The sequence below is a fragment of the Gopherus evgoodei genome, chromosome 3 (genome assembly GCF_007399415.2).
Source record: "Gopherus evgoodei ecotype Sinaloan lineage chromosome 3, rGopEvg1_v1.p, whole genome shotgun sequence".
NCBI classification, from domain to species: domain Eukaryota; kingdom Metazoa; phylum Chordata; order Testudines; family Testudinidae; genus Gopherus; species Gopherus evgoodei.
The window spans coordinates 152,530,387-152,602,475 of NC_044324.1; the positions used below are offsets into that span (position 1 = coordinate 152,530,387).

At 44.1% G+C, this 72,089-nt stretch overlaps 1 protein-coding gene across 1 annotated transcript; it reads left to right on the forward strand.

The window, feature by feature from the left end:
• Positions 1-18,697: 18,697 nt before the first annotated feature.
• EFCAB2 (EF-hand calcium binding domain 2) lies at positions 18,698-60,061 on the forward strand. The gene is made up of 7 exons (XM_030554276.1): positions 18,698-18,769; positions 37,711-37,795; positions 48,404-48,476; positions 55,059-55,138; positions 56,106-56,148; positions 56,257-56,323; positions 59,101-60,061. Exons 1-7 carry the CDS (start codon positions 18,739-18,741, stop codon positions 59,214-59,216), a joined length of 495 nt encoding a protein of 164 aa, XP_030410136.1. The 5' UTR covers positions 18,698-18,738; the 3' UTR covers positions 59,217-60,061.
• The last annotated feature ends 12,028 nt before the right edge of the window (positions 60,062-72,089 follow it).

Genomic DNA, 72,089 nt, shown 5'->3' on the forward strand with positions numbered 1-72,089 from the left:
CTGGGAGGATACGGACGGCTGTCTCGAGGGCCACGGTGGGGCCGACCCCGGATGGTAAGGGTCTGCGCGGGCCGGCACGGAGGATCGTCTCGGTGCCGGGGACCGGTGCCGGGAGTCATATCGGTGCCGGGACCGGGATCGGGACCGGGATCTATCACGGTGCCGGGATCCTGATCGGTACCGGGTGCCGCTTCGGTACCGGGACCTGCCACCAGCTCGGTGCCGGGAGGTCGACCGGGACCTACCACCAGCTCGGTGCCGGGAGGTCGATCGGGACCTACCACCAGCTCGGCGCCGGGAGGTCGACCGAGACCGGGACCTGCCACCAGCTCGGTGCCGGGAGGTCGACCGGTGCGGCGAGTAGCGTCGGGACCTGCTCCTGGAGTCGCGGTGCCGGTGTCGCCGACTGGAGCCTGACCGCGACCGTCTCGATGCCGACCGTTGCCGCGAGTGCGACCGGTACCGCTGAGGGGAGCGGTGCCGGGACTGCGAGCGGCGTCGGGATCTGGAGCGCCCAAGACGTCGGGACCTGGATGGCGAACGACTGTCTCTGGGCGGCGCCGACAGCATGGGCTTGCCTCTGGACACAACCCGCACCGGAGGTACCGGGGGTGGCAGCCGAGTGGGCTCCGTCAGGGCAATAAGGTCCCGAGCCGAGGCGAAGGTCTCCGGTGTGGATGGGACCACTACCTCAACCCCAGATCTCATGGGGGAGCTCGGCGGCACCGGACTCAACGGACCCGCCGGGCCCGGAGTCAACGGTGCTGACGGTGCCGGCGGCGCCGCGGCCGATGTCGAGGCCGGGCGCTCAAGCCGGGTCAGCCTGGCCGGAGTATCAGACTTCGACGGCCTTGGCTCTGATTCCGGTGCCGGAGAAGGTCGGTGCCGGGGAGTCTTCTCGGTGCCGGAGCGATCCGGTGCCGGTGCCGATACCACGGCCTGCGAAGCCGACGGGTCAAGTGCCGCCTCCATTAGGAGAGTTCGGAGCCTCTGATCCCTCTCCTTTTTTGTCCTCGGCTTAAAAGCCTTACAGATGCGGCACTTGTCGGATCTGTGCGATTCCCCGAGGCACTTCAGGCACGCTTCGTGGGGATCGCTGGTAGGCATGGGCTTCTTGCAGGCCGCACACTGCTTGAAGCCCGGCGAAACAGGCATGAGCCTGGCGCCGGGTGCCGGGAAGGGCTAAGCCCCCGGCGAAGAACTACTTAACAACTATTTAACTAAACTATCTACTTAACAAACTAATTAACAACTATAATGGAACTAGAGATGAACGATAGATAAACGATAGAGAACAAGGAGAGCTAGGGACGTGGAGGACAGCTAAGCCGCGCTCCACAGTTCCAACGACCGACACGGCGGTAAGAAGGAACTGAGGAGCGGGCGGGCCGGCAGGGGTATATATAGAGCGCCATGGCGGCGCCACTCTAGGGGGCGACCTGCCGGCCCACTGGAGTTGCTAGGGTAAAAAAGTTTCCGACGAACGTGCACGCGCGGCGTGCACACCTACCTGGAATGGATGTGAGCAATCACTCGAAGAAGAATTGTTCATTTTCCTCCTCTCACCCCCACCCCACCACCCTTGACTCCTAGAAGGTAGATTTTGACAGTGTATCTGGAGACAGAGGATTTCAAATGTTGATTGGCCTCTGAAAATAAAAACTCTTTACTTAAGATATTTATTTTTTTGAAATTGACTGGTTCCACATATTTTACATATATGAAGACAGAGATGGTCTCTCAAAGAGCTGGAACGCAAACTATTGGAGGGGCAATAATTTTAAAAATGAACTGGGTTCTAATTTGGATTGTGAATCATCAACAGAATCATTAAATAGGTGACTTTATATTACAGAGTCAATTCTATCCTCAGTTACACCTGACAAAAGGAAAAAGCAATGAGGTTTCAATAATGTAACTAATGGCAGAATTTGGCCTGTAGACTGTGAATTAAAAGTGATGATGCATGAGCCCAAAAGAACCCAGCTTGACTTTCAGATCCTAGATTGAGTTTGCAGAATTGGCAGCTAGAAACACATCCATTTACTTGTGAACTGAGCTTTTCTTGGTATGGTGTCACTGAGACAACAAACCTGCCATTTCCATTATACCTATTTTACAGAGTCATTTTTCCACAGCCGATCTGTTCTTTAAGCACTTGAGCCTATTGGCATAAAGGCCCCAACTCAGGACAGCATCTTTGATGTTCTCCTCAGGGCACCCAGAACCATAAGCCACTGGGCTATCTCTCTGCCTCAGCAAGAATTAGCTTTGCTGGGGCTTAAACTGTGTGTCAGCTCCCTGCCATACCCGTCTGTCTGTCTCACCAACCAGTTCCTCGAGACACCGCCCATCTAAACCTGGCCTTACAGGTAACAATCAGTGAACTCTTCTTCCCGAGTTCCCCAGAGACATCTCTCTGTAGTGTCCAGTCCCTCTCACCGGACTCACAAAATTATGTTCACTGACTCCAAAGAGACAATACTCGCACCAACCTATTGGTTTAGCTGAGGACTTACCCTTTACTTCAAAGTTACAGCACTGAGATATTCTTAGTTCATAGTAAAACCAAGTTTGTTAATAAAGAGCATAGATTTAAGTGATACTAAGCAAGAGAAAAAGGCAGGATTACAATAAAGCATGTTTTCTAGTGTCCAAGACCCACTTTATCAAGCCACAATCTTTGCCTAAACAGCTTTCTCACTTACGTCAAGTTACCAGCATCTCTAGCCCTTCTGTCAGGAGGATCCAGCATTCTGAGAACTAGAGGGTGCTGTCTTCTTTATCCCCTAAGTAATGGATAACTAAAATATCTTTTTGATCCCCTTATTTTTGCCAGAGTCCATTGCCTTTGTCTTAAGAGCTAGGAAAACCTCCTGCGGGTTCAGACTCTAGTATGTCCCTCAGTGTACTCACCAAGTTGTTACCTCTGCTGCTTGTTAACTTGTTGCTTTGCTTGCCTTATATATAAAAATGTACTTTCATTGGGTCAAGGTTTATACGCCATAGACAGACAGGTAAATCCATATTCCTTTACCCAAGACAGGCTTATTTATCAACTCTCTCCACAACATATTTCAGCAACATATTTCCAGCACACATACATAACTCTTTATACACAACCCATAAACACACCAAGCAAGGATATTCTTGACCAGCGTGTCACCAGTTCTTATACCCTATGTGAAAGCTGGCTGGACCCCCCTTAATAGATTACAAGCGGCCAGTAGGTGGGAGGGGTGAGTACTGCTCATGGATACAGTAGCCTGAACTTTTTCACTATCTCTTTTCCTCTGCCTCCAAGCAGGAAGATCCTGCTCCAAACCAGTCAGTACTACCCAGATAAGGGGAACATGAGATTTTACACTTACCAATCAAGTATTAACACGCAAGGGTCTTTGTCTGAATGTGTATAAAAGGTTTGTGAAATTTGTGTAAGAGTCTTTTGTACCAAGGTACAGGCTCTCCTTTTTCTGCAGAATAAAGCATTTTTCCTTATCCCTGTCAGGCTGTTAATTGGCTCTCAGCTAGGCAGACCCGATATTTCGGTAACACTATAAGACACTGTTTGACTAAATATTCTGACAAAACAGTGTGTTGAATGTGCCCTTTGCCACCTGGCATAAAGGGAATCTCAGGGTTACAGCTTTCCAGGGCAGGACATAAGTATGTGCTTAAGGCCTATAGGGCTTAAGCACATGCTTAAATATTTCCCAAAATGGAACCCAGAGTAGGCAAAGGCCATTTGCTAAGTTTAGTGGCTCCTGTCTATACTTTCCTAGAATTTGTATATTAATATGAAGGTAAAGTATCTATACTCATTGTAGTATTACTAGAGGGGATTCACCATGACCATGTACAATTGTACAAATTTGTCTTGTTTATAATAATGATTTTAATGCAGGCACTCTATCATACTGTAACCCTTCTGCCCCTCTCAGTTGGCAGCAACAAGGGCTGGGTTCAATATCCAGGGGTTCCGTTTTAATAACCCAATGCCAAACCAGGTCGAGCCCCCACCCAGTGACCTGGGAAAATCTTACACACACCCCTAGGCGCCTCAAAGAGGCAATGCTTCCCCTCTCGCAAGCACAGAGTCTCGGTGTAGCAGAAAAGGTTTAATTACATGAGATAAACAACAAACACTAAATTGGGAAAACACCTTAACTAGAGTTCCTAGACCAAACCATGAGCAAAGACCCACCCCAGGAAATTGGGCTGTGTCCGTTTTCCTGGGCTTTTGAGTCCAGCAACCCCCAAATCACCCACAGTCCCAAAAGTCCCACAATCCAAAAGTCTCTGTCCTGGGTCAGTGCAGCCCCAAAGTTCGAGTGTCTATCTGCAGAGGTCCCTCCCCCCCAGCCTGGGTAGAAAGGGGCACCTTATGTGGTCCGGGGCCAACTGCCCTGCCTCTTCGTGGGTTCTGCTTCCGCCTTCTTCACGAATTGCTCCGCTTTACCAGCCGCTCCACTCTGCTCCTCCAGCCATCCTCACAAACTGCTCCACTCCACCAGCTGCTCTGCTCCACCAGCTGTCCCTGCAAACTGCTCAGCTCTGCTCGCTCTGTTGGCCGCTCCACCCGTCCCACAGCTACTCCGCTCTGCTAGCCGTTCTGCTCCATCAGCTGTCCCGTGATCCGCTCTAGCCGTCCCCACAAACTGCTCCACTCCACAAGCTGCTCTGTTCCACAGTGTAGCTTCAGGCTCCCCCACTAGTTAGCACAGTACTCAGTAATTTCAGCTCTTTAGTGATTTCAGCTCTTAGTGATTTCAGCTCATAGTAGGGGAGCCCCAGTGCTAGCGTACCATTAGCCCAAAGTGAGTTCAGCTCAGCTCAGTAACCTGTATCTGGATTCTTAAAGGAATAAAAAAATCAACTCTGACATTCCACAGTGGAGAGAGGAGAGGGTGGAACTGGTGCTTCTGGCTCCACAAGGAGACTGCACCACCAGACACAGATACCTGTCCCCAGCCTCTCTCAATTCACTGGGTTTTGGAACCCATGTCCCTTGTCTAGCAAGTACCACCCAACTGAGGGTGAGTCATTTGTCACAAAGCAGTCCCACCGCTCGGCAGCCTGGGATAGGATAGGCGTGCCTATGCAAATACACTCTCTGAAATTCTTTCCACCAGATGTCAGGGTAGAGCTTATCCTGACTCTGCTTACAATACCATTATTGGTCTTTGCTCCAATTGAACAGTGTGTTCCTACCTTTCATGTTACTGCTAACCAGAATTCCTAAATCCATTTCATAGTTAGTAATTTTCAATATTTTATCCAGCAATGTACAGGTTGCCTTATTTTTAGATGCAGAATAAATATATTTGTTCATGTTAAAATTAACCATCCGTTACATAGATCCTAAAACTTTAGGTCAATTAGGGAATAACTTTATTTCCAATTTTTATGCTATGAACAGTTTTCTCCATACTGTGGCCACACCCTAATTAATGGAGGGGGAGACTGGAAAGAGCATGGAGAAAGGTGCCAGAAATTCAGTGACTGAACTATGCCAATAGTAGTTATACTTGTGTTAATTTCTCCTGCTGAGATATTTCCTGTTGGTGCTGGTTATTCTGAAGGGTAGCAATGAAGCTCTCATTATAGTCTGAAACAGCATAGTAGGGTGGCTTTTCTGGGTGTTTTTAATATACCTATTACTATGTATTTATGTTATAGAAGGCAAGGTCAAAGAAATGTACTTTGCACTTGGAGTAGAAGGTGATGAGGTTTGTGATGGTCCTTAGTTCCTCAGGGAGATCATTCCACTATATTCTTGGACCGGCCCCTGCAAAAGTTCTGTCTCCCACATAGATGAGTTTTAGCCTTGTTATGGAGCACTCCATTGTACCAGAGGACATGATCTTCATCGTGGACCTTTTAGACCGTATGTTAGAAATCCTGGACCCAGGCCATAGAGAACTTTATCAAGTTTAAGGTCTCATCCCTTTTCAGTCTACTGGAAGCCAGTGTAGAGACCAGAAGACAGGTTTGATGTGCTTATGGTAGCCTGTATTGCTGAGAAGAACCTCTGCAGCATTCTGTACTACTTGGAATATCCTAAGTGCTGAGGGCTTCATGCACAGATATATTAAATTGTTTTAGTCCAGTTGAAAGATGACAAAGGCATGAATAACTAAGGGCAGATCATTGTCCACTAGGATGAGACAGACTCTCTTAGCCAAAAGTTACAGAAAAAGCTACTTATGGAGGCTGCCATGTGGGAGCTTAGCATCAGTGAGGAATCCACAAGGCCACAGAAGGTATGTCTACACGTCAATAAAATACCTGCAGCACAGCTGTGGCTGGCCTGGGTCAGCTGGCTTGGACTGCAGGGCTATACAATTGCAATGTAGATGTTCAGGCTTGGGCAGGAGCACAGCCTTTGGGACCCTCCCCCCTTGCAGGGTCTCAGAACTCAGCTCCTAGCACAAACATCTCCACTGCAATTTTATAACCCCACAGCTGGAGCCCCATGAGCTCAAGTCAGCTGATCTGAGCCAGCCACAGTCTTATATGGCAGCGTGTCTGTACTTCAGACTACTACATACCATTGGGAAGATATCTACTTAACATTTTGTTCAGCATTCAAAATACAGTACTAGAGTCTGTATGGAAAGTACTGCCCAGAATATGTGCAATAGGGCCCTGGAATGCGGGAACCTCACAGAGGGCTGTTTGTGATGCAATCTCTTGGGCACAAATGGATAGAGTTAAGAGTATAACGTCAAACTTCAGTGGATTCAGTTCTTATATCAACAATGTAAACTTCTTCCATTGCTTTCTCTGCCATTATTTCCTTAAGAATTTGAAACTATTTTTTCCTTAAAAAAGCTTTAAAGGGTACGTTCTTTTCAGAACTCTTAAAAATGTTATGTATAGCAGCTGACATTCCAAGCTGTTCAGTTAGTTGCTCCGGGTTTCCTTTAGCATTTGTCTGTGCCAAAACATGATTAGTAATTTCAACCCACTCATACTCTTGAGTGAGATGTTTGTGCATTAAGTTAAAAGGGACATAGTCACATAGTTTTGGTCCCAACACTTGATTATCACTATAATTGTTACAATTTTTCTACATGTCATTTTTCAAGGCATATTGCCAGGAGACTAAAGAAAAAAAATCACTATTTTAAGACACATCCAGCACTGTGTTCTGCTCTTGTAGTCAGCTGAGAGAGTGAAGCCTTGAACATTCAGGAGAAAAACAGGTGCTGAGATTAGGCCACAAGTTACTTGTAAGCAGAAGGAAACTCTAGACTGGAACAGAAAACACACGCAAAAGAAATTTCAGTTTTACCATACCTTTCACCCAAGCAGCTGAGAGTCCATTCACAGTATGGGACTAAATGCTGTTGCTGTGCTAAACAGTAAGCGAAAAAAGACTCTGCAGCCACATTAAAGGAAGCAGAGCTAATGCTTGTGGAAAGAAGGGATCTTTTAGCTCTTCAGTGTAATGCTCTCCTGAATGAGCTATTCTGGCCATTAGTGAAGACTTCTCTTGGGCATTGCATATTGGAATGTTGATATATTTGGAACATGAAGGGTAGTCAGGTTTTTCTCTTGCTTGCTTAATTTGCTTTTACATATTCTTGCAGCCCTTATGTTTGTGAGAAATGAAAACAGGCCTGCAAGAAAGAGCTGACCTCAAAGGCCTAGTCTGCTGAGGAGGCCATGGCACAAGCCTCTGGGGAATCATTGACTTGCTGGGATGATATCAAGGCACAGGTCTGGGTGAAGTCATTGCCTCACCTCCTTATTCTTGCAAGCACTTATTCAAGGTTATAGGCTACTGTGAGAAACAGAAGATCCTTGATGAGGAGCATAATGTTTCTGCCCAGTTTCAAACCAAGGATTTCACATTCTAGGGGAGTGGGTTGGATACAAAAAAAATCTAAATAAAAGAGTAGAATAAGATTTTTAAAAGGCATGTGTTAGGTGATGAGTGAGGAACCTCCGGCCCAGATCTAGCCTGCTGCTTCATTTCATCTGGCCCACAGCAAGTCTCTGTGCCATGGGCCAAAAACCCGAAGTCTCAGCACCTGCCTCCCACCACACACACCACCACTATCACCAGGCTGGAGCTGCAAGCACCAGCATGTCGCTGTGGCCCCTCGACAGAGGAGTGATCAGGGAAGTTCTGCAAGCTGCCCCCACCCACAGCGCCAGCTCAGCAGCTCCCATTGACCAGGAACCATGGCCAATGGGAGCTGCAGGGTGGTGCGGGGGCAGGGATAGCGCACACCACACAGAACTGCCTGGCCCCTCCACCTATGGGCCAGACATGCCAGCCACTTCCAGGAGCAGCACAGAGCCAGGGAGCCTGCCTTAGCCCAGCTGTGCCACTGACCAGGAGCTGCCTGAGGTAAGCGCTGGGTAAGAGCCTGCACCCCAAACACCCTCCCACACCTCAACTCCTTTCTGGAGCCCACACCCCAACCCCCTGCCACAGCCCTAAGCCTGCTCCCACACTTCAAACCCCTTGTCCCCAGTCCAAAGCCCGCTCCGTACCCCAAACCCCTCATCACCAGCCCTACCCCAGAGCCTGCACCCCCAGCCAGAGCCCTCAGCCCCTCCTGAACCCCAACCCAGACCCCACTCCCCACCACCCTCATTTCTAGCCCCACCCCAGAGCCTAGGAGAAGCTCTGAGCCACCACACCCTCCCCCACACAGGGCTGGAGCTGCAAGCAGCTGCTTGCCCCACTGCAGGGGAAGCCCCGAGCCTCTGTGCCCCCCGCCCCCAAGGACTGTATGTGACCTCCAACTAATTTTTTATATGGGTCAATGGCCTGGATAGAAATTTCCCCACCCCTGTGCTAGGTGAATGTGATAAACACTCTGTGACAGATACTGTGCTGAATTCAGAGGCTCCAATGAGTTTTTTATTAAATTAGGCAGCCAGAGGAAAACAAAATGCCAATGCCAGGGAAAGAGGAGTAATAGAAAAAAAATGAAATTGTACAGCTGGGAATGGGGAAAGGAGGCAATGGGAAAGACCCTGTGTTAGTTTTGAATTATGATTTCTCACCATTCCTTAGTTTCAAGCGTAACTGCTTGCAGTGGGGTGCACTCACCTCTCACAAGCTCCACCTGGTCAAGTGTGAGCAGGCCTGCACTTTCTCTCCCTGTAGCCCTCCTTGGGCTTAGGTCCTTAATTAGTCCCATAGTCTATCACTGGTCTCAGCACCATACTTCCTGGCCCTCTCTGGGTGTTTCAGGCCCCAGCTCTCCTGCTGAGAGGCTAAAAGGTTTAGTTCCCCTTCTGGGGTGCCTCAAAGTCCAGGCCACTTCCCCCAGTGAGTAATAGGGTGAGGGAGACCCAGGCTCACCCTCTACTCCAGGTCCCAGGCCAGGGACCCTGTAGATAGCAGCCATCCATCATGTTCCTTCATCTAAGCCACACCACCACTCTAATTTCCTGGACCACTTCCTCGTGGCTCCACATCATCTTCACCCGTACCTCATGCCCTAATGGAGTCTGAGCAACCAGCACAGAACTCTTTCTCAGGGTATGTCTATACTACCCCCCAGATCAGCGGGTAGTGTTCAATGTATCGGGAATCGATTTATCACGTCTGGACGTGATAAATCAATCCACTAATCGACACCCATACTCCATCTCAGCAGGAGGAGTAAGCGCAGTCAACGGGGGCGCCGTGGAAATCGACTCGCTACTGTGAGGATGGCCAGGTAAGTCGAACTAAGATACTTCGATTCAGCTACACAAATAACATAGCTGAAGTTACATATCTTAGTTCAAACACTCCCCCACCCCTACCCCAGGCCTCACTCCCCTGGCTTCTGGCAGCACTGCCCTGTCCAAGGTCCTGCAATTTTCTCAGCCAGCCATACACACCATCCATGCTCCTCCAGCTCTAGCAAGGAACTGATCTCACACTGGCCCTGCAGCTTGTCTTATACTAGCCTGCTGGGCCCTGATTGTCTGCTCCCTGAAGCCTCTCTGATTGGCTGTGTCCCACACAGCCGCTCTAGGCAGTTTGGAAGACCTCTCTTCTGCCCTTTTCTGGGGTGGGTGGGGCCCTCCAGCAGGGGGCCTCTGAACCTAGTCTATCCCATCATGGAGCTACACTGCAGAAACCCTCCTAGTCATTTCCCCAGTGTGAACTGAGAGTTCTCTTTTGGTGGGGAGGTGGAACCACTAATAGTTAAGGTGGAGGCAAGCTTTGATGGAGGTCAGAGTGCAATGTTTGTTTGGGATTCTTCCTCCTTCTCCTGTCCCAAGAGTCCCTTTTTGTCTCTGTCCTGCCACCCTCCCCAAACCACCTCCCCCAAAACTTTCATCAGCTTCAGCTGGAATGGGTTCATATTCCTAATGAGGTCAATACTTTCTTTTTTAGTAATACTTAATATTTCTGTGCATTGGTAGCATAGATCAGATAGACCATAACATTTCCTGCTGCATTACAGAGGCTGTGGATGAGCTCCTAGGGAAACAGATCCTAAAGACAAAACTTTGGATTTTGTTGTGACGCTAGCAGACCAAGTGCCACCTCGTGCCAAGGCCCCAGGCCTCCCTGAACAATGACAAATGCATAGCTGGAAACCACTCTGGCTTTCCTGTGTGTTTAGTATAGCTAAAATAGGTATTATACTTGTAACAATGTGTTTAGACTTTATGAAATGCTTGTAAATTGCTGCAAGCATTAATCTCACTTATGGTATCTGTAACCCATATTGTAAGGTAATACTTAAGTGTCTGTTTTGTAACTATAAAAATGTTTACTCTGAAACTGTAAATCCAGTCAGGAAAGAAACATCACCAAGTGTGAAATACTGGTTTGCACTCATGAGGATGGGTTATCTCCAGCTGTCATAAACAGATAGCTAAGTGTTAATGTCTCTTTCACCTATAAAGGGTTAACAAACAGTGACCTGCAAACACCTGACCAGAGGACCAATCAGGAGACAAGATACTTTCAAATCTCATGGAGGGAAGCCTTTGTTTGTGGGTTTTGGGTTTGGCTTTGTTCTCTCTGGGTCCTGGATGGGACTAGAGGTGCAACCAGGTTTCTGCCAATCTCCCTGCTACAGTCTCTTATCTATTCAGAATTGTAAGTAAGAAAAGGCGGTCATAGTCTTTTAATTTGTTTTTTTTTTCCATTTGCATATGTGTACTTGCTGGAAGTAGCTTAAATTGTGTTTCTGCTGGAGAAAGTTTCTTTCTATTGTTTATAGTTAAAAGACCCTGTAACTTTTTACCATCTAAAATGCAGAGATAAACCTTTTACTTTTTTCTTTCTTTTTTATTAAAAGTTTTGCTTTTAAGACCTGTGTGATTTTTTTTCTCCTAGTTAAGGTTCAAGGGAATTGGTGGGGAGAAAGGAAGGATAAATTTTCTCTTTGTGTTAGATTCATGCAGCTTGAATCTGTACGGCCTCTGGGTGAGGGGGAAGGTAACTCTCCTCTCGGTGTGGTGATTCAAGAAGTTGAATCAGGCGAACTCCTAGTGTTCCCAGGGCGGGAAGGAGCTGGGAGGAAGAAGGGAGGGGGAAGGGAATGGTTTATTTCCCTTTGTTGTGAGACTCAAGGAATTTGAGTCTTGGGACCACCACGGAAGGCTTTTGGGGGAGACCAGAGTCTATCAGGCACTCTACTCTAAGTCCTGATTGGTGGCAGCCTATCAGATCTAAGCTGGTAATTAAGCTTAGGGGAATTAATGCTAGTACCCATATTTTGGACGCTAAGGTCCAGAATTGGGAATTACACTTGACACCAGCCCATCAGGAGGGCCTGTTGAATCCAAATGGGCCATTGTAAGCTATCAGAGAACAAGAACTTTGTTGATTACTCCCAGCATAACCATGAAAGGAGTTGTCCAGAAGCACTCATCACATCAACTTGGACTCTATGGAGATGGGGATAAAAATCTCTGACCAGAAGGAATTAAAGTCTTTTAATGCTGTTTGGACTCTAAAGGCAAAGATTCCTAAACATAAGCAAGAGATCCCCAGGATTAACCTGGGTTAGCCCGAAAGGATTTATAGAGCTGACTTATTTCAGCAGCTCTATTGCCATCTGAAACCTAAGGCTGCAGCTCATTTGTGTGTGCGTTTACCTGTTTTAACCTTGCAAATAACACTCATTTCTTTTTCTTAATTAATAAATCCTTAGTTTACTATAGGATTGACAACAAGTGTTATTTTTCAGAGTGTTTCAGAATGCTCCAGGGTATTGTCTGTGACTCCATGTTAAGGCTTTTGTGATGCCATATAAAAAAGGAGATGACTGTTTGCACTAATATAGTCACCACTGTCATAAAATTGCAATAAATCTTGTACAAAGTGTGCCTTGTAAGATATCATTGGAAGAGTAGTGATCTGTTGAACAATGTTGCTTGTTGAAATACATGTATTATCACTGGGTATAAAGTCATGAAACTTTGCTATGTGTTTGTGTCTCAAATATGTTGTGCTCCTGGGTAACACCTACAAAACAGATTTACATTGAGACTAGCCAGCCATGTGTTGATGGGCCATTAAGGAGAATCAGCTCTTCCAGTGGGCCCCTCCTAAAGATGCCTCAGTGAGCACAGAGACAATGGATGCCTCATGACTCAGCAAGGCACTGGAACATGTGATTCATGACTCCATGTTTGAGACAGTATTTTTCCAGGTACATGGAGGTATAAATTGGAGACTGTGACATCATCTCTGCCTCATTCCTGCCTCTCATCTCTGGCCTGTGATTTCTAACAAAGGCAGCTTGACATTTGTATTGTGCCTGAGGAGTTTACACTTGTTGTTTTGTTGGTGAAATCTACATACAGAACCAGGGCCGGGTCCAGGATTTTTGCTGCCCCAAGCAGCAAAAAGAAAAAAAAATGCCATGATCGTGACCTGCAGCTCTGCCGCTGCTGCTTCAGTCTTCGACGGCTGGTCCTTCCCTCCGAGAGGGACTGAGGGACCCACCTCTGAATTACCGCAGAAGAACTGGACGTGCCACCCCTCACCATTGGCTGCTCCAAGCAGCTGCTTGCTGGGCTGATGCGTGGAGTCAGCCCTGTTCAGAACTCACAATAAGTCTGGGCTTTGTGCCCTTCTTCTTAACAGTCTTCCCTGTTGTTGGTATTCTTGCTTGTGAGCCACTCCATACAAAGACACACATGGAGAATATTATCAATTGTGTGATCAATGAAGAGAGAACAAAAGATGGATGAAACTGCAAGAGAGCAATATTCCCATATGACATGAGAAATAGATGCACTGATTAAAGTGGCAAAAGAAGATTGGCTTGGACAACAGTGGATTGATATACAGAATCCTTTGTAGCAAATGCCATTAGGAAAGCCTACCAAAACATCAAAACTCTTGAAAGATTTCCCTGGCAGGAAAAAAATAACATTTCACCCGACATTTGGGATAAGTATTGCTGACAACTGTATAATATGATCAAAATGAACTCTAAGTTGGAAGTGAAAGAGGCAGAGGGGATCTACTTGAGAAGCTTGACTTATCCTGATGAACCTCCTCCTCCAATCTACAAAGTTGAAGATGTGATGTGGACACTGAAAAGCAATAAGGTCCCTGAAGTGGATAACATACAAGCAGAACTAATTCAAAGTGATTGAAAGGCACTCATCTGAGTATACCATACGCTTGTCAACGTGATTTGGGAGTCTGGTAAATGGTCCAAGACTTGGACACAATCCCTGATGGTTCCTATTCCTAAAAAGGGGGACCAAGCTATCTCATTATTGACACATCAGAGCAAAATATTATTGCACATCATCCTGAAGAGAATTGCACACAAGATAAAGAATTTTCTGGCTAAAGAACAAGCTGGGTTTGTACCCAAAAGAGGTACAGTGGAGCAAATATTCAATCTGTATGTGCTGTGTGAGAAAGTGATGAAGATGATGGGAATGTGGCCCATGCCTCTTGATTTTGCTACAACATTTGACAGCATGTGGCGCATATCTCTTCAGGCAATCCTGCAGCTGAATGGAGTTGGTGAAAATGTAATAAGTCTGATACAATATCTTTGTGGAAATGCAATGGCTTCAGGGTGTGAGCAAAGTAGTTGGTTTGACTTGTGGATAGGTGTCAGACAGGGCTGCATGCTATCACTGACCCTTTTCAACTGTTATCTTGAAGAAATTTTAAGAAGAACCCCTGATGGAAACCTACAGGAGGGTGTACCCGTTGGTGAATGAAAAATTAGTCATTTGTGCTTCACTGATGACATTCATCAGATGGGATCATTGCAAGAAGAGGTGCAAAATCAGCTAAAAAGAGTAATGGTGGAAGGGGAGAAATTAGGTCTTAAGATATCACACAAAAAGACAAAGACAATGGTGGCAGCTAAGTCTGCTGAAAAGGCAAAAATATTCCTACCCAAATCTGAGGAGGCACTGAAGTGCATTGAGCACTTCAAACACCTAGGTAGTGTGGTAAACATCACTTAGAGATCTGATATAGAACTGGAATCACAACTGTTGTTCTAGCCGCACTCAGCCACATTTGGAGAAGCAAAGGAATTACCATTAAGCATAAAATGAAATTGCTGCCGTCTCTTGTCTTCAGCATCTTGCTACACGTTTGTGAGATATGTCTACACTACCACTTTTGTCGGTATAACTTTTGTTGCTCAGGGTTGTGAAGAAAACACACAGAGGAGCGACATAAGTTACACCAACGGAAGCACCGTGTAGACAGTGCTATGACACCAGGAGAGTTTCTCCCACTGACCTAGCTACTGCCACTCATTGGGGGAGGTTTAATTATATCATTGGAAGAGCTCTCTCCTGTTGGAATAGAGCGGCTACATGAGAGATCTGATAGTGGTGCAGCTGTATCAGTACACCTGTGCCGCTGTAAGCTCTGGTGTAGACATGACCTTAGGAAACAGGACACTGGAGACAGAAAGTCTCTTAAACTGAAATTCTACAGGCAATTGCTGTACATTAGCTATACATTGTACCCCTGAGTAACGAGAAAGTAATTGCCCAAATTTACAGCATAACTGGAGCGATACCTGATATCACTAAGATGATCAAAGAAAATTTGAGTTTGCAGGACATGTGGGTGGAATGAACTGAGGAAGATTGCTGAAGCAAGTTTGCAGGGACTGGTGCCAGGTGCCAGGGGCAGGAGGGTATTCATGGCAAACATGGTTCGATGATGTGGCTAACTGGGCGGGATGCATTATGGTGTTTTTCTCAAAGGTGTGTGAAGACCAGGAAATGTGGAGGAAAATTGCTGGCCAAAGACTCCCATATGTTGTGTTTACTTTTAATTGTGATGTGATTCTGTGGTGCTTTGCAATAAGAGAGATTGTATGTATGTATGTAATATTCAAAGTAATTTGCCCAAATGTTTCCAGTCCATTCATAACCATTCAAAAGCATCTACTTTACTCAGAGAGCATAAGATGTTGTACCAGTAGGCTAATTATATGTTGTCTTGGGACTCATATCAGGCTCATTTTTTTAATTCTACATTATGTTTGAGTAAAAGAAAAAGACAAAAATAACTGGTGCAAGGGGTACAAGGTATGGTCATTTCAGCAAATAACATGTTATAGTATTAGAAAAACATAATTTGTTTTATCAAGCAACGAGGTCTGGCTTCTGTTCAATGTTATAGCTGAACTGGCTGTTCTAAATTTTTATTATTTTGCATGAACTCTGAACACTCCATAGCTGTATGTTTGTTTAGAAAAAAATAATCACCCACCTCTGCTTTGCTACACTTCAGCATCAGAAAAAGAAGCAGTTACTTAGGGCAAAGACAACGGTCTAGTTCTGGGACTTTCGTAATGAATGTGCTTAATGTGAAATCCTACATGAATACTGTGGACGTATCTCAGTGAATCCTTGACTTAAACATTAACATTCCTAAATAATCTTGTTTTCTCATGTAAAAAAAATAATACTCTAAAATAAAAATGACACACCACTCTCAGTGCAGCTTAATTTTATTCTTTTATCTATATTTTATATTTTTCAACTTTTACAGTTGATTTTGAGTTTGAAAAAACATGAATTGCATACATGTTTAAGTTCTCAGCCAAAATTCCAACCTGGATTTCCCCTCAATGTCAGTGGATATATAGAATATTTTAGCTATCTCCATTTTTCTTTTTTTAAGAATAAAATATCTTTTAATTGTTTGATGCATAGATGGAGATTTCTTTCATTGCTACTAAATGCTATTTTTTTAAAAAACTGATACCGTGAAAGGGAAAGATTGTATAAATCACAGCACAATATTATTAATTTGGAAACATTTTAAGGGGAGAAGGGGCTTTTGATAGAAAACTCATATATTAGGAACTTATGCTACAGACAGAATGAAAGGGGATTGCTTACTACTGAAATCTATGGGACTATGTGGCAATAAGAACTATACTTCATAGTGTTTGCAAGACCGGGCCCAGGGACTTTTCTTCTGATCATCGTTGGTGCTGATTCTGCTTTTAAATCAGCATAACTTGTAAAGAGTGTATGAGGGTAAACATAAATTTATCAGTATACTGATGGCAACAATATCATAACACTAAACATAAAACCCCCAAAATTCTACAAATAAAATCCAGTATCTGGGTGTAGCCAGCCATTTGAAACTTTTGCACAGAAGATAGTGTGCTGCCTTCTCTGCACATTGTCTATTGGCCTGTAATCTCCCGAAGAAGATAAAACATAGTGGTCAGATTCCAAGAAACCCCCATTTAAAATATTTTATTCATTTTTATATTGTTTGTTTGTAGTTGCAGTGTTTGTGAAGAGTCATAAGCATTGGAGCTAGGGAGAAACACAGGGAAGTGAGTTTATTTATTTTTGTTGAAATTAATGGGAGCTGTGGTTTTCAGTGGTTACTAAATTAGACCCAAAAGGAGATTCCTCCTTGGTTGCTGCATAGACATGGAACCACAGGCACTGCAACGTAAACAACAGTGACCTATTTTTGCTTTGCTGGGTATGTGGACCTTTAACTGCACCCCAAAACTGTGCTGAAAGTTTGTATGATGGGTTAAGACAATGGCTCTCAATCTTTCCAGACTACTGTACCCCTTTCAGGAGTCTGATTTGTCTTGCATATGCCCAAGTTTCACCTCACTCAATAACTACTTGCTTATAAAATCAGATATAAAAATTCAGAAGTGTCACGGCACACTATTATTGAAAATTTGCTTACTTTCTCATTTTTACCATATAATTATAAAATAAATCAAATGGAATATAAATTTTGCACTTACATTTCAGGTTTTAGTATATTGAGCAGCATAAACAAATCATTGGGTGAAAACTTAGTGTGTACTGACTTTGCTAGGGCTTTTTCTGTAGCCCAGGGGTTCTCAAACTGGGGGTCGTGACCCCTCAGTGGGTCACGAGGTTATTATGTGGGGGGTCGCGAGCTGTCAGCTTCCATTCCAAACCCCGCTTTGCGTCCAGTATTTATAATAGTGTTAAATATATATAAAAAATGTTTTCAATTCATAAGGGGGGGGGGCGCACTCAGAGGCTTGCTATGTGAAAGGGGTGACCAGTTCAAAAGTTTGAGAATCACTGCTGTAGTCTGTTGTAAAACTAGGCAAAGATCTAGCTGAATTGATGTACCCCCTGAAAGACCTCTGGATACCCCCACGGGCAGGGCCAGTGCAACCATTTAGGTGACCTAGGCGGTCACCTATGGCACTAGGTGTTGGGGGTGGGGGCACCATTTTCTTCAGCAGCGACTGCAGCGACCAGATCTTCGGTTGCCCTGGTCACCACTGGCATTTAGGTGGAAGGAGCTGGGGCAGGGCCGCCTGCAGCAAGTAAGGGGGGGGTTGCATGCAAGGGAACTCCCCGCCCCAGCTCACCCCTGTCCTGCCTCCTCCTCGAGCATGCCCTGGCTGCTTCACTTCTCCCGCCTCCCAGGCTTGTGGTGCCTAAGCTGATTGGCACTGCAAACCTGGGAGGCGGGAGAAGTGAAGCAGCCACGGAGTGCTCGGGGAGGAGGCGGAGCAGGGATGAGCTGGGGTTGCCTCAGGGCGGAGGGTGCGGGGGTGGGGAGGTGTCACAAGGCAGGGGCATCTTGGGGGGGAGGGAGGAGCTGCCGCAGGGCCGGGGGCACAGGAGGGGGGGAGGGCACATGGTGGAAGTTTCTCCTAGGGCGCAAAACATTCTTGCACTGGCCCTGCCCACGGGTACATGTACCCCTGACTGAAAACCACTGGGTAAGGCACAAGGTGAACAGTGGGGGGTTCTCTGGGGTCCCCGCAGCTCTGTTACTTCTGCTCCCTTGGCCTGTTCCCCCAGCTGTAAAGCGGGCTGCCCTGTACCTTGCTCGGCAAAGCCCCCCGAGTGCTACGGCCACACAGTCAGGCTGCGCTCAGCAGGTTGAGCAGGCGATGGGGGGTTAGCGCGGGGCAGGGCCCTGGCTGAGCGCTGCTCACTGCGGGTTGACAGCACACATGCCCGGAAGCGCGTTCGGCCTCCGTCCCCCCGACACACACGGGTCTGGGGGCTGCAGCGTGTGGGCGCCTCCCCAGGACGGGGGAGCCGGGCGAGGGGCGAGTGGAGCCGCCCGAGGACAGGTCTTGTCAGTAGCGGGCCCCGACGGAGCCTCCGCATCCACCCCTCAAGATGAGGCGCTGCCGGGCCGGGCCGGGCCGGGGTTTGGCCGGGGGCGGAGGCGCTGGCGGGGTTTGGCTGGAGCTGGGAGCGCGCGGGCGGGGCCAGGCTGGCAGGAGAAGTCGGCGCCCCGCGTTGCCATGGTTACGGCTGGGGGCCGACATGGCGGAGGAGAAGGAGGGAGCCGCCGCGGGTAAGAAACCGCAGGGGCAGAGAGCGGCCCCGGCAGCGGCTCAGCCCCCACCCCCCGCCTGCGCTAGAAACACCGCCCGGCTCCTCGAAAGCCCAGAGACCCCGCCTGAGCCGGAACCGGAGGCGAGGGGCCCGGTGACAGGGTGGGGCGGGGGAGGGATAAAGATCCTGCGGGGACGCTGGGAGATGGTACAGGGAGAGGTGCACAGGGGACACTGGGAGATGGTGCAGCTCAGACAGGGAGATGGTGCGCAAGGGACACTGGGAGATGGTACAGGGAGAGGTGCACAGGGGACACTGGGAGATGGTGCAGGGCAGACAGGGAGAGGTGCACAGGGGACACTGGGAGATGGTACGTGGAGAGGTGCACAGGGGACACTGGGAGATGGTGCAGCTCAGACAGGGAGATGGTGCGCAAGGGACACTGGGAGATGGTACAGGGAGAGGTGCACAGGGGACACTGGGAGATGGTGCAGGGCAGACAGGGAGAGGTGCACAGGGGACACTGGGAGATGGTGCGCAAGGGACACTGGGAGATGGTACGTGGAGAGGTGCACAGGGGACACTGGGAGATGGTGCAGGGCAGACAGGGAGATGGTGCGCAAGGGACACTGGGAGATGGTACAGGGAGAGGTGCACAGGGGACACTGGGAGATGGTGCAGCGCAGACAGGGAGAGGTGCACAGGGGACACTGGGAGATGGTGCGCAAGGGACACTGGGAGATGGTACGTGGAGAGGTGCACAGGGGACACTGGGAGATGGTGCAGGGCAGACAGGGAGAGGTGCACAGGGGACACTGGGAGATGGTACGTGGAGAGGTGCACAGGGGACACTGGGAGATGGTACGTGGAGAGGTGCACAGGGGACACTGGGAGATGGTGCAGGGCAGACAGGGAGAGGTGCACAGGGGACACTGGGAGATGGTACGTGGAGAGGTGCACAGGGGACACTGGGCGATGGTACAAGGAGAGGTGCACAGGGGACACTGGGAGATGGTACAAGGAGAGGTGCACAGGGGACACTGGGAGATGGTGCAGGGAGAGGTGCACAGGGGACACTGGGAGATGGTGCAGCTCAGACAGGGAGATGGTGCGCAAGGGACACTGGGAGATGGTACAGGGAGAGGTGCACAGGGGACACTGGGAGATGGTGCAGCGCAGACAGGGAGAGGTGCACAGGGGACACTGGGAGATGGTACGTGGAGAGGTGCACAGGGGACACTGGGAGATGGTGCAGGGCAGACAGGGAGAGGTGCACAGGGGACACTGGGAGATGGTACGTGGAGAGGTGCACAGGGGACACTGGGAGATGGTGCAGGGCAGACAGGGAGATGGTGCGCAAGGGACACTGGGAGATGGTACAGGGAGAGGTGCACAGGGGACACTGGGAGATGGTGCAGCGCAGACAGGGAGAGGTGCACAGGGGACACTGGGAGATGGTACGTGGAGAGGTGCACAGGGGACACTGGGAGATGGTGCAGGGCAGACAGGGAGATGGTGCGCAAGGGACACTGGGAGATGGTACAGGGAGAGGTGCACAGGGGACACTGGGAGATGGTGCAGGGCAGACAGGGAGAGGTGCACAGGGGACACTGGGAGATGGTACGTGGAGAGGTGCACAGGGGACACTGGGAGATGGTGCAGGGCAGACAGGGAGAGGTGCACAGGGGACACTGGGAGATGGTGCGCAAGGGACACTGGGAGATGGTACGTGGAGAGGTGCACAGGGGACACTGGGAGATGGTGCAGGGCAGACAGGGAGATGGTGCGCAAGGGACACTGGGAGATGGTACAGGGAGAGGTGCACAGGGGACACTGGGAGATGGTGCAGCGCAGACAGGGAGAGGTGCACAGGGGACACTGGGAGATGGTGCGCAAGGGACACTGGGAGATGGTACGTGGAGAGGTGCACAGGGGACACTGGGAGATGGTGCAGGGCAGACAGGGAGAGGTGCACAGGGGACACTGGGAGATGGTACGTGGAGAGGTGCACAGGGGACACTGGGAGATGGTACGTGGAGAGGTGCACAGGGGACACTGGGAGATGGTGCAGGGCAGACAGGGAGAGGTGCACAGGGGACACTGGGAGATGGTACGTGGAGAGGTGCACAGGGGACACTGGGCGATGGTACAAGGAGAGGTGCACAGGGGACACTGGGAGATGGTACAAGGAGAGGTGCACAGGGGACACTGGGAGATGGTGCAGGGAGAGGTGCACAGGGGACACTGGGAGATGGTGCAGCTCAGACAGGGAGATGGTGCGCAAGGGACACTGGGAGATGGTACAGGGAGAGGTGCACAGGGGACACTGGGAGATGGTGCAGCGCAGACAGGGAGAGGTGCACAGGGGACACTGGGAGATGGTACGTGGAGAGGTGCACAGGGGACACTGGGAGATGGTGCAGGGCAGACAGGGAGAGGTGCACAGGGGACACTGGGAGATGGTACGTGGAGAGGTGCACAGGGGACACTGGGAGATGGTGCAGGGCAGACAGGGAGATGGTGCGCAAGGGACACTGGGAGATGGTACAGGGAGAGGTGCACAGGGGACACTGGGAGATGGTGCAGCGCAGACAGGGAGAGGTGCACAGGGGACACTGGGAGATGGTACGTGGAGAGGTGCACAGGGGACACTGGGAGATGGTGCAGGGCAGACAGGGAGAGGTGCACAGGGGACACTGGGAGATGGTACGTGGAGAGGTGCACAGGGGACACTGGGAGATGGTGCAGGGCAGACAGGGAGAGGTGCACAGGGGACACTGGGAGATGGTACGTGGAGAGGTGCACAGGGGACACTGGGAGATGGTACAAGGAGAGGTGCACAGGGGACACTGGGAGATGGTGCAGGGAGAGGTGCACAGGGGACACTGGGAGATGGTGCAGCTCAGACAGGGAGATGGTGCGCAAGGGACACTGGGAGATGGTACAGGGAGAGGTGCACAGGGGACACTGGGAGATGGTGCAGCGCAGACAGGGAGAGGTGCACAGGGGACACTGGGAGATGGTGCGCAAGGGACACTGGGAGATGGTACGTGAAGAGGTGCACAGGGGACACTGGGAGATGGTGCAGGGCAGACAGGGAGAGGTGCACAGGGGACACTGGGAGATGGTACGTGGAGAGGTTCACAGGGGACACTGGGAGATGGTGCAGGGCAGACAGGGAGAGGTGCACAGGGGACACTGGGAGATGGTACGTGGAGAGGTGCACAGGGGACACTGGGAGATGGTGCAGGGCAGACAGGGAGAGGTGCACAGGGGACACTGGGAGATGGTGCGCAAGGGACACTGGGAGATGGTACAGGGAGAGGTGCACAGGGGACACTGGGAGATGGTACGTGGAGAGGTGCACAGGGGACACTGGGAGATGGTGCAGCGCAGACAGGGAGAGGTGCACAGGGGACACTGGGAGATGGTACGTGGAGAGGTGCACAGGGGACACTGGGAGATGGTGCAGCGCAGACAGGGAGAGGTGCACAGGGGACACTGGGAGATGGTGCACAGGGGACACTGGGAGATGGTACGTGGAGAGGTGCACAGGGGACACTGGGAGATGGTGCACCGCAGACAGGGAGAGGTGCACAGGGGACACTGGGAGATGGTACGTGGAGAGGTGCACAGGGGACACTGGGAGATTGTGCAGGGCAGACAGGGAGAGGTGCACAGGGGACACTGGGAGATGGTACGTGGAGAGGTGCACAGGGGACACTGGGAGATGGTGCAGCGCAGACAGGGAGAGGTGCACAGGGGACACTGGGAGATGGTACGTGGAGAGGTGCACAGGGGACACTGGGAGATGGTGCAGGGCAGACAGGGAGAGGTGCACAGGGGACACTGGGAGATGGTACGTGGAGAGGTGCACAGGGGACACTGGGAGATGGTGCAGGGAGAGGTGCACAGGGGACACTGGGAGATGGTACGTGGAGAGGTGCACAGGGGATACTGGGAGATGGTGCAGGGCAGGGAGAGGTGCACAGGGGATACTGGGAGATGGTACGTGGAGAGGTGCACAGAGGACACTGGGAGATGGTACGTGGAGAGGTGCACAGGGGATACTGGGAGATGGTGCAGGGCAGGGAGAGGTGCACAGGGGATACTGGGAGCGGTGCAGGGCAGGCAGGGAGATGGTGCACAGGGGACACTGGAAGATGGTGTAAGGCAGGAAGACCAAACCTGCCCAGACCAACACAGGGAAGGAGCATCCTGGTAGGTTTGTTTCTTCACATTCTTTGCTGAGGTCAAGAGTGTCACACACCCCCTTTTTATCCAGCCACTGTGCTTTTGTTTCCTGGTATGATGCATCATATTACAGTTATCATTACTAACTTCAGGGAGTTCACAGTCCAGAATTAAAAGCTAATATCAGCTCACATGTGAACCAAGGATGAAACCTGTCTTTATAGTTTTAATTTTTGGATATATTGTCTTGCTCAGTTTGTCATTGTTTTTATTTAGCAAATCAGGAGTTTCACAATCTTGCCCTTTGCAGGGCTTTGTTACCATAATAAATACCATAATAAATAAATATATATACCATAATAAATATATATAATTAAGGTGATATATATATCACCTTAATTCATAAAATGATTTAACAAACTACATACAGTACCGTACATGATGAAAATAATCTATCATTGAAGTGTATTGGTCTGAGGTGAAGGGGATTACATTTGGCCAAGTACTCTAGGGCAAGCCTTACAAAAAGTGTCATGGGATTGTTAATGACCATGGAGAATAGACAGAGGTTTTGTTTTACCACAGCAGAAAGGCACTTACAGTAAACTGTATGCAACTCAGTTTATCTACCTTGGATGAACAAACAACCAAGCCCCTCCTGGGATCTGACTTTTCCAGAGAATCTAAGTAGTTGGAATCAGATGTTTCAACCAGTTAGCTGTTCTGTCTGTACAATTTGTTATACTTAATTTTCAAATATAGCTAGTCATCACTGCAAAGAAAAAGTCATCAATGTGATATTTAATGAAGTGATAATGTTCATGGTATTTCAGTATAGGAGGCATTAACAAAGGCTATGTTTAATGGACCACAAGTTTGATTTATAACAAGAATATTCAAACATCATGAATGCTAACCTCATTATATCCCAAGATAAAAGAGCAATAACATTTGATTTCCCATGATTCTCAATATTTTTATTTATTTTAACCTTATTCCTCCTTTTACCCCCTACTAACAGTTGTTATTCATAATTTGCAAATTCTAAACATTGTATTTGAAATAATCAGATTTCAGAAGTGAACAATGTAACGTTTGTTAATTAAGAAAAATGGTATGATCAATAGAGCAGTTCTACAGAAATATTTGTTGTTAATAGCTGTGATGAGAAATTGGAAATTATTGTTATATGTATTTCTAAGGAACCCATCACTGTCATATGTAGGCACCATACATAAATTAAGAAAAAACAACAACCTTCCTTCAGAATAAAGAACTGATTTTTTTTCTCCCTCCATTCAGTTTTATGGGGCTAATAAATGAGTACTTAAATCTATATAGTTCACTTGGTCCTGTAGTCAGGGCCACTTCATACATAAATCTTAGGGGAATGCCTACCAAAAGGGAGAAGTCTTGCATCATGATCTGAAAGTAGTAAGACTTGGTCTCATCCTGATTTCTGCGTATAACAGATTCCACAGCTGAGAGCCTTCTACTTACTGAGCATTCACCAGTAAATTAGAATCTGGGTTGTATCAACCAGTGTTCATGTTGAAGCCGCTACTATGGTGACTTGAAGAGGGCCCTTGAAGTAGCTTGACCCTCATTTAGACACATAGGACTTTAAAGATAAGGACCAGGACTTTTAATAATAACTGGAATTTGCCAGTGTCGCACACAGAGTATTGTGATGTACTTTCATTGGTCTGCCCAGCGGACTAGCTGCTGCATGTTGAAGCATGTGTAGTTCAGGTAATTTGGTAGAGCGAGAGGCAGTAATTCAGTCTCAAAATAGTTCCACATCTTCTAATATAACAATACTTAGTTCTTATGTAGTGGTTTTCATCCATACTTAGCCTCTTCTGTAAAAGCACTTTAAGTTGTTTGATTATTATTCCTATTTTACAGGTAAGGAAACTGAGGCACAGACCAGCTAAGCAGCTTTGCCCAAAGTGACACAGCATATCATTGGCAGAACTGGGAACAGAACTCAGGGTACACAACTAAAAATCAGGAAGTCTAGCTACTGACCCATAATACCGCTTAGAGAAAGTTGAGTGGAAAAGGTCTGTCTAGTGTCCTGGCCAACTAAAAGTAACAGGGCATTTCTGACTCCATGTCTTTCTGGCCATAATTTAATAGGATGTTGGGTTTTTGCACCATTTTGGCAATATAAGACCGGACAGAGGAGAAGGTCAGAGTTCCTGGTGGATTGTGTGGCTAATGTTATTAATGCTCTGGCATTCTGCACAGTTTTCACAGTGAGAATATTTTTTCTGAAGATGAATCATTGGGATATTGAAGAAATCCTGCACCTTTTGTTCAGTTTTGTTTTCTCAAGTTTTGAACATCATCCAGAACGTTATTTCTAATAGGCCTAGTTAAGAATAATAATATCTCCTTTGAGAAGGATAGTTCAATGGTTAAAGGCACTAACTTGGGACTTGGAAGATGTAGGTGCAGTTCTCTACATTTTTAAACTTCCTGTGTTACCTTGGGCAAGCCACTTAGTCATTCTGTGCCTCACTTTCCCATCTGTAAAATGGAGATAATACTTTCCTACTTTCACAGGATTGTGAGAATAAATACATTGAAGATTTTGAGGTGCCCAGATAATACAATAATAGGGCTCATCTAAGTAGAGAGATTTACAGTCATTCAGTGGATTTTCTAATGTATCTAAGTGAGTTAGGTGCCTAACTCTCATTGAAAATCAATTGGAGATAGGCACCTACCTTGATTTTTTTAGCATTTGTGAAAATCCTGCTGTGATGGAGCTTAACTCCCATCACCTGCAAAGCGAGGGAAAGAACTTAGTCCTGCTCTGCACCTGGGGGGTAATTAAATAATTGCCTCCTGGCCAGAGAAGGTGGAGCTAGGCCTTATAAGTAGACTGAGCGAGTGTAGTTGTGTAGAAGAGAGTAGTTTCTAGCATGGAGAAAGGGGGTGGGGAAAGAAAATGTGTGGGCAGGCAGGAATTGTGGGTGAATGCACACTAGAGAAGCAAGATAGCTCTTGCGAGTGAAACCTTGAGGTAGAGCTAATGGGAACTACCATGAGGCCTGAGAGGGGTGGAAGGACTGTTATTTTGAAGATTTGTTTGGACTTATTTGTGCTACTCTTGAAGGAGTATAGACTTTTATGTGACTTGGCTGGAGAGCCAAGCCACAGAACACCTAGTGGGGGAGACAGGAGAAGATAGAGACTAAAAGGCTATTACAGGTCCAAGGGAGAGCCCCAGTAGGTAGTACTAGAGCTAAAATATGCAATGCTGTGATCTGAAATGAAGGGAGGCCTATGAAGTGAGGATGTGCTACTGTGCATTTGCTATTCCTCATAATGCTCTTGTGAGGTAGTATTATTTTCTTTTTACCAATGATGAGCTGAAACTGTGTGGTAAAGTGACTTGCCTCATTAGTCTTGAGAATTAATCCCATGCTGAGATGAATGGGAATGGTTTGCTTCCCTTTTAGATGAAGTGTTTCTGCAGACTCTAGGTAGGAATCAGTTAGGGCTCTCAGAATTGAGGCATCTAAAATCACTAGTTGCTAGAGCTGGATGGAAATCTTACAATGAAGCTACATTTTGTCAGAAAATGCTGACTTGCTGAAGTGAAAGTTTGCCAAATCTGTTACAGATTTGACACAACTTTTGCTGAAACATTAGGAAGCCCACAGACCTGAGGAGCCAGTCCTAGGACGTCCAGGTCCATGACAGGGACCATAGCAAAGCTGAAAGCCTTGGCTCCCTGACAAGAAGCAGCTGAATGAAATTGACATTCTTGTTAGTTTCACAATTGCTATTCATTCAATAACAGCAATAAAACTGACAAGAATACAGATGTCATATTTTGTTTTAGGCTTGCCATATCTTGGTGTCTTCAGAATAAAACTTCCATATTGGTACAAAAGCAAATTAGTAAATACTGAAACTACTTGTTAAGCAAGTTTTGAGTTTTGGCCGGTTATACTAGTTACTTTTGACAATCTTGGCCCTAGTTTTTAACCAATTCACCAGTGCTCTACAGTATAAAATAGAAATTGCAGTGTGTATATTGTGGTTCAGAGAGCACAGTACATTAATTGCGTTGCCAAATTAGCCTTTGGGGTATTCCCAGAAATTCTTTGTTGTAGGCTTCTAGTTTTCATGGTTAGTGCTTCCTTTGGGGCCTATTATTTTAAACTTTTTTTTTCTTCATCTGAGTCTGTTTTATGGATGTACACAGCAAGAGACAGTATAGGACCAAATTCTGCCAATTCTTGTGCACATGCTGAACTTTATTTTCACAAGTCATCCTGTTAACTTAAATGATTATTCACAAGAATAGTCTCACTGAAGTTAATGGGACTACTTGTGTGAGTAAAGTTATGCATGTGCATAAATGTGTTTGGGATCAGGACAATAGTCTATACTTATTCTCATTATCTATTCTTTTTCTTTATTGTACTGCTACTTTTTTCCTAATGGTCTTCTGAAAATGTATTTTATACTCAGCTGATTCTACTATTGCTCTTTTTTTGCTCTCTGTTTCTCTACATATGTATTTTCCCTTCTGTCATTCTGTTCTTCTTTCTCTTTTCATGGTGCTTAATTCAGTCTTTTTTTTTTGTGTGTGCTTATGGTTTCTTTACACTTTGACATAACATGTCAATGCTACCAAGCTTTAACATCTCATAGGTTAATGCTGCTGTTGCAAGAACCTGAATGCAAGATGTTAAATGGTGCCCTACTAGAGCCTCATGTAGAACTAGTGAAAATAGGTCTCTCTTCTTCTTCCAGTTAAGATTTCAGTAATCATATACAAGGCAAGTGTTGAACATCCCTATATTTTTATGGGAATGTCATGTAATTGATCAGACTTTCTATATAATAAAGTATCAGAGGGGTAGCCGTCTTAGTCTGGATCTGTAAAAGCAGCAAAGAGTCCTGTGGCACCTTATAGACTAACAGACATATTGGAGCATGAGCTTTTGTGCGTGAATAGTGGGTATTCACCCACGAAAGCTCATGCTCCAATACATCTGTTCGTCTATAAGGTGCCACAGGACTCTTTGCTGCTTTTATATAATAAAGATGGCCTTGGGAAGGGGGGTGGGAGTGAAGTTAAGATTCATAGATATTAAGGCCAGAAAGGACCAATAGATCATCTAATCTGAACTTTTGCATAACAGAAGCCATAGATTTTCAGCCAGTAACAACTTGTATTGAGCCCAAAACTTGGTTTGACTAAAGCATATCTTCCAGAAAGGCTTTCAGTCTTGATTTGAAGACTTCAGCAGATGGAGAATCTACCACTTCCCTTAGTAGCTTGTTCCAATGGTTATCAATTGCTTTTTTTGGTAGTTTGATTACTGTTTGAAATATGTATTCACCCTTGACAACTTCATTCCCCTACCTGCAGTTTGCAATTTAACATTTCATATATACAAGTATATTACATTTAAAATCAAATACAGAACATTACCGACACACACATTCAGAAACCATGAGTGAGACCCCATCCTAAAATTATGAGGTTTTTCTTTTAAATCATAATTTTTAAGCCAAAAATAACCCAGGGTGGTTGTTCTTTGCTTCTGGATTTTGATCCTGTAGGTTACTCTTGCATCTATTTCCCAGCTTTTCTTTGTAACATGAAGGGCTAGAAATGTACTACTTTTTTCAATCGGAGATACAAGGTAGGTGAGGTAATATCTTTTATTTGACCAGTTTCGATTGGTGGAAGTGACAATCTTTAAAGCTTCACAGAGCTCATCTGGTCTGGGGTAGGTTACTGGCATGTCTAAGGTAAAATCTGAAATTCTGTTTTAATGCCCTGATTCCAGGAAATGGGACTTTAAGAACACTGAATATTGCAAAACTCATATTTAAATAACAAGAGCTGGCAATATTGACTACAGGTAGCCTAAATTAGTATAACAGATACCTTCTTCTGGCTCCTTCCACATGTGTTACCAGTGTCTACACTAGAGGCCTTATAGTAGCACATCTGTACTGATGCAGTTGCACTGCTGTAAGATCTCTTGTGTGGCCACGGGAGAGAGCTCTATTGTCAACATAATTAAACCACCCCCAACAGACAGTGGTAGGAGAATCCCTCCCACCAACATAGAGCTGTGCACACTACCACTTATGCTGGCTAAACTTACATTGCTTGGGTGGGTGTGTTTGTTTTTTTCCCCCATAAAATCTACACCCCTGAGTGACATAGTTATACCAATATTAGTTTGTAGTGGAGACTAGAGCTCATTTAGCAATGCTGGGAGCCCAAGCATAGACAGGCTGCTGGCTGCTATTGAAATTTTAAGGACTGTATTTAGGCACCCAAATCCTATTGAAATCAATGGGAATTAATTGATTATCTGAGGATCTAATCCTGTGTCCTTTAGGTCTTCTCAGAGCATGTAAAATCAATACAGTGCATAAGACCTGATGCAGCAAACCACTTAAGCACATGTGTAACTTCAAGTAATACCACTGAATGGGAGTACTAATGCACTTTAAGTTGCACATGTACTTAAGTGCTGTCCTGAGTCACAGCTTTAAAATGGATAATACAGTTTTCTGCATGTTTTCTAATTTTGATAATTTTTGCACATTACAGCCACTTGATTTCCCGAGGGAGACCAACCCTCGCTTACAGACCGCCCCCCAACCGGAAGCAACTACACATCACAGAAACACTAACCCAGCAACCAATCTCTGTAACAGGGGTCGGCAACCTTTCAGAAGTGGTGTCCCGAATCTTCATTTATTCACTCTTAATTTAAGATTTCGCGTGCCAGTAATACATTTTAATGTTTTTAGAAGATCTCTTTCTATAAGTCTATAATATATAACTAAACTATTGTATATAAAGTAAAATAAGATTTTTAAAATGTTTAAGAAATTTCATTTAAATTAAAATGCAGAGCCCCCCAGATCAGTGGCCAGGACCCAGGCAATGTGAGTGCCACTGAAAATCAGCTTGCATGCCGCCTTTGGCACGCGTGCCATAGGTTGCCTACCCCTGCTCTGTAACAAACCCTGTTGCCTTCTCTGTCCCCATATCTACTCTAGCAACACCATCATAAGACCCAGCCACACCATCAGGGACTCATTCACCTGTACATCTACTAATGTGATATATGCCATCATGTGTCAGCAATGCCTCTCTACCATGTATATTGGCCAAACCGGACAGTCTCTTTGTAAGAAGTTAAAGACATTGGGAATGGTAACATACAAAAGCCAGTAAGAGAACATTTCAATCTCCCTGACATTCAATAACAGATTTAAAAGTAGCCATTCTTCAACAAAAACAGACTTCAAAGAGAAATTGCAGAGCTACAATTCATTTACAAACTCAACACCATCAATTTGGGCTTGAATAGGGACTGGGAGTAGCTGGCTCACTACAAAAGCAATTTTCCCTTTCTTAGTGTTAACACCTCATCCATTACTGGGAAAGGACCACATCCTCCCTGGCTGAATTGGCCTTCAACATTGGTTCTCCACTTGTAAGGTAACTCCCTTCTCTTCATGTGCCAATATATATTTATGCCTGTGCCTGTAATTTTCACTCCATGCATCTGAAGAAGTGGATTTTTTACCCACAAAAGCTTATGCCCAAAAAAATCTGTTAGTCTTTAAGGTGCCACCGGAGTCCTTGTTGTTCTTTTGGTTACAGACTAACATGGCTACCCCTTTGATACTTCATTATGGACTGGATACACACAAACTTTCAAACTTAAAGGTTCATCTTATATTTTGAGACTGAAGTAGACAACAAAATGCAGTTATGTTTATAGACAAAGCCACAGCTGACTTTTAAGGCAATTGTGGATTCTCTGGAGAGGGAGATTTTCTTGTTTCCATGGTGCGTACAAGTGCAGAAATTTTGCAGATTAACTCTGCCTCTAGCTCACTAATTCAACAAGAAGTTATCTGGTTTGTAAAAAGCTGTCAATTATATTTTGTCTTCTGAACAATACCAAGATCAGATTCACAATGCTAAAAGGGATTTGCCGTGCTCAGACAAATGATCTTTTCTCCAATAGTAGTTAATATGCTATTCAGAAGAATTTGGTTTTCATTCTATGTCTGTACAGTAATTTTTTCACACCTGAGATTTACTCCAGTTTAGAAGTACTTTTATGTTGTGGGAACAAATATATATTCAGTGACATTTGCAGTATAATTTGGCAAAATGGAGTCCGTGTGAGGAGCTTGATCTACTGGTTAGCATACCTCTGCAATGGACCTGTTGTGTGAAAAGTCTCATCAATTTTTTAAAAGTGGCTTCTAATGCTGGATTCCAGTTTTAGAAATCTAGGGTCTGATTTGTTTTCCAGAAATTGTAAACGCCCACAATTCAAAATGAAGTAAGTGGTAATGGTCAGTGCTCAGAACCTCTGGAAAATAATGCCACTTACTTAGGGACTCCAGTATGGATTTAGATGTCTAGCTTTAGGCATTCATATACGAAATTTTGGCTTAGGTAGCTAAAGTACAGCACCCAAAATTAGAGGCTACTTTTGAAATTGTTCTTGTTAGTGTCTGTCCCTCTGCTTCCTTATCTGTAAAACAGAGATAAAACAACCAATTCATTGGGCTTTTATGAGGATTAATTAACTGATAAATTTACCACATTGAATATGTCAGATGTGGCATGATATATAAAAGTGCAGAGTATTGTTTGATTGTAGGCAAATAGAAAACTCAGGTGCAATGTAGCACATGGGCTTCTAGTAGCCAGTCTTAATAAATGATAATACATAAGCAATAACACAGGATGAGCTTTGTGTGTTAGTCAATAAATGGACACTCTATCTGTGGTGTGATGCTCCCATACTGTCACCGTACCAAAAGTTGACATTCATTGACTGACAGAGGAATATGCAGAAGATGTGCTATTGTATTTATAAATAATTATTTTAAGACTAATTTTTAAAATTCTTAATCCTTTTGCTGTTTTTTTCTGCTTTACATAGACTTCCTCTGAAGGGTCAAAACCAGCGCTTCAGAGAGGTGAATCTGAGATTGTACACTAGGCAGAACCTGTGTGTTTTACCCATAGACCAAGCATTGTCAGCAGAACTCTAGTGGTTACGGTACATACGTATACAAAAGTCATACTTCTAAAAACTTTGTTTCTTATAAAGTAATTGTATGAAATCCAATGTACTCTTCTGGATTTTAAGGATTTAAAGAATAGTATTTTTTGCAATATATTGTGCCCTTCATCCCAAATGACGTTACACACTACAGTATTATAGCACAATGGAATCTCTTTATAGTTAAGGTTGAGAGTTCCTTATTGTTTAAAGGATGATTATTCTAAGAGCTCCAAAATCCATGTGATTAGGGAGAGAGTCTCAAAACCACACTATGCCTCATGAGTGTATGGGGTAGGGCCAGGGGTATGGGAATTAGAGGTATGGGGGATGCTGCAGCTCCCCCAGGTTTTACACAGGGCTCTGCTCCTGGCCCCACACCCGGGGTCCTGGCTGTCGGTCCCATGGTAAGGGGGGCGCATAAGGTTAAAAGCTTGGGGACCCCTACTTTGCAGTTTCCCTGGCTTTCAGCACCCCCACTATAAAAAGTATTCCAGCGCCACTGTGTAGGGCTTGTGCTCCAAATTCAGGATCATTTGAGCAAGGAATTCCTATGATACTATCTTCCTAAAATCAGCTGTTTACAAAATCACTTGGTTCTTCTGACTTCTTTTATGCTCACCAGGGGCTCAGACAATGTTTAAAATCCTCCCCAAACTGATCTGAGCTGCTTAAGCTTTAGCTCAGCCAGGGTTGGGCAGCCGCCCAGAGTGTAAAGCCACAGGGGTGGCTTGAGCTGGCAATGCCAGGCAGCTCAGGCCAGCTCTATGTGGGGGGAGCCCCCCTGGGGAGACCCCCCCCCCACCTCACCTCAGCATGCCACCCAGCCTGTCTGGGTTGGGGGAGTGCAAACAAAAAATCTAGGGGGGCGCATTACTCCACATGCCTCCCATGTATCGCCTCTGGTATGAGGTGCAGATATGCTTGTTTGCCCTGGATGCTAAAGTGCCTAGTTACAGCTTTGTTGTGTGTCTGTGGAAACACAATACAAACAATGCACCTTCTCTTAGTCTTTTCTTATGTCTACTTATTATGCCACCCACTTATAGAACCATTCCCAATAGCTATTACTGGCTCCAAGGGGAGGAGTTAAGGGTGAGCTGTGGGGATGGTGTGTTCCTTAACTCTGTATTTCCTGGGTTTCAGAAGTTTGTTTGTGTTGCCTTAACTCTTCAATTCCTGATTTTCTAAGATTTGAGTAAAAAGAACAGGAGTACTTGTGGCACCTTAGAGACTAACAAATTTATTTGACCATAAGCTTTCATTGTCTCTAAGGTGCCACAAGTACTCCTGTTCTTTTTGCTGGTACAGACTAACACGGCTGCTACTCTGAAACCTGAGGTTTGAGTGTTGATGAGTAACTCATCATGCTGGAAGGGCAAGGCAGTGGGTAACTTTTAACTCTGTGTTAACATAATGGAGGTTAAAAGACATCTAGATACCAGTGACAAACACAGCTTCTCTCACATTGCTTTCACATACTCTGAATATTTCATAAATCAAATTGCCAGATACAGAAATATGTTTACTTCCACATTTATCTCTAATAAGCAGACTGTAAATAGAAAATACAAATTATGTCAAGACTTGGAAAAATAATTAAAAAAGGGGATAACATTTGGAAAAAATCTAGTATTTGGGTATAACTATGAGGAGGAGATGGAGTATCTCATTACATATGGACAATGAGCTATTGACTAGATCATCTAAGCCAGGGGTCGGCAACCTTTCAGAAGTGGTGTGCCGAATCTTCATTTATTCACTCTGATTTAAGATTTCGTGTGCCAGTAATACATTTTAATGTTTTTAGAAGATTTCTTTCTATAAGTCTATAATATATAACTAAACTATTGTATGTAAAGTAAAATAAGATTTTTAAAATGTTTAAGAAATTTCATTTAAATTAAAATGCAGAGCCCCCCTCCAGACCAGTGGCCAGGACCCAGGCAGTGTGAATGCCACTGAAAATCAGCTTGTGTGCCGCCTTCGGCACGCGTGGCATAGGTTGCCTATCCCTGTTCTAAACGTATTCATGTTATTGCTGTCTAGAGGCATGAGGCCCTTTTAATTCTCTGTAGGTTACCTACAGTGGAATTAGTAGGTGAGATGTATGGAAATCGCTTTGCAATTATGAATTTACCTTATACTTGTGTGACTTTATTAGGTTAATTGTTAATACAGATACACATCTGAATAATTTATATAATATTTTCCCAATTTATGTGTGTGAATAACCAGCATAAGAAGTTAATTTCTTTATTTGCTTAAAATGCAATATATATTAATTCTGTGAGTTTCAAGGGTGCTGAGCAACCAGCATCACCTAGTAAAGTCAGTAGGAGCAGGCCATAATTAAACATTTTTGTATGTGAGGCAAGAACCCTTCAGAATGTAACATTGTATAACAAATTCATCAGGCTGCTTGAGACTAGACCTTCTCTTGTGAGCTTCTACTGCTACCTAGCATTTAGGGGGATGTTTCATCTTGGCCCAGCCTGCCTGTCTGTCCTCCTGATGCCCTTTCTTCAAACTGTGACTTCTCAGTTCTGCAAAAGGAATGGCAGGCTTTGAAACTGACATGGCTCCATTGCATAGACTGTCAGAGCAACTGGCCTTGGGGGGGAAAAAGGAAGAAAAAGCTTATATGTTTAATGATAAAATTTAGTGATTTTTTTTAATGAGCCACTTTTTAAAGTTCTCATTATTATTCTGATGGTGGCAGAGTGACATCTGTTTAATTTCTTCTCTTCCCTGCCCTGACTGCAGCAATGATTCTTTGAAGAAATAATGTCACAAAGAGGACAGGTATGCTGCTAAGGAGTGGGCTTAAACAGCCTCTTCATCACAGAGAATAGCATGGATCCTTTCCAGATTGAGAGCAACCAGGAAAATTAATGTGGGAATCTCCATCCTCACCTTTCTCAAAAAGTAGGAGTGTCTGGAGCTTTGTGTAGCACTCATAGGAATGAGTTTAAAAATCCTGAAATATTGGGAAATCTGCCAAAGATCGTAAATGAGGGGAAATTGGGCTGCAAATAGCTTTTATATTTAACATTTGATGAATGAATTTTAAGGCATCTTCTTTCCCAGTTGCTCAAGTGTTTTAGAAACTAATTGAACCTGAGAAAATGAAAAAATTGACAAGTATGTGAAGCATTTTAGTGATATAACAGGTTATGTCCTTTTTCAATGTGTGACTTTTCTGGGAATAAGTAGTTGCATGCAATGGAATCTTCACACACGGGAAGAGGTGGGGTGGGGATTTGGGGGAAGAGGTGGAATGAGGGCAGGGCCTGGGAAGTAGCAGGGGTCAAGCACCCCTGGGGAAATTAGAAAGTTGGTGTCTCTGCTCAGGGGTATAGATTTTTCACACCCCTAAGCCTACGTCCACACTACAGCTTTAAATCAATATTAGTAAAATCGATTTTATAAAACAGGTTTTATAAAATCGATTTTACGCGTCCACACTAGGGCACATTACTTCGGTGGTGTGCGTCCATGGTCCCAGGGTACTGTCGATTTCCGGAGCGGTGCACTCTGGGTAGCTCAGTAAAAGAATAGGACCAATAACTTCGATATCCGTCCACACTAACCCTAAATCGATTTAGTAATATCGATTTTAGGGTTACTCCTTTCGTTTAGCTGGAGTACAGAAATCGATTTTAAGACCCCTTAAAATCGATTTTAAGTGCCTTGTAGTGTGGACGGTTACAGCGTTAAATCGATTTAACGCTGTTTAAATCGATTTAACGCTGTAGTGTGGACCTGGCCTAAGTGATGTAACTGGGTTGATTTAACTTGTTAGTGTAGACCTGGCCTTAGTTTAGTGGGAATTACAGTTGCTCAGTAAGGGCCTGATCCAAGACCCATTGAAGTCAGTGGAAAGACTTCTATTAACTTCAGTAGGCTGAGGATCAGACTTTAGGTGCTCAGCACCACTAAGGATCAGGTCCACCTAGGTTTTAACTGCAGCTGAAAGCAATGATGAAAACAGTTTAGCTTTAAGTGGACGCAAGTACATACCACGTTCAGGGTTTTAGCCAGTTTTTGAAAAGGTGCTACGTGGTGCAGTTTTGTAGTGTAGAGAAGGTGTAAGACACCAAATGCAAAGTAATGCATTTGAAGCCTGATCCAAACCTATTTCTGTGAATGGGAGTCTTTCCATTGCATTTAGTATACTTTTGGTCAGACCTGTAGGCTCTAACTGTAGACCAGACTATACACTGATGGAGAATTGTAATGTTGTGACAACTGAAGAAGCCAAATTGGTAATAAGTTATAGTAAAGACAAATAAGATGTTTGTGCCTGATCCTCTCCTGCCTTGTACTTTTTATAACCGTTTACACTTGTGTAGAACAGTGGCTCTCTACCTTTACAGACTAATATACCCCTTTCAGGAGTCTGGTTTGCCTTGCGTGCCCCCAAGTTTCATGTCACTTAACTACCTGCTTACAAAATTAGACATAAAAATATAAAAGTTTCACAGCACACTATTATTGAAAAATTGCTTGCTTTCTCATAATTATATGGTAAAAAGTAATCAATTAAAATATAAATATTATACTTATATTTCAGTATGTAAATTCCAAGCAGTATAAACAAGTTATTGTCTGAAATTTTTGTTTATACTGACTTCACAAGTGCTTTTTACGTAGCCTGTTGTAAAACTAGGCAAATACCTAGCTGAGTTGTTGTACCCCCTGGAAGACCTCTGCTTATCCCCTGGGATATGCATACCTTGGATGAGAACCACTGGTGTAAAATATATATAAATGCTACCGAATCAGAATTCTCTACTCTCTGACACTTGTGATAGCATTTTACACCTATTTTCACAGATATAAATTAATATACAAGAAGCAAGACAAAGGAGGATTAGGCCAGTAAGTTATATCAAAAACATTAATATACACCACAAGGAAATACAGTATTTTAACTATGTACAATACCATGGTGAGGACTCAGTAGAGATATTGCATCCATTTTGGGGAACTGCACATCTGTGTGAACAGACAGGTTCTAGAGTGGGTCCAGAGAAGAGTTACGGAATTGATCAAAGTGGGGGAGAAAAAAAATCAAAACAAAAAACCCCCCATAAGTAGATGCAGGAAGAAAAAAACTAGATGAATGAGAAAGAGACAAAAATTAGAAGGGAAGGAGACCAAGATAAGAAAGAGAAATAAATTGAGAGAAGGAGAAAGAAAAAGAAGATGGACAACAGGAGGAACAGCTGCTCTGCTGAGAGCAATGCAAAGAGGGCACTAAAGGGTGATGCACCTGTCCCTTAACAGATGGAGGGATTGTTGCTGTGATGTGGGACCCTTTGAACAGAGGAAGAAAGTAGAAGGAGCAAGATGAGTCCTTTCATCTCTCCCTTCCCAAAAAAGAAAGGGATTCTCAAACACAGAGCTGTAAGATTAAAGAGGCAAAGAGCAAAATGTTTAAAGTCATAAAGGAGCGGAAAGAGTACTGACATAAGATCTGTTGGTAGAATGGAAATGTGTGAAACCTAAAGTTAGGTAGAATAGGGGGAAATTCAGAGAAAAGTTAATTGTTCCATTTTAGAGTGGAGACTGTATTTGAGTCTTTCTTTCAGATGATACTTAAACGAGAAATAAAATTCATTGGAGTAGCTTGGTGAAACTTTTTTTTTGTTTTTATGTTTTGCAGAAGCCATAATAGCAGACATTCAGAAAAAGATTACAGATGCTTTTGAAGTGTTCGACCATGAATGCAATAAAACTGTGGATGTCAGGTTTGAAAATCTTTTCTCATAGAAATATTATGGAATTTTTTTGCAGAGCAAAACACTGCCCTACATCCTAAACCACTTAAACAAGAAACAAAATTGAAATAATGCCCTGTGACCTTGATTCTGTAAACATTTATGTACATGCTTAACTGGACTGGTGTGAGTAGTTCCACTGATTTAAGACTGGTACTGGATTAGGAGCGGAGGCAGTGGGCTGGCTGGGCAAAGAGACTGACCAAGGAGCTGGGGTTGAGGAGAAATTAGGGTTAATTGGGCAAGGAGATTGGGATGAGGAGCCCAGGGAGGGGAAGACTTAGATTAGATGACAAACTGGGTGGGGAGAGGGAGGACCAAGACTGGAACAATATCAGACTTGGGTAGAAGAGAGGCAGAAAGGTTTATAGCCACTGAAGTACATACCCCTCCAGAACCTGAAATGGAACCAAAGAATGACATTCTGGACTGCAGTCCAGACCAGTGAGGGGCTGTCACCCTTGCCCTGCAACCTGGGGTGCCTCACAATGCTTTGCCACTGTAGCTCCTACCTGAGCTGCACACAAACAGCCTGTCAGCATGCAGGTCACACCCTGAGTGTGTATAGCCAGAGCCCTGGTCTGCCAGTTCTGACCCCAGCAGCCTGTCAGCAAACACCAGCTACATTCTGGCTTCTTAGTAACCTTGGTTACTATTTGCAGGGTGACCCCAACACACTCCCAGTCTCTAATTTTCCTCCAGATACATGTGTTCTGCACTGTCCAGCCCTCTCCAGCACAGTTCAGATATATTAGGTCCATTGCCCCTCTTAGGGGATCAATATATAATAGTTTACTATCCCAAATAGCATTACCCACACAGTTCACAACACTGGATTAGTTTTGATTACATAATAAAACAAGTTTACTTAACTACAAAGAGATGGGTTTTATGTGAGTGCAACTACAAGGCATTAAAACCAGAAATGGTTACGAGAGAAATAAAGATAAAATGCTTCCCAGTATTAAAACGTAACAAATTAAAATTAGTTCAAGATAAAATTCTGACCAAGTGCTCCCAGCAACAAGGCTGACCCAATGATCAGGATCTCTTCCAAAGTCAAAGGGGCTGTTTTCTTTTGTCATCTTAGAGGAAACAGAAGAGATAGGGGGAAGGAGCTTGCGGGGTTTTTGCCCCTCACTTTTTATAGTTCAGTCATACTCTGAAATGCATTTTCTTGAGGGTTACCACTAGATAAAGTTCATTCCTGCTGTGAGAACGGAGACAAGGAGTCTGGTGGTGAAAGAGGTTCCATGCTGCTGTTTTCGAAAATGCAGATAGATCTTTTTCTACACCACTTGTTGCCAAAGAATGGCCATTTGACAGGTGATTGCCCATCACCTTTGATGATGCCTGACTAGAGGGGTCAGTTTATCCTTTCTTTGAGAAACAGGTTTACCCACTCCCCAAACTTGTCTGGTAAGCACTCTTCAGTCATAATGTCGGCTTATAGTCATTACTTTACATATAATTTTACTATATACATCTCACCATGATATTATTGATCAGCAAGTTATTAGCTCTCAAATTATATATATTATATTATATAGAGGGATATTTGGTACAAAGATTATTACAATGATGTGTAGGGTGTGAATACAAGGGTGCATTTGATTACACCAAGGCTGCCAAGTCTCAGTATTCCTTTACTGTCAGCAAATATCTGTAAAATCCACTAGCAAAGTATGTGCTTCCTCCTCCTCTAATGCTGGTCCATGTGGAGGGTGACAACTTACTACTGTAATTAATTTCTCCATTAGCTCAAGTGGCAGAGGTCTGCACTGTGGATCTAAAGGTCCAGCCTTGATGATAATCCATTTGGATGTCAATATGAAGCCACAGATGGACCTTCAAGTTTTTAATGCCTTTTTTTGAAAACCTAGGAAGTTGCACGCACACACCCCCACACCCCTGTTAAAAGGACACTAAGATTGTAAATGAAGCAGTTAAAAGTTAGGAAATACTAAAATTAAGGTTGCCGGTGCAACCCAAACTTGGTTCCCTTGTGTATATGCATTATGCTATAGTCTTGAATTATATGATCATACACTATTTTTCCCACAGGACCTGTGCCTCATTCACTGTGCAGGATGGACCTGGTTTGGGGATGTCTGACATGCCCCACAGTATAATTTGCACTGTGGAATTACTGAGCATCCTTAATTCTCTCACTAAGGGTGCCTTTTATTCAGCTCTGCTAATGACAAGCAGCCCCTTTAGGCTTTGCTCCATGAAGGCATGCCCAAAGTTATATGAATGCTCTCTCCAGCCACTCATGAGCTGAATACAGGGAGATTCCAGTAAATTGCTCTGCCCCAGCCTTGCATCCAGAAATGTGTGTCATACACTGCTCAAGACTTTCTTGATCAATGCAAGGTCATTGATTAGTTCGCCACTCTGTCAAAATGTAGTGGATGTGCACCAGCCTCTGTAAGCTGAGCAGATCCCCCTCAAGCACTTTAGACAAACTCATTGGTTTAGATTAAACATCAAAATAAGTTTATAAACTAGAGAGAGATAGATTTTAAGTGATAGGCATATAGATCAGAGTTGGGTACTGTGATGGGGCAAGGCCAGATGGCTACAGTAAAGTACTGAGGAACAGGTATGTTAGCCCCAGGCTAAACAAATCCCTAATACCATGGTAACCAAATGGCAGTTGCTCCAGGTTAATCAAGGCACCTGGGGCCAATTAAGATCTTTCTAGAAGGCAGTGGAGATAGCTACATTGATTAGAACACCTGCAGCCAATCAAGGCAGGCTAATCAGGGCACCTGGGTTTAAAAAGGAGCTCACTCCAGTCAGGTGGGAAGGAGCCAGAGGTGAGGAAGTGTGTGTGAGGAGCTGGGAGCAAGAGGTGCAAGGAACTGAGACTGAGAGGGTGTGCTACTGGAGGATTGAGGAATTATCAGACAATCAAGCATTACCAGACACCAGGAGGAAGGTCCTGTGGTGATGCTAGAGAAGGTATGTGGAGGAGGCCATGGGGAAGTAGCCCAGGGAGTTGTAGCTGTCATGCAGCTGTTACAGGAGGCACTATAGACAGCTGTAATCCACCCAGCCCTGGGCTGGAACCTGGAGTAGAGGGTGGGCCCGGGTTCCTCGCAACTTCTGATCAGACACAGGAGGAGTTGACCCAGACTGTGGGTTCCACCAGAGGGGAAGATCACTGAGGTGAGCAAATCTGCCAGTAACTGTAGGACCCACCAAGGTAAAAGAGGAACTTTGTCACAGTATGTAAAAAATAAGTAAACACGCATACTAAATCCTAAACTTTATCAGGCTAAGCAGGATTTGAATCAGTTTTTCTAACCCTACTGGACACTGCAGCTTGTTTTCAGTTCACAGTTCATACTAACTAGAAAGCCTTCTAGTTAGGACCATCCAATCCCTCCAGTTCAAGGAGACTTCTCTTTGTCATCCAAATGATCTTGCTTCCAGATTGTGAGATGGGGGAGGAGAGAGGTGAACTGATGATGTCACTGTCCCTTATTTTATACTCTCCTCCAGGTGCTGGAAAAATCCATGCTATCATGGGGTTTAAGCTACCCCTTGGTGTACATGAGCTGCTGACCATCCTTCATTACAAATTGTACATTTTTTATTTACAACTCCCCTGCTGGTGCATGGCCAGTGATGGTCACTTAACACTGGGTATTGGTCATTCTTTTGTTGCTGCTGAAGAGTCGGTGGGTGTTTCCCAGACTCTCAACATGTTTCAGTAACAAGCATATAACAAAATCTTATAACTTCATAAATAATGACGATACACACATTTAAACAGGATAGTGAGGTTCATCAAATTAAGACTTTTCAAATGATACTTCACAAGGCATATTTTGTACAAAACATATTATAATCATATAATAGTGGTGGATACGTGGGTACAGAGGGTAACATGGGGTATAGTATGTCACAGGGTGAACCAGGGTTGTGTAATGAAGGAGTCTGTAGCACCTGTGCATCATTGTTGCAGAAGTTGGAAGGTGTGTAGTGATTGAGGTGAGGCGTTCTAGGAAAAGAAAGGATGGCCTCATGGTTAAGGCAACTGACTGCCACCCTGGAGAGTCAGAGTTTATCCCTTCCTCTGCCACAGAGTTCCTAAATTATGTTGGACAAATCACTAAAGCCAAACTTTTCATAGGTGGGCACTGATTGTGTCATCCTCATTTTCTTGGTGCCAAACTGGAGACCTGAGTCTGATTCACAGAAGTTCTGAGCACTCGCAACTGAAATTAATGGGGAGAGCTATCTTTTGCATATATAAAGTGGTATATAACGCTAAGTACTGTGAAAACTCAGGCCCTAGATTTCTCAAATTGGGCACCCAAAATTAATGGACACATTTAACCTTAATCTCTCTGTAAAATGGGGATAATATCTTTCTCACTTCACAGGGATGTTTGTGAAAATAAATTCACAAATATGTGAAGCACTGAGATACTACAGTGATAAACACCACTGAAAAGTCCTTAAGGAAATAAATCATTCTGTCTTCAGAGCAGGTTTTGAATAATGTGGAGTAAATAAGGCATGGGGTCCATGCATGGAACAATAATGATAAAAAAAAAGTATTGAATAGCTCCTCATTCAGTGAGCACTGTCCATCTTGTGCCCAGAATGAGACAGGAGAGTTGTGGAAATAATGGAATGTGATCTGGTAATTAAAGAGTGTATCGTAAGGCATACTCACAAGGTGGTCAACTAAAAGGTATACAATTAACTTTAATTCTGGCATTTCCTAACTTCTGAGTCTTTGGCTTTGCAACCTTACACTCTTTTAATATATATATATTGTTTTATATAATAAACACAGGATTGAGTTTCAGAGAAGAGACTTCAGAGATAGGCCATTGTCATTAGCATTTAGTTTCAGTTGTGTTTTCATTATTCTTTTCATATTTTACTAGTGTGGATGCACTGAACAATTTTTTTTCACTAGTGGAATCTCATCAATTCAGTTACCAGGTGTTCAGTTCTCCAGTGTAAATATAGCTAAGGGTGACTGGAGAGCTAAAGAAATTATGACATTAGAAGAGACTGAAAACTGAAAGACTGAAATTGATAGTGGAAGAGATTTTTATTTCAGACAGTTTTAAACCCTTTTTCCCATCTCCCCCTTTTTAAAAAAAAAGATTCAGCACCCCAACCTCTCCAGTTAAGGGATGAGGGCACACAGTACACACCTCTGACGAATCACCCCTCAAGAAGCCTTACAGCAGAACTAGGGAGAAGACTTGACATTCCTGATAGTTATAAAATAAAACCAGAGAGAAATCCTTTAAAAATGTTCCAGCCTTCTTTTATACAACCTGAAGAAAAGAAAAAAAGGGGGGGCATGAGCTCAATTTTTAAAAATATCTGTGCTGATTACTTGAAAATATCTCATGAATCCCAGAGTGTCTATTTTAATACTTTATTTTTAAAGAAACATGCCCTGATTCTGAAACACTTTCATACATGCTTAACTTTAAGTGAGTATTTTCCATTACTTTCTCATACCACATACTTTAAGCATATTTGTAGGGTCAGGGGCAATAATGAAAGTGATTGTGGATTTTTTTTGCCATGCATTTACCCAATATTTATAAGAACATAAAAATGGCCAAACTGGGTCAAACCAAAGGTCCATCAAGCCAAGTATCCTGTCCTCTGACAGTGGCCAATAGCAGGTGCCACAAAGGGAATGAACAGACAGGTTATCACCAAGCGATCCATGCCCTGTCACCCAATCCCAGCTTCTGGCAAACAGAGGCTAGGGACACCATTCCTGCCCATCCTGGCTAATAGGTCCATCAATGGCTACCTTCCATGAATCTATCTAGCTCCTTTTTGAAGCCCATTATAGCATTGGCCTTCATAACACTCTCTGGCAAGGAGTTCCAGAGATTGGCAGTGCGTTGTTTGAAAAAATACTTTCTTGTGTTTGTTTTAAACCTGTTATCTATTAATTTCACTTGGTGGTCCCTTGTTCTCGTATTACGAATAGGAGTATATAATGCTTCCTTATTTACTTTCTCTATACCACTCATGATTTTATAGACCTCTATCATATCTCCCCCTTAGTTACCTCTTTTCCAAGCTGAAAAGTCCAAGTCTTATTAATCTCTCCTCATACAGAAGCCATTCTACACCCATAATCATTTTTGTTGCCCTTTTCTGAACCTTTTCCAATTCCAATATATCTTTTTTGAGATGGGGCAACCACATCTGCACGCATTATTCAAGGTATGGGTATACCATGGATTTATATAGAGGCAATATAATATTTTCTTTCTTCTTATCTATCCCTTTCTTGACTCCCAACATTCTGTTTGCTTTTTTGACTGCTGCTGCACATTGAGTGGATGACTGCAGAGAACTATCCACGACTCCAAGATCTCTTTCTTGAGCAGTAACAGCTAATTTAGAATCCATCATTGTATATGTATAGTTGGGATTATGTTTTCCAATGTGCATTACTTTGCATTTATCAACAGTACATTTCATCTGCCATTTTGTTGCCCAGTCACCCAGTTCTGTGAGATCCTTTTGTAGCTCTTTGAAGTCTGCATGGGACTTAACTGTCTTGAGTAGTTTTGTATCATCTGCAAATGTTGTCACCTCATGGTTTACCCCCTTTTCCAGATCATTTATGAATATGTTAAATAGGACTAGGCCCAGTATAGATCCCTGGGGGACACCACTATATACCTCTCTCCATTCTGAAAACGGACCATTTATTCCTACCCTTTGTTTCCTATATTTTAATCAGGTACCAATCCACGAGTCGACCTTCCGTTATCCTAGGGAAACCTGCTTAAGAGCCTTTGGTGAGGGACCTTGTCAAAGGCTTTCTGAAAATCTAAGAAGCAAAGAATCCTGTGGCACCTTATAGACTAACAGACGTTTTGGAGCATGAGCTTTCGTGGGTGAATACCCACTTCCTCAGATGCATGTCATGCATCTGAGGAAGTGGGTATTCACCCACGAAAGCTCATGCTCCAAAACGTCTGTTAGTCTGGATCTGTAAAAGCAGCAAAGAATCCTGTGGCACCTTATAGACTAACATGGCTACCCTCTGATACCTGAAAATCTAAATACACTATAACTACTGGATCTCCTTTATATATTTATATTTATAAATTTATTGGATATAACCATCTAAAAATGTTTTTAATTAGTATTACTCTTTGATCTAGAGCTAGAGAGTTAGTAATTAAGTCATCTATTTATATTTTCTGCACAGTCTTTTTTATTGAATTTCTTGATATTCTGATGACCTAAATCAGTACTTTTTCAGCATGCATATTTACCAAGCTCTCCAAGTTTAGGACATTCTGGCTTTTCCTCAGACATCAAACGAAATAATTTTTCAGTTGAACTGGATGTGCAGAATTGTAGGATATGTCTCCATGTACAACTTAAGCTATGTCTACACTACAGCTTACCTCAGTATAAGTTACGTTTGTAGCTCAGAAGTATGAATAAACCAACTCCCAGAGCAATATAAATTATACTGACCTAAGCGCTGTAATGGACAGTGCTATGTCAATGGGAGAGCTCCTCCCACTGACATAGCTACTGCAGTTTGCAGTGGCAGGAGTAATTAAGTCAATGAGAGAGCTCGCTCCTGTAGGGTTACAGTGTCCGCACTAGCAGCATTACAACTGCATCAATGCGGCTGCACTATTCTAAATTCTGTAGAGTAGTCATAGCCTTTGTAGCTACTCAAGCTTCTGTGGAAGTATCTGAGAAAAGTGTGTTCTTTCATTTTGAATACCAATGAGGAAATCAGCTTACACCTTGTTGTCTTTCCTGACCTAGCTAGGAAAGAGCTTTTAAATTAGTCTTCTTTTTCCTCTTGATATTTCTATCTACTAGGTGCTCATTTTAGCTGTTATTTGCTTCTGTATATTGTGTTACTGTAGTGCGTAGGAGCCCTGACCTCATTGTGACAGGCACTGCACATGTGCATGCACACACAAAAAATACCAGTCCCTCTCCCAAGTTGCTTACAAGCTAAGTATAAGATGAGATAACAGATAGATACAGACAGGCGGGGGAGTACAAGGAAACAATGAGACAGTGTTGGTCAGTATTTGACCAATGGACAGTGGTCAAAGCATGCTACCCACCATGAAGTTTGCAAAAATTTTCATTTTATTTTGAAGGAAATGCTGGGACAATGAAATGATGGGAATAAACTTTTCTTTGACAGTTTCTTTCTTGAGATGATAAACCATAAGATATGGAAGGGGAGGTTAGAAGGTCTATTAAATGTAACAAACTCACTACTTCATGTCAAAATTATTACCCTATAAAAATCATTAACAGTATTTCTTCACTAACCCTTCCCTGATTCATAAATGCAGTTTCTTTTATCCCAATGTTTTATCACATTAATAATAGGTGATTATGTTGTGTCAGAGGGTGGCAGTACAGCACAATTCTTAACCATGGTCATAAAAGCATTATGAATATTATTTCTTGGAACATCAGATACCCTTGAGGATAAGGAGAGATTTAAACCTATTTGCAGAAAGCCAATACCAATATATGACCTGACCTTTAAGCATGTATGTACAAAACTAAAAAGAAACAAGCTTTGCACTGGAAGATGTTCTGCTCTTCTTCTCCTCACAAAATAAATTATAAAGATTTTATTTCGTGATTTATGCTAAGTTTGTCCTGCAAAATATTACACTTCATTTCCTAAATATGACATTAGGATTATATTTCACCTGCAGTATAAACTCAGATTAACTAGATGAGCATTAAACTATGATTCACTAACTCAGATTCATCAAGTAGGTGAGCATTATGCTTAGAGTCACTGTCACTTCTGTGTGCTAGAAACTACACTGGCAGAAGCCAAAGATGGTACACCAACTGGGAGGGGGAGGCTGGCAGGGAAAGATAGTGATTCAGCTGGGGTCTTTAAAGCTTCTTTACCCTATGCCACCATTACAACCTGGCTTTTAACTTCTTTTAATCCTGGACACCTAAAACAACCTACATGGCCTTATTTTTATAACCTTTGTCCACCCGTCCTACTATTTCCCATTTGCTGCTGCTGCTGTTACTTTTCATCATATGTGCGATTTGAATGTAAGCTCTTCAGGGACTGTGCCTTCCTCTACATCTGTATAGTGCCTACCACATTTTGGGTGTTACTGTAATAATGTGATTGTTTTGTAAGTGTTTTATTTTCATCCTACAACTTCCACTAGAAAACTCTAATTGTCTGTTAGATGCACTGGCAGTGATGGATGAACCTCAAAAGTTTAAGTATCCTATAGCATGGATGTTATGCAAGGTTATCTGAACTTCTTTGCTCTGGAATTGGACTGGAAAAATTTCAAGAAACACACAAGAGTTCCTGTGTTTCTTGGTTTACATCACACCAGAAATATCATGAGAAGTTTTCTTTATAGTATTTTTTTTTCTTCTGCTACTAGGCCAGGTCTACTCTACAAAGTTTGTACATCGGTCAAGATGTGAAAAAACCATACTCCCTAGTTGACATAGGTTTGCCAGCCAAACCCCCAGTATAAACGCAGTTATGCCAACAAAGGCACTCTTCTATCAGTATAGCTAATGTTGTTCAGGGAGGAAGTGTTAATATGCTGACAGAAAAACACCCTGTGTTAGCACTTACACGGGATAGATTTGTGTTGGTATAGCAATACCAGTATCACTATATTGGCAAAGCATTTTTAATATAGACAAGGCCTAAGATGCAACTGGGAAGTGCAAAGATGGGTGGATATATTTTTTTTAAATTCACAGTTTTTTCAAAATTGGGAAAAATAAGTTTGGTGGTTTGGGTCTTTTTTTAATCAATTCAAATCAGTTTGCCCATTTTTCAAGAAACTTCAGATGAATTCATATGCACACTGTGACACCCTTTTAAATTTGTCAGATAGCATCTCTTGATATTTAATTTATGTTTCTATTTGAGGCATCACCAGTTTGGTCATAAATTTTATTTGGAACTTCATAACAAGTGCACTAGATTTGATAGTATGTTCTTCCATTCCTGAACCACTAATGTGTGCATGCAACATAGAGCCAGGCTGGTAATCTTGACCATGTAGTGGTGGTTTCAACTTTGATGAAGCTCACTCAGCAATGCTGCACCCACCTTGAACCTCTAGTAACATTTATATTTTATGGATAACTTTAAAATCATTTTACATTTATACAGGACTTTTCATCTCAATGGATCACAAGGGCTTTATTAAGTATGGTATACAGTATAAATATAGACCCTGCTGAAATCCAGCCATACTGAGAGAGAGAACTGCAGACAGGAAGCAATCTGCATACAACACACTGCACTGCAACAGGGGGAGAGGAGATTTTGGGTTAAGGCCAAAGGGCAAACCCATACTCTTTCAAAAAGTGCCATGAGATTTTTAATGTCCACAGAAACAAATAGGATCTTAGTTTTAAGGCCTCACTATAAACCACCACCCTCCTCATTTACCCTGACACTTGCTCTGGATTGATAGCTGGTTTTCTTGTACTCTATATAACTGCCATAGGTTTTCTTGTACTCTAGATTTACCGACAAAAATGTTTTTTCTTTTTCAGAGAGATTGGTACAATCATCAGGTCATTAGGATGCTGCCCAAGCGAGAGCGAATTACATGATTTGCTTGCAGAGGTAAGCGGTTTGTCTCTTTTGTAAATTGTAAGACTGAAGAAAAATTACAAAAGTTTTGATCTCTGCATTGCTGTGTGGGAGACCTGAGCTTGTTTCCCAGAGGCTGGAAATGTTATGGAGACAGGTCACTTAGCAAGGGAGTCCCTCAGATTGCCCTGAGCAACCCCTAAGGCTGATATGGGAGCAACACTGATGGAATCTTTCCAGGTATGGCTATGCATTGGCTGACAGACTTGGGCTAGCGGAGCTTACACCAGTGCTCTAAAATAGCTGTATAGACAGTGTTTTATAGTTACAGCTTAAGCTAAAACTCGGGGTCTGAAGCCCACCCACCTCCATAGGTTTCAGAGTCCAAGCTCCAACCCAAGCTGCAGCTTCAAAGCGCTGCCTATGCAGCTATTTTTAAAGTGCAAGCCCCACAACCTCAAGTCTGTCAATCTGGTCTGGGAGACTTGCTCCAAAGTGCTATGGGGAAGTACCTTCTGTCTTCTGGCAAGGATGGTTACTGTGATCCAGTGCCAAGAGGTGGGGAAGTTCCTTGTCAAGAACCGAGAAAAGATATTCCTTTGCTGATGGAAAAATAAAAAAGTGAGTTCCAAAGTGATCAGGTTACACAAACCCCAGCTGTATTAACTTCTTGACACAATCAGGCCAAACAGAATGAACAAGTAATACCAATTAACTCATGAAATAGTATTGAAGTTGTGACTTTAACCTCAAAAAGCTTCTGAGGGAAGACCTGCCATGTATTCTTCATCTGTCCCTCTCGATTCCTACATATTTCATGTCTGGTGCATTATTTAGTCTATTTCAGTGCACCCTCCTTTGTTTCAGCAGTTCAACATAACTGGGGAGCTAAGGATCTGATTGTATTCTTAATGGTGATTTTCCCCTTTTTGTGGGTTTGTAATAACTTTAATGTTTTAATTGGCTTTTAAACATTGTATTGCCTTTTCTGTAATGCTAGGTCACAATTATTTGAACAGCATGAAAGTTAGAGACAATAGGATTACTAAACCAGTTTATCAGATCATGCTGATGCTAAGAATGTCTCAGCACATTGAACTAATGTACCTTTACCAATATTAAATGGCTCAACCTCCTCATTCCAACCTTTTTTTTCTGAGTCTTCATCCTTTGAGTCTTCATCCTTTCTCCCAGGATTGTCTTCTCCTAAAGTTGCTATGCAATCTTTATTCTTAAATATAACATTTAAAAGGGTTTGTTTTTTTCTAAATTAATGCAGTTGTACTAGTGTAACTAAGCAGAATTTGGTCCAAATACATTTTGAAACTAAAAATTGCATCCCACAGGTCTAAATTCAGGTTTAAAGGGAGTAATATTCTACAGTCTAGCTATTTACAAAAAAAACAGGAGGTTTTGAGTTCTCATGCAATGGTCTGAACAAGCAACTTAGTTCCTTTGCTTTCTGCTGCAGACAACAAAAAAAATGAGAGTTGGAAGCTGCAGCTCTGTATATAACCTAGTGCTGAATGTTCAGTGCCATGAGGTGATGCTTTTGGAGCCCCAACAGAAATGGCTTTCTAGAAGGTTCTAGAAACGCCAGTCATATGAGTGTGAATGTCCAAAGCTTTCTCTTGAAGATGCACAGTAACTAGTAAGTAATCTTTTCTTGTTCATTTACTTCATCCTATAAATCCAAGTCCCCACTCCCCTAATTAAGTGCAGGGAGTAGGAAACTTCTACTGGTAAACACCAGTCCAATTTTTTTATTTTTTATTTGAACACTTTGATTTTAGATTGTAATTTGTCTGCTCAGTTCCTGCTCTACTTTCACTTTCTAGTAGGAAGCTGGAGTCACAACAGTGATGATGCATAGGGTGGAGCCAGAATGTGGGACACAGCAGCAGAAATAATATTTCCCACCACAGCCTCCTCTTATTCTCTTTTGCAGGTGATATCAGGTTGAAATGCTACCTCGGGGGAAGGAAAGATCCCTTGATTTGGGAAGATTTCTTCCCTTGGAAGTAGCCTGAGGTATATATATCAACCACACACATCATGATGCTGGAGTTTGGCTCCCACCCAAAAAGTTTTGCTATCCCTGCCTCTTATCCGTATGCCAACTCCATCTCCCCTAGAGTCTCAAATAGCAGTGGTTCCACTCCCTGGCCCAGCTGACTCCGCTCTTTAGATGAGGAGAAAGTGCAAAGAACCAGCAGAATAGAAAGTTGTCCTGTGTGCTACAGCCTGCCTGCTGTGGTTTTGCTCCCCTTATCAGCAGAGTTCCCCAACTCCTGTCTTCAACCAAGAAGTAGAAGACAGTCTGAGGAAAGAGAAATTGTGCTCCAAAATATACATAATACAAAAAAAAAAACCACTTGGGTTGTTGTTTGTTGATAAAAGAAAATCCTCACCCTGGTCCAAGATTTACAAAATAGAAGTGGAAGGGGATGGAGGAAAGATGGACACTGACCTGGAACTCTGGAGACCTTGGATCCAAACCTTTTCCACCATAGACTTTGTGTGACTTTGAGCAAATCACTTAGTTTTCCTTCTGTAAAATGGGGAAAATAATACTTCCCTGTATCACAGCAGGGGTTAGTGTAATAATACTCACAAGACTGTGCAGTGTTCAGATACTATGGTAATGGAGATCACAAAAGAACCTAGAGTAGATAGATGAGTATAATAATGCTTTAAATATTTCACCCCACAGTAGCTGTTACTGTCATAGCCCCCATAAAGAGAGCAAAAAAAATACAGGTAAGAAGATGAAATTGTAGTGAAAAAGCAATTTTAAGATAGGAGTGACTATGAAGGTGGATAAGATGAAGATAAACATCTGAAAAACTTGAAGGACCTAAAGTAAAGCATTTATTTGGCCTCTCATTACCACCTGTCCAGTGTTAGGAAAAGAACCTATTTTCAGTCTTTCTGCATTTTAGAGTAGAGAAAACCCCAAGACATCTCTGGGCCTACAGTGCAAGTGAATTGGGGGTTGCTTCCCTCACTTTGAGGTCAGTAAGAGTTGAGGTTGCTCATCACCTCATAGTAGCAGATCCATTATCAGTGATGAAAGATTTCTTTTACCAGGAAATTCTTTATTGGGATAAAAGGCAAACAGTAAACCTCCTAAGAGAGACAAATCTAATACTTATATTTTATAAGTCACATATACATGTTTTTGTTACGTTGTGGATTCTGGAGCTGCTATGTTTTTTTCTTCCCAGTCTGAAAATTAGGACCACATTTAGCCCTATAATGAGCAGCTGCAAATCCCATTGATGGAAATGGCAGTTGAGTGCTCAGCACCTGAGAGGATCAAGCCTAATGGTTTTGGCTTTTAAACATGATTTATTTGCAGTATGATCTTTATGTGCCCTTTGGGACCTTAGTTAACGTATAATATAAGATGTCTCTGTATAGTTCCTATAAATTACCACATTACTACTTCTGTCTTTTTGGTTTCCTGACCTACAGCCCGTTGGAACATAGGTGCTTCATAAAACACCCTTCCTACAGTCATTGTCTCAATATCTGTGAAGCATTAAATAGTTCAGTTTATTGACTGTTATGTCATGAGAGGGAAATTAATTTTTGCCATCTATTTTATTGCATCTTTACAGTGGATTCAGCTTTAAAATAAACAATCCTGTAATGATCAAAGACAGTTTTATTCATGTATAGAACAGCTTTATTTTCTAGTAAAAGATTCTGTTATAAGGCACAGCAGACAGAGGGCAACACTGTAGCTTCAAGATACTGTCTGCACTGAAGGGGTGGGGGATGAAGATGGACTTTTCATTGGTGGCTGCTGCTAGAAGCATTGCCCCTGAGGCAACCAAAATGCCTCTCAGAGTACAGAGAGAGTACACACAGTAGCTGCTGCTACATGCTTTAACTGGGTGCTGCATGTGATGTCCCCTCCTCTGGCCCAACTCCACTGATCATGCAAAAAAGGGCAGCAGGACCCTTCTTGCTCCGTTCTTTCCTGAAGAATTTGGAACCACTGCCTGTGCTAGACTTCTTCCATTCTTGCCTGGTATGAGTGCAAGGACTGAGAGTGTGTCTTGTCCCCATATGGGGTTGGTTTAAACCCCATTGCTCTGTGCCTGTACAAAGGTGGGCACAGTGTAGCCCAGAGTTCTCCTTTTGGGAGTGAAACTTGAAGTCTTCAACACAGGCATGTTCCTGAACAATTAGGAACTCTTTTTGTTCATGCTGTTTGACCCCTGTGGAAGTGTAGGAATGCGTTGAGATCCCTGCTAGAAGTCCCTGTAGTCTTTTCTACGGTGTGTAGAAAATCTTTCATTAATATACTTGGTTGGCAAGAAAAGCCTTTTTTTTTTTTTTGTCATTTTCCTCACCCTTTTGTCTGTCTTAGGCTGCCTTGAATTGAGAGCCTCTGCCACTTTAGCCTCTCCCTTGACAGCACAGTGTGGCTGTAAAATACCTGGAAACAATCATTCAGTCTTTGGGGGAGAGTATACTGTATCTTTAAAAACACTTTGTACGATAACTAAGTATCGGTTACTGAGCATTTTGCACAAATTTCTAACCACTATAGGATAATATTGAATTGTTCAGAGCTCCCACTGTAGCTTGTCTGAGGCTATAGACTCTCCCTTTTAATTTTTTTATTTGATCACAAGTATTTCACTCAGATGCTGTGATGATTGAGTTATAAAAAACTTACATAAATTGCTTAGAAAAAGTTAAATTAAAGTGAAAAATCTACTTTTGCACACTCTTTGGCACACTCTCGAGCTACATCTACATTATAAGCTAGAGGGTACAATTCCCCTGCTCACATATATACACCCAGGCTAGCTCTCATCAAACTAGCAGGGGTATAAATAGTAGTGTAGTTGCAGTTGCATGGGCAGCAGCAGTGGAGGGCACGGCTTAGCCATGCTGAGTACAAACCTGCCTGAAACTGGTGAGTGTGTATTTGGCACAGCTAAGACGTGCTTCCGTTGCCACTGCTTCATGGTACTGCAGCTACACTGCTACTTATACTTACACTAGCTCCATGAGAGCTAGCAAACATTTGAGCAGCAGAATCATACTTCCTAGTTCGTAGTGTAAACATGGCCTTAGTTAGATGCTAGGTTTTCTGCCTTACACTCTTGAGAACAAACCCAGTAATATTCACCTAGCATCATCAATTAACTGCTGCATATAATGTATCATTACTATTTATCTATTATTGTCATAAACAGATAGTTAAGGATTAATAGAACAGAAGTACTTCATGTCTCTTTTGCCTGGAAAGGGTTAACAAGTTCAGTGAGCCTGGCTGTCACCTGACCGGAGAACCAATCAGGGGACAGGATACTTTCAAATCTTGAGGGAGGGAAGTCTTTGTGTGTGCTGTTAGTTATTGGTGGTGGTTCTCTCTGGGTTCTGAGAGTGACCAGACGTGCAACCAGGTTTCTCTCCAGTCTCTCTGATACAGTCTCTTATATGTCCAGAATAGTAAGTACTAGGTAGATAAGGCGAGTTAGGATTATGTTTGTTTTCTTTACTTGCAAATTTGTATTTGGCTGGAAGGATTTTAATTTGTACTTGTATACTTAGGCTGGGAGGGTATTCCCAGTGTCTATAGCTGAAAGACCATGTAACATATTCCATCTTAAATTTATGAAACTTTTTACTGTTTTTTCTTTATTAAAAGCTTTTCTTGTTTAAGAACCTGATTCTTTTTTTTATTCTGGTGAGACCCCAGGGGACTGGGTCTGGATTCACCAGGGAATTGGTGGGGAGAAAGGAGGGAAGGAGAGAGAGGTTAATTTTCTCTCTGTGTTAGGATTACTTTCTCTCTCAGGGAGAGTCTGGGAGGGGGAGAGAAAGAGGGGGGGAAGGTGCATTTTCCTCTCTGTTTTAAGATTTAAGGAGTTTGAATCACAGTGATCTTCCAGGGTAACCCAGGGAGTGGAAGCCTGGGAGAGGCAACGGTGAGGGAAAGGGTTTACTTTCCTTGTGGTAAGATCCAGAGGGTCTGAGTCTTGGGGGTCCCCAGACAAGGTTTTGGGGGGACCAGAGTGTACCAGGCACTGGAATTCCTGGTTGGTGGCAGCATTACAAGTACTAAGCTGGTAATTGAGCTTAGAGGAATTCATGCTGGTACCCCATGTTTTGGATGCTAAGGTTCAGAGTGGGGAATTATACCATGACAATTATAGGCTAGATTGAGCCTTTATGCTCAGCCCTGCATATGGACTGGGGAATAGCCATGCCACCTGACAGGGAGCCATGGAAAAGAATTCTGACTCAGTCTCCTGTTCCCCTCTTGCTCTACAAGGGGGGGGGGGGCCGGAAAGTGCAGCTTACTTCCACCCATGCTCCCCTCTTGCTACATGGGAGTGGAGTGCAATTTACATCTCCTCTATGTCTGGCTGAGTTCTGCCACTACTCGCCCACTTTACTTATGGCCGCTCGGGGATGAGTGAGGTCTTATAGATCCAACCACTTCTTTCCTGCGTGGCAACTTTAGGACTAGTCAAAATCTAACCCTGCTATTTTAATGCAGAAGCCAACTGGTTCTCTGGTTCTCTTTTTAGTTTTCTAATGTGTTGTCTAAGATTTAAACTTACTATCCTTCTGTTTTCATATCAGGTAGAAGAGGAGGAACCTACTGGGTATATTCGTTTGGAAAAATTTCTTCCAATGATGACAAAAGTATTAATGGAAAGAAGGTAATTGAAAAATAGATTTTTTTTTTCCTGTGTTGTAGCTTGGTTCAGATCCATGGGTGGTTGATTTTGACCAAAGATATCAAGTATGCCTTTATGTAACTGGAAAAAGTAAATATTTTGATTTTTTTTTAACTCTGATTTTGATAGTGATGAGCATTTTAGTTCAAGCTGACTTCATCTAAAAATATGTTTTACAGTCACTAAAACCACACAAATAATATCAGAGTTTATAGTCACTGTCAGTTATGATAGTTTGTTGCTTCTCTATTATAGTGTGAATCAAAATAAACTTCCCATTAATCTGATTTTGTGTGTCTCTAAAGAGATTTTATCAAAATAAAGGTCTTTAATCATCAGGTTTTGCAAACATGAGTTTCATTTATGGATAAGACAAAGCATGTTTCTAATAACATAAATCAGCTTCATATTAATGTTTTAACAAAATAACTGCCATGCACAGTAAATGTACATGATTAGCAGTCTAAAAGGTTAACTGCTCTGGAACTAGAAAGCTATATATACACACTAGTCAGAGACATGCAGTGGTCTTTTCAATTACAGGTGGCCTTGATGTATTTTCATTTGTCCTTCATTGTAACAGTATTACCTGTAATGAACTTATTTTTATTCTTAAAAAAAGGTGAGAGTGTCTTTACTTAAAAGTTTTGTGAACCCCATTGTTTTATATCCAATGCTGCAAAGTTCTCTTGCATAAAAAACTCCAACTGACTTCAGTGACAGGTAGTTCTGCATGATTGGATTACACTGTTTCCTTGCATATATATTCTTGCAGCACACAACTTGCAAGCTGCAAGTATGTTTGTAAGTAAATTTTCATTTCAGTGTTTTCCTTTTTCTTTAGTGTTTAGGATTTGTGTATTGTTTTGTTACTGTTGTGAAGTCCTGCCTCCAAAACTGCATAGCCCTCCAAGTTGTGGCACTAATTATTCTAATTCAATTATTTCAGATACCGGCCTATTCCAGAAGACATACTTTTACGTGCCTTTGAGGTCTGTAACCACAATTTTAAAGCATCTAGTTAAGGGGGAAATAGTTCTGAATCTTGACTCAGTAAGTTTTAAAAGCCAAAAGGTTTTATTTATTTATTTTTTCTTTAGGTTTTAGATGAGAATAAATGCGGACATCTTACTAAAGAGGAGTTAGTCAAATATATGACTGAAGAAGGTAAAGATTTTTGCTAATTAACTTAGAAAACTTATATTTAATAAAAGAATACTCACTTGAGTAAATGCTGCAGAACAAAACCTTTCAGTTGCAACTTCTCCAGAGAAAGGATATTATCTCTTTAACTGTTTGTACTGTGTCATATATACCTCTGGCACTTGAAAAAAAATACAATTTAATAATAATCATGAACAGTTCTTTGAGATGGCATCTGCATATTTCCATTTGTGACAGGCACCCTGATACCACTGAGCTTCCAGAACTTTCTAGAAAATCAGTGCCTAGATGAGCACCATTTTGTGGCATCAAATAGTCAAATTTATAAGAGGTTGTACAGTTTCCAACCAATTCATTTCTTTCCTTTCCTGGCAACCTGTGGATAGAGGGACCTATGTTCCATGTATGAGGAGCTACTTTTTTTTTAACCAAAGATCTTCTGTTAATACGTTATTTAGAACTGTAGGTTGTTTAGGTAGTTTCTGGGGCAATGCACATCTTTCTTGCAGGACCATCTCTCTCCTGGTTCAAGGGCATTATGTCCAATCCATAAGGACCAAATTTAAGCAGTGTATTTTATGCCCTTCCATCTTCCCGGAGTTTGATGCACATATCTGCTGCCTGAAGTGTTTGTATTTGTTGTATGGGTTGTTTGGCATAGCAACTCTTTGCCTTGACTTCAAAAAGACAAACATACTTCACTCCTGACTTTCCAAGGCCTTTCCTTGGTTCAGGGCCCTATTCTCATGCAGGGACACAGTAGCCCCTCATCAGTCTTTAAGCCACCTGCAGCAGGAAAACAGAAGACTTTGGTGCTGCAGTTTGTCCTTTCTCTGGCACAGCTCAGTGGAACACTATGCTCAGTCATTTAGGAGGCCAGCTCTATCATGTAAGTTTCTCAGTGCCAAGACATCCTTACTGCTGTGAACTTGGACAGTGCCTCCTCCCAGACAAGAACCAGATGGTACAGCCAGGGCAATTTCCTCAGTTCTGGAGTCTCTCTTAGCACTGAAGGAGCCTCCAACATACTGACCTCTCTTTGGGTCAGGGTTTTCAGTTGAGTTTGATATTTGTGAAGGTCTAGATTCTGCTCTTCTTTGCCCTCAAGTGTGGGGGCTCAGAGAGGTTCTCCGAACAGAAGGACTCAGTGCCACCACAGAGAGGGAAGAGGAAATATCACAGTGGATCTAGGAATTGTCTGGGTGGATTCGAAATGTTGGTTCCTCTTTCAGGCTCTCCCTCTCTTGGGAGACAGTGATGGTCCATATGTGCCTCTGTTTTTCTTCTTCATGGAAGAGAGCCTTCTTCATGGAAGGGAGACAATAGACTGAGATCTACTTCAGATCTGGAGGATGTAACTGACTCTTTTTCTCAGTGTCTCAGTTCTAGGGCTGCCTGAGTTAGCCTTGATGCTATCCATGGTGGATTTGAGGCACGCAAACATTTCTTGGGATGAGGGAGCAGTGTCTTCTGATAATTTATTTTTCCCTTCAGGCTCCACTAGGAGCTTCTCTCCCACAAGTGTGAATATGCAGACAACACTGTTGAAGAATTACAATTACTGACAACTCTTTCTGGTAGCATGTGGAGTGATTGAAAGCTCAAGCTCTTACAGCATGTCTGAAAACATAAGAGAGATTCCCTAACAGAACAGTACTAGAGAAAATACTGCTCCATCTACAACCTAATTTGCCTTTGGTGTTAAGATCAGTCTATGACTGAATATGTGGGGAAAACAAACTCTGGTAGTTTTAGATGAGAGAATTTTGAACATCTCTAGTGTAGCTGTTTGGAGGAAGAAGTTTAATGCATACAGTGCACTGCTCACCAGAGGGGCGCTCATCCTGTGCAGGGAGAAGGAATAAAATCATTCCTCCAAAGAACCTGTATCTAGTTGGAAAATGTGTTATGCTAATGTAGGAAAGATCTACAGTTCCTTGGACAATCAGAAGCTAATGTTTTTTCAGGGAATCTCCCACCATTTCACTAATTTCAGTGCCGCTCTTCCACCAGTGGTAGCAACTGTGGGAGAACAAGTGTAGACAGGGTACAGCCATGGTGAAAATGGCTGTGCCCTGTCTACATTAGCAGTCCCACTATTACTATCCTAGTTTAGCTGCACTGGTGCTAGTGAAATGGTGGAAGGTTTCCTGGAAGGATGGTGTCCCTAGCCTCTGTTTGCCAGAAGCTGGGAATGGATCACTTGATTAACTGTGTTTCTGTTCATTCCCTCTGGGGCACCGCATTGGCCACTGTCGGAAGACAGGATACTGGGCTAGATGGACCTTTGGTCTGACCCAGTAGGGCCATTCCTATGTTCCTGAAAAAAGATGCTGCCTATAAGAGAATTCATCCTGATTGACTAGAGCTTTTGTTTTGAAATCACTCGCCATTACACAGGGAAGTCCTAGAAAAATGATAAACATAAAATAAAGTGGTTTTGTCATGTATCATTATTTTTATCACCCCTGGGCAAACACTTTTCACAAGGTGACCTTTTCCAGACCTCAAGAAGAACACTGTGAAAACTGAAAGCTTGTCTCTTCCACCAAATAAAATATATTATCTCACCCACCTTGTGTCTCATATCCTGGAACCAACACAGCTGCAACAATACTGCAAGTAACTGGTGTAAGTGAAAGAATTGGGTCCTGGGTCTGCCTGTCTCTGTCTGAGTACCAAAAGGATTTCAAGGGAGAGTCCAGACACTAAGTCTATTGGATAAGGTTGAGTAATATATAGTATCAGGACCAACTGTTGACATTTCTGTCCTCTTGCAGGTGAACCTTTTACACAGGAAGAAATGGAGGAGATGCTGTCTGCTGCTGTAGATCCTGAAACAAATACTGTTCGTTACAGGGATTATATTACAATGATGGTAGTAGATGAAAATTAGGGTTATCCCGTAGAACTAATGAGCCACTTAGTTACACCAGCGTAAATTTGGAGTTAGTCTGGATATACAGTGGCATCATAGAAATCAGAATCTGACACAGCGTTTGTAATTACAGTAAAATCTTCATGAAAGCATTTCCTTGGATTTTGTATCTTTGAACACAAGAAACATTTAAGATGTCTGAAAAAGGGTTATTGAAAGAAGTATTGTACAGGAGATGGGAAAGAGGAGAGATGTATAAGTGAGACACAAAACAGGACAAATAAGAAACAAGAAATGATTTTAGAATTACATTTGAAAAAGTGAGGGGGGGAAGTGGGACTGTTGCAGATCAAGATAGCAAGCAGATCAGTGAGGCTCTTAATATGGCTGAAATTTTAAAGGGATACTATCAATATCAACTTTTATATTTAAAATAACATTTCTATTTTAAAATAGCACTTAAAATTGAAAGTATTTTACAACTCTAATTATCAACATTTATTTTTTGTTTACTTTTTGTATTTTATCCACCTTACGCAATGAAACTAGTCAGTTCCATTTCAGGTTCTCCTTCACCAGTACACAGTATTTTGCTTCAGTTTTAAACAGAGCAGGGAAATCCAAAAAATGCTGCTAATTTAAATGTAAAGTAAAATAAATCATTAAAACATTTCTGTTAATATGGGAATTGACAGAAAAAATGCACCCCTTTTTAACATAATGGAGACCTCACATTTAGATTAACAGTGTGTCTTTTAAATAACAATTATGCTCAATTTTGAATGGAAAGATAATGGTGAGGAAATCAGAAATCTTTGTGTAACAGGGAAATTATAGAAGAACAGTTGAGGAGGCCATTGTGAATAAAGGTTATGCTCTTACAATTTTTTTTACTTTTTATCTCAGTTATTTGTTAAGCATCAACAGTAAGCTTGGTTCTGTATATAATACATAAAGAAAGAAAGGGTCCTTGTTCTGGGAAGCTTACAGAATAAGTATTTTTCACTCGTTTCACCTTTCATCTAAAGATCTCAAAGCACTTAGCATACATTAATTGAGCAAAACTCAGAACATTCCTATATTACGCATATAAAACCTTTTTACAGATGGGGAAACAGAGGCAGTGAGTCATGAAATGACTTGGCCATCTCACACAGTGTCAGTGGCAGAGTTGAGAACAGAACATAGGGTTCTTCTTCGTGTGCTTGTTCATGGTAATTCCAATCAGGTGTGCGTGCACCACATGCACGACAGCCAGAAGATTTTCTCCAGCAGTAGCCATAGGGTTGGCGTGGGCACCCCTGAAGTCGTGCCTTCATGGCGCTCAATATAGGACCCTGCCGACACGCCACCCCATCAGTTCCTTCTCTACTGCCTGTGAGGGCTAGATGGAACTCCCCATTGCTCTTGCCGCGGCAAGCACATGTTCTTCACGGTGTTCTTTTTAGTGTATATAGTAGTACAGATGCCTCCTGACTTATGCAATTGTTCCATTCCAGAAAGCCTTGCATAACTCAAATTTTGCACAAGTCAGAAATGTATATTCATATGTAACGCAATAATTTCCGCAACTCGAAAATCCTATTTCTGGCTTATGGAACTTTTTCTGTAAGTGCAATTTTGCATGAGTCGGGTCTTGCATAACCTGGGGAGCGTCTGTAGAATAGTTCTTATTTGTATAGTTAGTGTAAATAGCTTCATAAGTTTCCTTTGTGGGGCTTCTCCCCCAGACAGTCCCTGGTACCGGGGCATGCCTCTGTCCCCGGAATTTAAGGCTTGTACAGACTGTGGCAGGACTATGCCCAGAAGTGACCTGCACACTTCATGCTTGACTGTTGTAAGATCTGCAGAGGGTTCCGCCCTAGGACCCTAAAGGACAGAGATCAGCGCCTCCGGATTTTGCTCATGGAGGCAGCGCTTCGGCCTCAGTCAAAAACTGGTGTGGGGGAGCCAGCCCCAAGCACCGCTTCCTTGGTGCACAGTGCGCTGGCATTTTCGATGCGTGAGCCGGTGCCGAGGAAGGACTCCTCTAGAGACCCTTAGCACCACCATGGCTCCGCACACAGAACCCTGACCTCTGTGAGGCACTGGTCTCAAACCCTGGTGCCACACAAAAAGAAGAGGTCAGAGAGAGGCTATTTCCCAACCAGGTCTAAGGACCAGGCGGTCGGTAACCCTCCATCCAGTGCCCAATCGCCACGGGTCATGTCAACTCCTGCCCCAGCGGGGGTCCAGTTGAGTCCGGACCCTCATCGCTCACTGATCTCCCACCAAGAAGACCTGCAGCTCCCTTCCATGCTGGAGGCGTTCGAAGCAGCATTGGGCCTTATGGCACCAGCCTCCCCTCCAAGGCAGGTGAGGTCACTGGCAGTGGTTCAGGCCCCAGTGGAATCCATGAACAAGCCGGCGATGATGGCTATGTGAGCACCATCCCTGGTGCATCCCCCCCAGCACTGGCTGCCCTCATGGAGGAGCCGCTCCGGTCTCCCAGTTTGTGGCACCCCATCACTGGCACTGAGAGACTCTGTTCCTTCATGGTTGTCCCAATCAGAAACCTCAGAGTTGGAAAAAGAGTCATGTTCCAGTAGGAGCAGGAGGTGCTGCTCCCACCGAGACCACCATCCCTACCTGGCACCATGGCAGGTCCAGTGGCAAGCTCCTCAGTGGCCATTCTGGATGCCCTCGGCCTATCATGAAAGCCAGGGGCAGAGCCACAGTTCCAGATTGGCATCAGTGGTCTCGGCGTCCTTTTGGCCTCTGCTCACACTTTCGACTCGGGATTTCAACAGTGACCCAGTCGACTTGCATACTAGCATCGATGGTTCTGGCACTGACTGCGGCATCAACAGCTGTGGCTCTGGCATATGGTGACCCTACTTGTGACTCCCCTGGACTAGCCTTGCGACCCCTTTTTGGGCTGCAACCCCCAGTTTGAGAGAGGCTGCACTAGGGGATTCCCCAATAACCCTGAGGTCCAACATGGACAATAATTTCTGGTGGACAGTTTCCGCCGAACAGGTTGTAGATTCTCAGTGACCTTTTGTCTCAGACCTGTATATGCACCCCCCTGCTGGACTCCCTGGTAGTGGATATGGCCAACCAGCGTGAGCGCCAGGGCTACCAGGGGTCTCCCCGAAAAGTCAAGAGGCCAAAAAGTTGGACCTTTTCAGGAGAAAGGTTTACTCGACAGGGTAGTTGCAGTTCTGCATCACTAACCATCAGGCAGTGGTCAGCAGATATAACTTTAATATATTTGAGGCCTTGACAAAGTTTACAAAACTCCTATGTCCGGACTCTCCCATGGAGTTTTCCATGCTAGTAGAGGCGGGTAAACTAATTTCCTGGGCATCTCTTCAAACAGCTTTGGACACAGCAGACATGGCTTTATGCAGTGACTGTGGCCATGAGGAGTTCTTGGCTGCAGGTCTCTGGCCTCCTTTATGAGGTCCATCAGACCATCCAGGACTTCTCCTTTGAAGGTCAGACTTTAGAAAAGACTGACTCCCATCTGCACAGCCTCAAGGACTCTAGGGCCACCCTAAAGTCCCTTGGCCTTCACACTCCTGACAACTAGTGAAGGCATTATAGACCACAGCCCCCGCCAAAGAGTTACCAGCCTGAGAATAGGCAGGAGGGGTCACACAGGAGGAATAAACACTCTAGAAAGAGACCTCATCCCTCCTCTGTCCAGGGCTCTGGCCAATCTAAACCTTTCTCAGGTCAAAAACAGGCTTTTTGAAGGTGCGCATGAGGACGGTGCACCAGTCCAAAAACTGGATCCATCCCACCTTACCTTTTCATCCCGTCAATCCCCTTTCTATTCTGCATTGGCCTATATCACATTGGACCATTCGGTGCCCTCCATGGCAGAAAGGGGATATTCACTCCAATTCTCTGCCTTTCCACCCCGCATCCCTGTCCCTCTTTAGGGACCCTTTTCATAGTGTGGACAGACTCTTCCAGCTGCTAAACCCCGTCCTCCCTGTCCCCAATGGCAAGTTCTTGATTCTAACCTCCTGCCAGCTGCCAAAAATGCTCTCAGTGCCTCTTCCTCAATGAATGCCTGCTCCTGACTTTACTCCCACTTTCCACTGCTCCCCATAAACACTTGTTCATGGCTTCCTGCCAAACAGCTGCAGAACATTAGCATCCACTCCCAGGAGTGGCAGGTTTGTAGAAATTTTGGTGGTGCCAAGAACATACCCTCCCAACTCTGCCCCCAAACTCCACCCACCCACCTGCCTAAGGCTCTGGGAAGGAGTTTGGGTGAGGGGAGGAGGTCTGGGGTGCAGACCTTGGGCTGGGGTAGGGGAGTAGGGTGCAGGACAGGTGAGAGATTGGGCTTATGGAGGGAGTTTGGGTGCTGGATGCAAGCTTTGGTGGTGCAGGAGGGGGTGAGGGGGGCAGGCTCTGAGACTTAGTTTGGGTGCTGGCTCTGAGCTGGGGGTGGGAGTGCAGGCTCTGGGAGGGGGTGGGGAGGTGCAGTGCTTACCTGGGGCTCCTAGGCAGGGCAGGTCAGGAGTCTCCATCTGCTGCTAGCCCTAGGCACTGCCCCTGCACTTGGGGTGGAACACAGACCCACCCTGGCCAGGGGCTGCAGGGAGGGGCTGGCAGCCACGTGGAGCGAGCAGGGAGGAAGCTGCTCAGCTGCGCTGCACTGCCTGTGGTGAGTGGGGGCCATGGGCTGTTTTAAATGGCTTGGGGGATGTGTCGTGGGGCAAGGGAGAGACCTGGCCCCAAACATTGTTGAAGCCAGGCCCCAGGCCAGGAATAGTCCTGGTGCCCAGGCACCACAGGTCCATAGGACTCGCTGCCCATGTCCACTCCCCTTCCCAAAGAGACACATCTTGATTTTCCCTTCTTTTCCTGTAACTTTCATCTGAAGACAAGTGTCCTGCTGAGACCTCCCACAATCCTCCCCAACAAACAAATGAATACAGTGCTACTTTCCACCTGTGAAACCCATGCCCCAGCATTCCAAGTATGGAGGCCTTACTCTAGAGGTATAGTCTAGAAAGCCATCTATACCTCATTCAATGTACATATACTGGCTACAGGCCCCAAAGTACCCCATGCGCCCCAGGTAGAGAGCGACTGGAGCAGATGGGTTTTTCCTCAGGAAAAGCAGAGGTCAATTTTTGCCTTCTCTCTCTTCTCTTGCTTCATTCACCAATTTGTCTGACAACCTGAGAGAGCTGAAACAGCCACTGCCGCACCTCGTCCTCTGCATGTTCAGTTTTAGTGCTGCACCTCATTGATGTCTAGCGACCTGTTGCTGCTGCAATTGCCTGTGCACCGTCTGCCGTCCAGCTTGGGGGCCCTCAGCATTTATATCTCCTGAGGTCAAATCCGACTGACTTCAAAAGGAGTTTGATCTGCACATGGACTTCAGGAATTGACCCTAAGTGATGTACTGGATAATGAGGCACTGAAAAAAACCTTTCAGCTGCTTCAGATGTATTATAGCTAAGGTTACATTTTAGTCACGGGTATTTTAGTAAAAGTCATGGACACGTCACAGGCAGTAAACAAATCCAGGGCCTGTGACCTGTCCATGACTTTTTTTACTATATACCCCTGACTAAAGCTTGGCGCAGGGGGCCCTCGGGAGGGCGACTCTGGGGGTGCTGCAGCTGCCATGGGGGATGGCCCAGGCGGTGCCTCAGGTGCTGGGGAGGGAGGCGTGTCCTGGGGGTGGGGTGCCGTGAGTGCTTTAGGGGGAGTCGCCGCCAGGGCGGGGTGCTCAGGGGAGGGTTGTGGCCTGGGGGAGGAAACAAAGTTTGTAATGTGAAACTTTCATGTAGGAAAATATTAAAATGTTTCTTGCAGAGATAGTAACCCCTTTCCTACTGTGGGCCATAGCAACTGCCTGTGCAGTATAGGTCCTAGGTTCTGCTTTAGTGCATGTGGTCATTTCTCCCGGCTGGGGTTTGCCTAGATTACTATATCAGCCTACTGCTTTCCCAAAGAGATGTTCTGCCTCAGCTCAAGTTGCCGGGGGCTGGGTTTTTGAAGCTGCTGTACAAAGGTTCAATTCCAGGTCATGCCTGAGAGGTCCGTACATATGCTGCTATGGTTTGTTATGCTCCTCTAGGAATAAAAGGATGTTATTTTCAGTAATTAAAATATAGGATGGGCTTAGGAATGATTTATAATTGTCACCTTTTTTCTCTACACAAGTTACTTTGTCGGCATCAAAGTTTTGAGAGATACACTGAACTGGTTTATCTTTTATAAATGTATTAAAAGATTAAGCAAGCAATTATAGAACAAATATAAGTAAAATATATCACAGCTAAATTACAAGGGTAAAAGGCAATAGTACAATTAAGGTTATAATTAAAATATAATCAGTAAGTCCATGGTTCAATTAATCTGGCTCTCCACTCACTACAATTAATAATTAAATCAAATTATAATGAACATGTTATGCAAAACAATTCTCTTAAGGTTTTATAGCAAGATTGAGCAGAGAAGCTGTTCCATCTGTTTTAAGACAGTTAGTCTGTTAAAGGCAGAGGCAATTACTGGCCTTGGTTTTAAGGAAGCTGAAAATTTACAGTGTGGACACATTAAGCAAGTATATTAAGTAAAACAATCAAGGTGAAAACTACAGGAAAAGCTCAAATTTAGTTTCAAAATAACTTTCAGTAGCAGAGCTGAAGCAGAAATTTCAGTTTCAATTAGAATTCAAGGGAACCTCTTTTAAACCTTCAGTTTGCATGGGGGAGTTTCAGTGAGGTTTTGAACCAAAAAGCATAAGAGAAATCTCAGCGAAAGTGTCCAACTTTCACCTGGTTTCACCAATCTGAAACTACCCAATTCTTCATAGTTTCCCCACAGATCCAGGTTCAGGGGAGAACTCACCCCAGGTCTGTCAGATGGTTTGTGAAAAAAACTGAAACCGATGAGTTTCTTCAGGCTTCATTATGAACGTTTTATGAAGTTCAGTTGAGTAGTTAATAATAAACTATTTGTTTATTAACAATTGGGATCAGCAGGGGAGCTCTTGCCGAAACAATCAGTACATGCAGAGTATTCTAAGTGGAGAGGGCCCTTGACTCTGGAACTCTCTTCCCCCATTGGTCCAACAGAGTCAGAGTTTGTTGATTTGCAGGATACGTTGCAAGGCCTGTCTATTTACTCAGGCTGTCTGTTTACTCACCCTAGGGGAGTTGGTTTGAGTCTCAGGATTTTCTTCTGTGAATGAAGTTTGTTTTCATTGGCAGTTTCATCTTAAATCTCGTAATTTATTGTTGTTATTCTTTAATATTTATATTACAGTAGAGATCAGGGTCTTATCGGAATAAGTGCTCTACAAACATATGAAGACATCGTCCCTGATGCAAAGCATTTACAATCTCAGAAAAAAAAAGAAACATGAGGTGTGGGTGAGACAATCAAATAAAATTTTTATATAAATATATTCATTTTTATTTTGTAATTTATATAAACGAGTATCGATTTCTCCCTCTTTCTCCTCAGCCAAGATTGATTTCTTGCAGATGTTATCTAACCATATTGATATTTTAATGTGTGTGGCTTTAAAATTTATGTTTAAACATGCTTTGAAGTGGTGACTGATACATAAAGAACTGTTGGATTCAGAATATGTAGCCATCTCTTTTGCACTAACATGAAGAAAATGCTCTGCCTCTTCATTTTATACTTGTGACATGCTGCCAATATTTCATCAAGAGGTTACCACAAAAGTTTCCCTTCTAGCCTCTGACCAAACCTTGGACTCATGGGTCCATGCACATGCAGAGAAGAGGAGTGAGGGACTGGGGAAGCATTTTGTTTGTTTTTTCGCTCATGTAAAAACATTGATTTTTTTCAGAGCCATAAGTAAAAAGGCAGACAACACATCTTAGCAAACCAATTTACCTGACATGTGCTTGCTGGGAAGGTCTATATTTTTTTTATTCTTGAAAAAAAACCTACAGATTCTCTAGTATAGCACAATGGAAGGTGAGTGGATGTGGAGACTGCAGGAAGTATATGGGAGATAATTTTCTCCAGGAACTATTAAAAAATTGGTGCAATATAGTACAATTCAGAAGCAAAAGCCTTGCTCTTCAAAAGGACTTTTCTGAGCCCCATGGATAAGTTCTCTCTAGCAGAGGTGATTTAGCAGTATTCAGACAGACATTATAAGCCCTGAGCCAGAGGTGTGCCACTCACAGGCAACCAGAGGTGGGTTGAAGACCCTTTCTTTTGTGGGGACATTGGACTGTATACATTTTGTTGGACTCTGTTAACTCGGAACTCAATTGGTGAACCGGCCGGAGGGCCAAGGCCTCAGATCCCCATCACTGAGCCTGGTTGATCCCATGGCTCCTATTATTCCCAGTTGAGCTACTACATGGGAGGCAACCCCACCAGATCCTAGATCTCCACGAGACATGGGAAGAGCCAGACCCACAAACAACCAACATGGTACAATATGTGTTATGTTTGAAGGAAAACTTGGAGACTCTGTGGGCTTTTTTGAGAGAGAACCTATTGACATCTCAGTAGAACCAGGAATGGACCTAAAATAATGGGACCAGGATGTGAAAATTTAAGCCCAGTAGTAGGGTTTGTTGGTGGTGCCAACCTTGAAGTCAAAACTGCGGCAAGTGGCAAGGATCGTTCAAGGCTGTAAAAAGGGCAAGGGCAGTTGATTATGAACTCCGCCATTCAGGGAAGAGAAAAGAGAGATAGGGTGCACCACATGAACCTACTGAAGGCTTGAAAGGACCAAGAAGGCCTCCTCATAATGCCTTTTTCACCAGAACCTGACTCAGCCCACAAGTGACCTTAATTCATTATTCTGGCCCAAACAGAAACAGCAAATACAACAACTAATCAAAGACCCCCTCTTGGTGTTCTTAGCATTTCTAGAACAAACCCACTCAGCCTACCATCAAGTGGATACCAACCCCGAGGCAAAAGAGAATCTAAGACCTGTTCGGCAGAAGTTGTGGGAAACTGTCCACCAGAAATTATTGTCTGTGTCGGACCTCAGGGTTGTTGGGGAATCCCCTAGTACAGCCTTTCTCAAACTGGGGGTCCCAACCCAAAAAGGGGTCGCAAGACTAGTGCAGAGGAGTCGTGAGTAGGGTCACCATATGTCTGGGTTTTCCCAGACAAGAGCTCTTTTTTGTTCCCCCAATCTCCCTCCAGGCAGCCCTCCTGTGGGCTGTAATTCTTTGGTTCAATTTTGCTTGTTGGGTTTAGTGTGCCGGTGCTGGGTGGGGTTAGAGGCCTGTGACATATCGGAGGTCAGACTGAATGATCGAGTAGTCGCTTCTAGCCTTCAACTCTATGACTCTAAAAGCAATGCATTCATCATTGCTAAACTTTAACTTTGTAATTTACCCATTGGCAATGAACATTAGTTGCAGGGACAATAAAAAGGGCAATGTGGGGACACTCTTCCTGTTCTTTCTTTAACTGCAATATTTAGTGTTTGTCTAGTGCTCATGTGCGTTGAGCTGAGACTACCAAGTGCATTTTGCTCAAGCTGTGCTATGAACCAAATCTGAACCATCTTGTGCACTGAGCTTCTGGTGCATCTTGTGCAATGCCGATAAATATCACAGAGCTCAAGCTTTTTGTTTAAACAAGGAAAGTTTATGACTCAGTTTGCAAGGCATTTTTTAAAAAAAACCAGATGGAGTAAAAAATTACTTGTTTATAAATGGCTGTGAGTTATACCACTGTTGGGCAATTCATCAGATTATCAGAATAGCAGGAATAATGATATCCACACAGCATAACAGTGTGAATTTTAAAGAAATACCACGTTGCTGTCCATCTTATAGCTACTGCTGCTGCACTGAGCCTATTTCACTCAAAGCTGCCTATAACTTTCTGTACTGCCACAGCTACCTAGGGGAAAGCAGAGTCATTAACTGACTCAAACGAAAACTTCATTGAATGACACTTAAGGGAACCACGGCCAATAGAAGTTGCAGAGCCAGCACTTGGGTGGAGGCAGCATGCAGAGCCTCCCTGACTGCCCATTGTGCCTAGGGGCTACAGGGACCTGGCAGCCGCTTCTGGGAGTCACGCAGAGCCAGAGCAGGTAGGGAGCCCGAGCGCAGCTCCTTCTCCACCCTCCAAACACCTCCCATATGTCACTGAACAGCTGTTCCCCAGCGTCCAGGAGGTGCTGGGAGGGAGGAGTTGATTAGCAGGGCTCGCGGACCCCTAGGGGTTCGCAAACCCATTTGAGAAAAGTTGTTCTAATGCAAAACCTTAACTGAAATCTCACACCCTCTTGTGTCCAGAAACGGGCACATGGGAATGATACACAGCCCACATGTGTAATGTTATTGTACCTTAATAGAGAAGAGGTCACCAGCAAGATTTTGTATTAAATTTCCCCCCTGACTGTGCAAAAGAAGCCACCCTTGGCACATTTTAAATGAAAAGCTGCATATGTCCTGAAAAGGGCCCTTGTCCACTGATTCCTCCACCTCCCAAAACAGCTTGACAACCATTTCTGGATCCTGGGTCCACTCCAAAGAAATCTGTAGGTCTAGGCAACATGTCTGGTATCTCCTAGTCTAGCTTACCATCTTGCTAACTCCTTCAATTCACAGAAATGGTGTTGCCCTTTGCATATTCTTTGTCTCTCATTAACACACCAGGGTCTTCAAGCTGCCAACAGGCACCTCAGACAAGTTGTAGGGGTGAGTCCCACAATTCAGTCCAGCTCTTTATAAAAGGAGTACATTGTCCACACTGAGCTGGACAGAATTTTTTCCTCCAGGTCTTACTTCAAAGGACCTTCAGTCCCTGAACTTCTTGCCACTCCTGATCATGCCCATATTATCCAGCTATCCAGTACAAATGATCAAATGCAGCCTGGACTTCCTCTGCTCTCAAACGAGATACCAGAGCCCACACAGCAACCTGAAATCAGCTGGTGGCCTACTTGTTGTATACTGACCTCTATCTGACATGTTATGGTAATCACACTGAGAAATAGATGTTGTTTGCTTTGGAAATAGCATGCAGCTGAGTGCCACACATGTCCAGCATGATTTGTACAAGTAAATGGCTTCTGGCCAACTTAACTCCTGAGCAGCAGAGTGTAGAGAGTAGAGCAGAAGGCTAACTAAGAAATGACTGTCATACCGTGGGAAGGTAGTGGGAGGGCTGCTTACACAATTTGTGATGGTTTTACCGGTGGTCTCTGTCCACATGGATGCTGTACAGGTGGAGACATGCACAGTAGAGAACCACACAGTGGTTAGCTTTTCTTGAAGCAAGTCTGCTTGAGGGCCCCAAGCCTAGTGAAGGGTGAGTTTTAGTGTCTCCTGTAACGGGGGAGGGCAAAAAGGACTGCACGACCCAGATTCCGCTTGTGGTCTCGCAGGATTTGGCACAGGATTTGAAGTCACAAGATACTGCAGGATTTGGTAGGAGATTTGGAGCTATGATAGAAGCCCTCCATTCAGGGCCACTTCCCGTTTGCTGATTGCCAGCAGTCAAAGAGGACCAGAGCCACACAAAGCACATGGGTCATAGGCAGCAGTTTGGCAGTGACCAAACCTGCTTGATAATGCAAGGCACATGGCTGGCTGCCGGGCTAGGACCAAGACCCAATGGGGTAGCAGGACTGGCTAACAGACCCTTTGCAGCCGCTTGATGCAGGGGGCCATGTGTTGCCTATCTCAGACCAAGAGGTAATTAGAATGGTCAGGAAGGAGAAAGAAAAGAACAAGAGGCCACAAAGGGAACTGTGTCCTAAGTGGCCAGGGATTGAGCAACTCATGGAGATGATGCAGTCTATTTCTGATTGTTTTCAGGACTCTGAGCCAACGGTCAAGCTCAGCATGAGACACCCTAGTCCCTACAGCAGGGTAAGTTCACAGTTAGGGACCACTGGGAGAGTAGGGGGCAGGCCCTGGAGATATGACTACCTCAGTGGCTGTAATTGGAATTCAACACACTCCCCCTAGTGAGGCTGCATGGTCTCAGGCTCTCTGATGGGAGTGATGAGTGGGGCTCCGGGGGGCTTTGGGGTCAGGCCTATGGGTGAACACAAGGGAGATATGAATGAGAGGTCATGGAACACATCGTGTCTGCATGAATAGGGTAGGAGGCCCCCCAATGCACAGAGTCCCTGCAGCTGCTGGCCCTCCAACCATCCCAGAGCACCCACCCCCACCCCACAGCCTTTATTGCGGCAAACCAGCAGTCTACTACGTTGGTCTGAATGCAATCTCACAAGCAGCTGCTTCTGCTTGGTTGGGGGCTTATCTTCCCCAGTTAACACATGAGAACCTATGGTGGGGAGAATATATGGACATATTTTACCTGCTGTTCAGGGAACTTATACTGGAAGAGGCAGGGCCGGCGCTACCATTTAGGCAGCCTAGGCAATCGCCTAGGGCGCCAGGATTATTTGGGGGGGGGCGGCATTTTGCCGGGGGGGCGGCAGGCGGCTCCGGTGGAGCTGCCGCAGTCATGCCTGTGGCAGCTCCACTGGAGCTGCGCGATCAGCGCGGGGGGCGGTGAAATGGCCATGCGCCTAGGGTGCGAGAAACCCTAGCGCTGGTCCTGGGAAGAGGGGGCTAAGGCTGAGAGGAGGAGAACAGATAGGATAAGGCACCACAAAGTAGAGAGGATTTGGAACAACTGGCTTTTGGCCTGCATCACGTACATTAGGTGATGGGACAGCTATGCCCAGCAGCTTATGGGCCCATGCAGAAGTATTTAGCTATTATAGGTAGGGTGTATGAAATGCCTTTGCAGGCACCTCATGTCTCTTGTATGATGAGCACTTTAGAATGAGGGCAGACCTATAGCCCTGCCTGTGCTGGAACAAAATTGCTCTAGAACTGTGGCTGGAGTGCATGGCTTGGGGGAGGGGAGAGCCCTTTAACAGGCTCT

Coding starts and splice junctions, on each gene's coding strand:
- EFCAB2 (XM_030554276.1), top strand. CDS start 18,739: ATGGCGGAGGAGAAGGAGGGAGCCGCCGCGG. Junction 55,139..56,105: donor AAAGTATTAATGGAAAGAAG/GTAATTGAAAAA, acceptor CAATTATTTCAG/ATACCGGCCTATTCCAGAAG. Junction 56,149..56,256: donor TACTTTTACGTGCCTTTGAG/GTCTGTAACCAC, acceptor TTTTTTCTTTAG/GTTTTAGATGAGAATAAATG.